Source organism: Schistocerca serialis, chromosome 1 (assembly GCF_023864345.2).
Source record: "Schistocerca serialis cubense isolate TAMUIC-IGC-003099 chromosome 1, iqSchSeri2.2, whole genome shotgun sequence".
NCBI classification, from domain to species: Eukaryota; Metazoa; Arthropoda; class Insecta; order Orthoptera; family Acrididae; genus Schistocerca; species Schistocerca serialis.
Window position 1 is genome coordinate 123,884,122 of NC_064638.1, and position 72,089 is coordinate 123,956,210.

Here is a 72,089-nt window from a genome sequence, read left to right on the forward strand (position 1 = left end):
GTTGTTTGTTTATGTGTGGCTTCTAGTCGATTTTAAATTAATGTTGTTTTGCCCTTAGGGCGTGAGATTGTTTGGGCCTTCAGCCTAATTTAGAGAAATGTTTTAAGATGAGGCCTTCTGCCTTTTAAAATTCAAATTCTTGTTTTGAGTCTTAAGTGATTGACCTTCAGACGGTTTTAAATTAAAGTTTTTTGCCCTTGAGGCGTGACATTGAATAGCGCATGTAACCGGCTTGCTCTGTTTTTAGTGTTGTCTTTACTCCTGTAATGTTTGACAAACGAATAAAATAGTATGTTTGAGTGCTACTGACAGCCACTCATTTTGGCCCCTGTCCACAAATTAAACTATCTGTCCTGTCCTGCGGGTATAGCAGGGGATCTCATACTGTTTTCTTTCACTAGGAAATATTTAATAAAAAGTGATCGAAGTACGCAATGCAATTCTCATCAAAACCTTGCTGGCTGCTTCCACAACATGCTTTTAGTCAGAGCCGGCTCTACCGAAAACAACCAAAAAATTGCATTCATAAAGAAAAAAAAGATCCATCTGGCGACAGAATAATTATTATCTGCGTCCAGTTGGCTGCTCTAGCCCCATGTTTCGATCGCGAGCTTCACAACGCCCCCTCCGTACTTACTGAAAGCGATAGGTGCCTCTATGGCGGGAATGCTGGGACTTTGCAATAGAAATGTAAATACTATCGCCTTACGCCTTAGGTAGTGATAAACAAGTGACGCAACCGTGTCAAGCCCAAACACAGTGCGTCTCATACGTCTTTTATCTGAGCTGCACTCTCCAGTAGTGACGGATAGATGACCGTTTCGACCAGTACCCTGACGTGGTAAACTATGACATGATCTCAGTTTGGACAGAGCCAGTATTTCTGGTGTCCTTTTTGTTGTGACTTGGCAAGACAGCCAAGTCACAATGAGAGGAAGCCGAAAGGCACGCGTTGAGCTCACGCAGATTGGCGTGAGGTCTGGAACAGTTAAAGGAATTAATAGTAGCATATAAAGTACGCAGTTGATGTAATACTTAACTTTAATCCACAATTGTAGAACATCTCTCTTGACGGTACATGTTATAACCACAATGTAAAATAATATCAAATGCTATGGCGCCTTGCTCGGTCGTAGCAAATGACGTAGCTGAAGGCTATGCTAACTATCGTCTCGGCAAATGAGAGCGTAATTGTCAGTGATCCCTTGCTGGCAAAGTCGGCTGTACAACTGGGGCGAGTGCCAGTACGTCTCTATAGACCTGCCGTGTGGTGGCGCTCGGTCTGCAATCACTGATAGTGGCGACACGCGGGACCGGCGTATACTAATGGACCGCGGCCGATTTAAAGGCTACCGCCTAGCAAGTGTGGCGGTGACACCACATTGTTAACTATACAGACCGAAGAAAATTTCGAACTTCAGTAGTGTGGAAGTAGCGTCTTCGCATACTGTAAACAATTTGTGTCAATATTGTATCATTTAATCATCTTCAAGTTCAGCAAAACTTATTCAGATTTTTTAATTAATTTATCTTTTTCCGTGACGTAAACCGAAGATGGCAACGGAACTTCATTTACTCCTTGGAAATTTTGCCAGTCAAATTTGATGCCAGTCGAAGGCATAAATTTGCGGTATAATGTTTATACAACATACATTTCCGACTTTAGTTTTAGCGCTAAACTGCTTCACACAATGGGCCATTTGATGTTTGAGGGCGCAGTAAACCTGGAGCCTGGCTACTCGCATCTCCCCGCCACCCTCACCCCCCCCCCCACCTCCCACCCCCCAGCCGAGCAGCGATCACGCGAGGTGTCTTTGGAACGAAGCCCACGAGAATGACAGGTCACGAAGGTAAGCCTCAACTTGCTCCCTTAGCTCAGCAGGCAAACTGCGCTTCAAAACCTGTTAACTCGCAGCTGGGCGTGTACGTACTAACAAGAACTGCATATTCGACTCGAATCTCCTATTATGAAGTGCTACTGATTAACAGTGTTACAACAAAATTTAATTTAAGATCAATACTCGACATAAACGATACGACGGCTTGTTCGTAGCATTTAGTCTCTTCTCCTTAACAGTTTTCATTTTATACAAGTAGTGGCGCCTTGGCATGATTTTAATTTCATTGTATCCCACAACGGTAACAAATTACACTGCTGGTTATAAAATTGCTACACCACGAAGATGACGTGCTACAGACGCCAAATTAAACCGACAGGAAGAAGATGCTGTGATATGCAAATGATCCATTCACACAAGGTTGGCGCCGGTGGCGACACCTACATCGTGCTTACATGAGGAAAGTTTCCAACCGATTTCTCATACACAAACAGCAGTTGACGGGCGTTGCCTGGTGAAACGTTGTTGTGATGCATCGTGTAAGGAGGAGAAATACGTAGCATCGCGTTTCCGACGTTGATAAAGATCGGATCGTAGCCTATCGCGATTGCGGTTTAGCGTATTGCGACACTGCTGCTCGCGTTGGTCGAGATCCAATGACTGTTAGCAGAATATGGAATCGGTGGGTTCAAGAGGGTAATACGGAACGCCGTGCTGGATCCCAACGGCCTCGCATCACTAGCAGTCGAGATGACAGGCATCTTATCCGCATGGCATCGTGCAGCCACGTCTCGATCCCTGAGTCAACAGGTGGGGACGTTTGCAGGACAACAAAAATGGTTCAAATGGCTCTGAGCACTATGGGACTTAACTACTGTGGTCATCAGTCCCCTAGAACTTAGAACTACTTAAACCTAACTAACCTAAGGACATCACATACATCCATGCCCGAGGCAGGATTCGAACCTGCGACCGTAGCAGTCGCGCGGTTCCGGACTGCGCGCCTAGAACCGCTAGACCACCGCGGCCGGCGCAGGACAACAACCATCTGCACGAACAGTTCGCGACGTTTGCAGCAGCATGGACTATCAGCTCGGAGACCATGGCTGCGGTTACCCTTGACGCTGCATCACAGACAGGAGCGCCTGCGATGGTGTACTCAACGACGAACCTGGCTGCACGAATGGCAAAACGTCATTTTTTTCGGATGGAATCAGGTTCCGTTTACAGCTTCATGATGGTCGCATCCGTGATTGGCGACATCGCGGTGAACGCACATTGGAAGTGTGTATTCGTCATCGCCATACTGGCGTATCACCCGGCATGATGGTATGGGATGGTTACACGTCTCGGTCACCTCTTGTTCCCATAGACTGCACTTTGAATAGTAGACGTTAAATTTCAGATGTGTTACGACCCGTGGGTCTACCCTTCATTCGATCCCTGCGAAATCCTACATTGCAGCAGGATAATGCACGATCGCATGTTGCAGGTCCTGTACGGGCCGTTCTGGATACAGAAAATGTTCGACTGCTGCCCTGGCCAGCATATTCTCACGATCTCTCACCAACTGAAAACGTGTGGTCAACGGTGGCCGAGCAACTGGCTCGTCACAATACACTAGTCACAACTCTTGATGAACTGTGGTATCGTGTTGAAGCTGCATGGGCAGCTGTACCTGTACACGCCATCCAAGCTCTGTTTGACTCAATGCCCAGGCGTATCAAGGCCGTTATTTAAGCCAGAGGTGGTTGTTCTGGGTACTGATTTCGCAGGATCGATACACCCAAACTGCGTGAAAATCACATCTCAGTCAGTTCTAGTATAATATAGTTATCCAATGAATACCCGTTTATCATCTGCATTTCTTCTTGGTGTAGCAATTTTAATGGCCAGTAGTGTATAAGAAGGGCTATGGTTTTCCGATCATTGTAGGACAAATAACAGTAAGACTTCATACTAGCGGATTCCAGTAGATGATGCAATGCTCGTTTGTACGTACACACTTAGTAAAGAGTTAACAGGTGTAGAAACACAGTTTGTCTGCTGAGTTGAGCGACCGGGAGCAGACCTTCCTTCGTGACGTACGCGCCGCGGCCTGTCTTTTCTCGTAGGCATCGCTAGGCACGCGGTTTCTTGGCCACGGTGCGCCTACAGTCGCGTGAGTGGTGCTCTGAAGGTAATTCCTGAATAGGCAGCAGTGGGAAACGATTAGGCAGAGGCATTTATTTCAAGCGCCTCTCAACGTGTGTGGGAACGGAGTCATGCAATTCATCACAACTGCTCTCTATTCAATAACATCGGGTGTATTCGTTCTTCAAAAGTGGGAGCACTATTTCACCTGAAATTTTATTCGCTACTTATTAGGAGAAAAATAGACATGTAGACATGTGGCAGATGTAGAAAATCATGTAAACAAGAAAAGGACGAAATGTGTGACTACCAACTGCCCTTCCACAGAAATGTTTTAGCAGCGTTGGATCGAATCTAACTATTTATAACGCACTGAGAGTTAAAGTATACTGGAAAACGTGTTGCGACATCTTGAAAGGTGGCTACACTGAGCCACAGCGCCAGAGATTGCGCCAAAGAGTTTTATTCCGCCGCCTCCACTGGCTGTGCTTGTCGAGATGTGGCAGTAGGCAGTGCTTGTTGAGAAGTAGTAGGAGTCAAGTCGTTGTTCAGATGTCGTCGTAGTGAGTGCTTGTGCAGATCTTGCTGAGAGGATATTGATAGCTGTGCTATTTGTGGCCATGTTGTATGCAGTTGTTTGATGGGCTAGACAGCAGATGTTGTTCGAATGGAGATATTGTAATGATCAGAGTGCTTTTCGTCAATATATATGAAGGTAAAAAAAAATCCGTTTTTTCATTATGTCTTAAACAATGCCTCATCACAGGTTCAGTCAACAAAGCATCTGGCTCGTGTTCTTGTATTAGAGTGTAATTCTGGTTTTCTTGCGCAATTATAGTATTTCGATTTTTTTTAATTACTTCAGTATAAATGGTATTTAAAATTTCTTGTCTTATTGAAGAAGAACCGTGCCAGATGTGTACGTTGAATCACACTTCCACACACAGAACAGTTACACTTGTTCTTTGGTTTCGTACGTTTTATAGTTTCTGGGGACTTAATTAATTAATTGTGTTGATGGAAATTTTCTTTCATTCTTTGTTGTTATTCTATGCAGTCAGATTGCGCACTAATACCAGTCAGGGCCAACCGTTTACGAGACTCTGTAATCGGACAGACAACTACTAAAAATTAAAAGTATTTGCATTTCATATCTATATAACTAAGCCCCCATGCAATCTTCGTGTTTGAAAAAGGTCTCGAGCTAATTTATTAGCTCTTCACATAACGTGTGACAGTGACTGTGGCGTGAATATTCTTCTTCCAAAATGAGCACTCGCTCATTATTATTTAATTTTTCTCCTTGCCGAGAACTCCAGTATTTTTCGTCAAACAATGCGGGAAATATCGTTCTCTGAACAGACTACGCATCTCTCAGTAAACAGACGTTTCATTGTGCAAATAGCTACGTCCTGGAAAGCAAAGGAGAAACTGTGGGCCAGTCACCAAGGACAAATAGGAAGTCAGCTTTCAATGGCGATTGACTGTCAGTCATCTAAGCCCCCCAAAGACCTGTCAGAATCCCCACACTGCGTTAATCTGGTGTGGTTAGCTCTTTGTGTTTAAAAAAAATCTCGCGAGTTGTTGTAAGTTCCGAGGCTTTTGTAACTGTAGTATGAAAAATTATACTTGAGTTTTCTCTGTGGAGGACCTCTGTCATTGTACGCTGTACGCGTCGTGTTTTATTTAGTTAAAAGAGAAAGAGAGACAGAGACAAAGACAGAGAGAGAGAAAGAAAGAAAGCAGGCAGTTGAGAGGAGAGCCTGTGATGGGTGAGGCAGGGAGAGGGGAGGAAACAGACCACTTCTAACGACACCCCCTTCGGCGCCGCGTAAGTTCGTGAACTGTGTCACTGGCCGTCCGCAAATACTGCACCCTGCTAATAGGCTTGAATGTAAGCCTTGTGTGTCATTGTTCACAGGTTATGGTCTCAGACTTTCATTTTTTTTTATTTTACATCTCCACTGACAAAAGGAAAAATTCAACTGAAATCTGAATGCAGACATCACGTAAAACGCGAAAAACAGACGAAAAAATCCTATCATTGACTGTGTTTTAACTGAATAAAACGAAAAGTACGTCATAACGGAATTATAGAAATACACATTTCAGTAATCGCGGGCAGAATTCGACAGACATTATTTCAGAAGTATCAGTGCACGAAAGATGTCAGGTGATTCGGTCACCGTTAACAATTTTCACGTAGCAGCATTCATGAAAGGGGTTTTTGAACAGCGCGTTTGCGTATCTGTAGAGCACGTCACTGAACTAGCAGACACATTCCTGCCGCTCACATTCTTCTCAGCCGCAGTCGTCATCCTAGAACGCTGAAATTCCCATCGCTGCCGGCAGGGCGCTGGGAGGAGGGACCGAGGGGACGGTGGACGATTTTCTGCAAGGTCACGGGCTCCTGCGCTTGTACGTTCTACTGATCCGGACGCGGCAGAACAATACCAGGCATTTTTTTAAATGTGAAAGCGTTTAAAATTAATACCTCACTTCCATTCACCATAACGGTTATATGATTTCCGATTTTGGACGCGACTCGATTTCGCCTAAATCATAAGAAAGTACTGGCTGATTTTATGATCGTTTGCTATGTTCTTTTCACAACAGCAATTCCTGAAATATTTTGTTTTGTGAGTATTAGATATAGGACAAAATTCGTTGTGTCTGTTGTCCGACAAGTGCTTTACTTCTCGCACACTGTTCAGCTCGGTATGAAATATTTTGTAAGAGTAAACTGAGTGTAGATGAAGTGTAAGGCAGACTAAGTAGCAGATTTTCTCATACGTAATAGCTGACGGAAAGAAATCGCAACACCAAAAAATAAATGGAGTAGTGTAATGACATTTCGGAAATACAGTTGGCTAGGTAACATTTTTAAGTGATTAGCATTGCAAGATCACATGTTAATTTAAGCGAGAGATGAGCCATTGCAAATGTGAAATGCTGGTACATTAGTAACTCGTGTAACTGCCAGTATGCTGAATGCAAGCATGCAAAGGTGTATGCATTGTGTTTTACAGGTGACGGATGTCAGTTTGTGAGATGGTGTTCCTTGCCTCTTGCACCAGGTCGGTCAGTACGGGGCTGGTTAACGCTGTTTGTGGATGATGCTAGAGTCGTCGTTCGATGATGTTTCATATGCGCTCTACTGCAGACAAATCTATGTAGAGATTGAAATATTAGCTTTAAAACAGAAAAAGCTGTAGTATCACGTCCAACTGAGAGAAAAAACTGCTGGCTTTAAACAAGATTTGGGGAACATCTGTGCACCCCTATCTGAAGGACCGCCAAGTCACTGAAAATGTCCACGTGTCCATGAAAAACAGTTAATTCAATATCTTTCAGTATCAGCGACTCCCTGCTTTCACTTACGTGGAAGCAGCTAAGCATCCTGTATGAGTGTGGAGAGGGGAATGTGAACGCTCTCAGAGTTGCCGGTAATTTCCAACGCCGTTGAGAGAGAGAGAGAGAGAGAGAGAGAGAGAGAGAGAGAGAGAGAGAGACACTGCTACGTCCAGTATTACACTATCATATTTCTTTGACAAAGAAATACGATCAAATATTCGTCAAATTTCTTTGACAAAGACGTTTGGCGTGATGCTAAAAGGGGTATTACACCGTCGTCATATTTTTCGTCAAATTTCAAGATGACGGACAACAACTTGTTATTATGCGCTGCAGTTTCTAATAGCTCAATTGCATTGTGTGTGTATTTGGGAGAAAAGTGGCGGAAAAATGGAAACGTGCTTGGATGAAACCGTGGGTATTACGTCGAGATAATAAAAGCATTCAGAAAAATTTGTTAAGAGAGCCGCAAATGGACTAAGTCAGATCTTACTTACGAATGGATGAGAGGGTATTTCAGTATTTGCTCAGTAAAGTGGCTTCTCCTGTCACAAAACAGAATACTCTCTTGAGAAATGCTATATCTGCAGAAGACAGGCAAACTGTGACACAGTGATTTCTAGACACAGGAGAGAGCTTCTCCATTTTACAATAAAACACTCGAGTATCGCATCGCACATTAACCAAAATAATTCCAGAACCGTGCGAAGCGATTTATATAGCACCGAAGCGGGAATGTGTGAAGGTAAATAAATGTTTAATACACTATATCGGCAATAAGATCTATTGTTATTTTTGAGTAATTTAATTAAGGGAATAGTGTTTCAACAACTACAAAATTAATAGTACGTACGAAATAGATGCGCTTTTTAATTTGTGGCATACAGAGTCAAAAGTAAACAAAGGAAAATGGATAGCTAAGAAATAATTTTTTTATTTTAGACTGTGACATCATCCTCTATTATGGCTTGCTCAAAAGCTACTTGGATGTTTCCAGATGTAGATGTGGATGACTGTACCTGTAATTATGGACATGAAGTCGCCCCAAGTATGACACCAGCGCTCCAAGCGGTTACATTTCACACTGCAGGCCCTGGATTTCATCATATTTATTTGACGACAGGAGAGATTTGACAAACTTCTCTATTACACCATCAAATTTCTTTGTCATAAATATTTCACATATCAACTTCGACAAAGAAATATGATAGTGCAATACGGGCCTGGGCAACGGCCTTGCCGCAGTGGATACACCGGTTCCCGTCATATCACCGAAGTTAAGCGCCTACGCGCGTGGCCGGCACTTGGATGGGTGACCATCCCGGCCGCCATGCGCTGTTGCCACTTTTCGGGGTGCACTCAGCCTCGTGATGCCAAGCGAGGAGCTACTCGACGGAATAGTAGCGGCTCCGGTCACAGAACACCATTATAACGACCGGGAGAGCGGTGTGCTGACCACACGCCCCTCCTATCCACATCATCAGCTGAGGATGACACGGCGGTCGGATGGTCCCGACTAGCCACTTGCGGCCTGAAGACGGGGTGCAAAAACGGGCTAACACGAAGGGCAATTCTGCACACCCGAGGGGAGCCAAAAGTTTCCCATAGCAGGCTAACGACTCGGCAGCTCCAAAGCAGCGCTGATAATTGCGGTGTACTAAGTAACATGAGTGTATAGATTTTGTAGTGCCACGGGTCGCAAACCTATCTACATCTACTTCCATACTCTGCAAGTTACCTGATGGTGTGTGGCGATGGGTACTTTGAGTCCCTTTATCGGTTCTCCCTTCTGTTCCAGTCTCGTATTGTTCGTGGAAAGAAAGATTGTCCGTAAACCTTTGTGTGGGCTCTAATTTCTCTGATTTTATCCTCACGGTCTCTTCGCGAGATATACGTAGGAGTTAGCAATATACTGCTTAACTCCTCAGTGAAGGTATGTTCTCGAAACTTCAACAAAAGCCCGTACCGAACTACTGAGCGTCTCTCTTGCACAGTCTTCCACTGGAATTCATCTATCATCTCCGTAACGCTTTCGCGATTACTAAATGATCCTGTAACGAAGCGCGCTGCTCTCCGTTGGATCTTCTCTATCTCTTCTATCAACCCTATCTGGTACGGATCCCATACCGGTGAGCAGTATTCAAGCAGTGGGCGAACAAGTGCACTGTAACCTGCTTCCTTTGTTTTCGGATTGATTTCCTTAGGATTCTTCCAATGAATCTGTCTGGCATCTGCTTTATCGACGATCAACTGTATATGGTCATTCCATTTTAAATCACTTCTAATGCCTACTCCCACACAATTTATGGAATTAACTGCTTCCAGTTGCTGACCTGCTTTGTTGTAGCTAAATGATAAAGAATCTTTCTTTCTATGTATTCGCAGCACATTACACTTGTCTACATTGAGATTCAGTTGCCATTCCCTGCACCATGCATCAATTCGCTGCAGATCCTCCTGCATTTCAGTACAATTTTCCATTGTTTCAACCTCTCGATACACCACAGCATCATCCGCAAAAAGCCTCAGTGACCTTCCGGTGTTATCCACAAGGTCATGTATGTATATTGTGAATAGCAATGGCCCTACGACACTCCCCTGTGGCAAACCTGAAATCACTCTTACTTCGGAAGACTTCTCACCAATGAGAATGACATGCTGCGTTCTGTTATCTAGGAACTCTTCAATGCAATCACAGAATTGGTCTGATAATCCATATGCTCTTACTTTGTTCATTAAACGACTGTGGGGAACTGTATCAAACGCCAAACCTATCGCTATAAATAGCCGCAAGATGAGAGATAGGCCTATAACGTTATTTGTTAGAAAAATATTTACTTTTAAAAACAGTTCAGACGACATTTTACCGGGTGATTAAAAAAGAAAGAACAGATTTCAATTTTTTATTACAAACTATAAAAGAAGGAAACACGAAGCGCGGAGTGGTCGCGTGGTTAGAGGCGTCGTGCACGGATTCCGTAACTCCTCCCGCCGGAGGTTCGAGTCCTCCCTCGGGCATGGGTGTGTGACTCTAGGGACCTATGACCTTAGCAGTTTTGTCCCTTAGGAATTCACACACATTATAGAAGAAAACACACCCAGTATGCCATTGGATAGAGGGAAGTTCAAAGTTTTGACACAGCTGTTGTTTGTAGCAACATGGCGACTGCACAAGAGAAGTGATTCTGTGTGTTGGAATTTGTGCGAAGTCACTCTATTGTTCAACTGCAACGTTCATTCCGCCACCGATTCCGCAAGGGGCCACCTCTGCACATGCATTTTTAAAACTGGCATAGAAAATTCTTTGAAGTTCGTTGCATATGCAAAGGGGAGACCTGTCTGCCACGCACGTCTGATCGAAATGTCGACCATATCTGAGATCCGTTCACACGGATTCCTAGGAGACCTCAAGACGTGCAGGGTAGGATCTTCAGTTTTCTCGAACAGCGGTATGATGTGTTCTGAAACGACCCCTGCATATCATGCAGTTACTGGAGTAATTGCGTCCTGGCGACCATGACTGAAGATAAAACTTTGCGTCTCAGTTCTCCCGCTTTCTGCGAACAACTCTTCTTTTCGGACGAATCGGGCAAAGTAAACGGCCATTATGGATTTGGGAGTCAACAATTCCTGGTGTCGTCGTCGAACACGAAAGAGATTCACCGAAAATGAAGGTGTCTTGCGCCGTTTCTGTTCACACACTTTGTAGATCCTTCTTTCTGGCTGAGGAAACTGTGACATGACGTCATACATGGACATGCTGCAGAATTGATTGTTTCGTAATCTTCACGAAGATTCAAACGATTTCGTTTTAATGCATAACGACGCCCCTCCCTACTTCAGATAATGGTGCGGCGTTATCTTAATACCATTCCACAACGTGGGATTGGAAGAGATGGACAACAAGATCTTGATCATTGCTTTTGGCCTTCAACGTGACCAGACCTCATACCTTGCGTTTTCTTTTCTGTGGGGGGTACGTAGAACTCAGTCTTTGTCCCAACTGCGGCAGATCCTCTTCAAGAGCTGAGTAATCGATCCGCTGAAGCTATCATTTCCATAAACAAGGACATGCTAATTCGTGTGTGGAATGAGACTACCGTTTCGATGTTTCTCGTACAACACTTGGTGTTTATGTTGAGTGTATGGTGTAGTGACTGCGCAAACCAAAATTTGAATCTTCTTCTATCCAGTGACACGCGCAATGTGTTTGTACCTTTCGTAGAGCGCCTGTAACAAACAACTGTAATCTGATCTTCCTTTTCGATTCGTCCTGTACATTGCTGGTGCAAACTCGTTCCCGATCGCACCTGTTTCAGTGCAACTGTTTTACAACCGTTCGTGTTCCCTTATTCACCCACTATTGGAGTCGGTATGGGGTCACCATGATCAGAGTGTGGATCAACGGAGAAATGTCGCCTGTTCTGACGTATCGCGTTCTCGTTAAACCACTTAATGGTAGGGAACGTAGTCATACAGACAAAGGCTGCTCGAACATGGTCCGCATTACCAAGGCAGGCTGTTGCGGTCGGTATAATGGTGTGAGGGACATTAACCTGGCCTTTCATGGGATCTGAGGTAATAAGAAAAGGCACAATGACAGCTCTACTATATGGTCATTATTGCGAGCCAAATCTATATCCCTTTACGGGCAATGTCTTCCTCGAGATGGCATCTTGCAATAGAAGAAATGTTCGTATTACGTGTGGCCATAATCATGTTACAGTGGTTTGATGAGCACGATAGTGAACTGACTCTGATGTCTTGGCCATCAAAGTCGACTGTTCAGAAACCAGTGGAGCACATGAACCAGTGGGCAGTAAGTTACGGGAACTGCATGAGCAGGTATCTGGTGCCACCTGCCGCCGGAAACCGAAACCAAAGACTTGCGAATGCTTCGCATGGTCATAGTCTGTTGTATTTATTTAATCTGATGAGTTTAGGGCCATCAGGCCCTCTCTTACATCGGTCCAGTGTTCCACACATGCAGCATTTCACACATCAGAGTTACATCATGACATTAGTTTAAATAAGAAAATTAGATTACTCTAGTGACAATATGAATAAAGAGTAATGACTAAGACCTAATAAAGTACATGCTGGCAGCATTTTTACAACAGGTGCTATACATACAAATTATTATAAAAGCAATAATAATAATAGTAAAAAGAAAAATCTAATAATAATGATAAACAAGAGAAAAATTGGCAATAGTAATAAAGATTTGTGCAGATGTACACTAATATCTTGGTGTGTAAAGTAGATGTTTACTAGTATAGCGAGTTTTGGGGAAGCGAGATTTAAGGAGGGGAAAAGAGGGGAGTAATGAGGTGAAGTGCATTCATGTATAGAGGAACGCATTACTGTTGGTTAAGTAGATACGTCATTGAATGTTTTTTGAAGCCGGACATGCTTTTAAGTTCTTTAACATAAGTAGGGTTCCCGCTACTGTAAAGGACTTGGAGAAGGTGACTGGGCGATGCAGTGGAACAGAGAGGATTTTATTATGATAGAAACGTGTGTTTCTGTCATGTTGTTCAGACATGACCGTTAGGGACGAGGAGAGATATGAGGGACAGTGTACATTTATAAGGCAGTAGATGAGACAGAGTGCATGGAAATCTCTGCGTTTGTCTGCACGCAGCCAGGACAGTTTTGCATATGCTGGTGAAATGTGATTAAAAAGTCGAACGTCACAGATATATCGGACGCAGGCATTCATGACCAGTTCCCGAGGTCGCGAATTTCCTGAGAGAGGCCTTGTAGGATAATATCTCTGTAGTCAATGATTGGGAGTATAAGCGTTTGTGCTAATTTATTTTTCAGATCGAAAGGGAAGAGTTTTTTATATTTTTGTAGGACATGAAGGGATGCAGATGTTTTTTTGCACACTGCAGTTACGTGCTCTGACAAATTTAGATTTTCATCTATTATTACTTCCAAACTCTTTGCTGAGGGAGAGAAGTTAATATTGGTCCATTTACACTGCTGGCCACCGTAAATGCAACACCAAGAAAGACAAGAGGTAGCACAACAAAATTTATTTTGTAGATAACATGTTGACCAAGTATCAAATGATTACGTTTACAGACGTCTGTGACATGTGGTTCCTGCCAGAATCAGTAGCCAGAGTAGCCGCCATTGTTGGAGATCACCGCTGCCCCACGTCTCGGCATTGAGTCAAAGAGACGTTGGATGTGTTCCTGGGGTACAGCAGCCCAAGCAGCTTCCACACGTTGCCAAAGATCATCTGGTGTGGCAGCTGGGGATGTAATCTGGGTCACTCGTTGAGCAACCATGGATCACATGTTTTCTATCGGCGAAAGACCCGGAGAGCGAGCCGGTCAGGGAAGCACTTTAATCTGATTATTGACGAAGAACCTTTGGACAATGCGTGCCACGTGTGGTCACGCATTATCCTGTTGAAATATGGCTGTGGCCGAGCCCTGAAGGTAAGGAAGGACAACTGGCTCCAGCACCTCGGATATGTAGCGCCGGCTATTTAAAGTACCGGCAATGCGTACTAGAGGCGTGCGAGAGTAATATCCAATACCGCCCCATACCATAATACCCGGTACAAGACCAGTGTGGCGGTGCATAATGCAGCTGTCCAGCATCCTCTCTCCACGGTGTCTCCACACTCGAATCCGACCATCGTGGTGCTGCAGACAGAAGCGTGCCTCGTCAGTAAAGACAACGTCATTCCATTCTGCCGTCCACATCCGTCTGTCATCACACCATTGGCGACGGAGACGTCTGTGGTTCTGCGTCAATGGTAGACGAAGCAATGGACGTCTTGCGGACAGACCACTCTGCTGTAAACGGCATCGAATGGTACGCGCAGACACTGGATGATGCGTTACAGACGCAATGTGCTGTGCTATGGTTCGGGATGTCACTGAGCGATCCGTCACTGCCATGCGCGCAATTTGCCTATCAGCACGTGCAGTGGTGCACCGAGGTGAATGCTATCGACCACGTCGGTCCGTCGTACCCTCCTGCATCCAACGGTCACATATCCGCATTACAGTTGTTTGGTTTCGTCCAACACGACTAGCGATTTCTCTGTATGATAATCCACAATCTCGGTAAGCCACTATTCTTCCTCTGTCGAACTCGGATACTTGATCAAACGATGTTCGCTGTTGTCTACGAGGCATAAGTGATCGTCTTGTGAAACAACCACAAGGTAAACACACATGCCGAACGTACACTCGTCGAAATCGCCAAGCCTTAAATGGCGCTATGAGGTGGCGCCACAGGCGGGCTTGATGTGCGTCTGCGCTGAAATTCTAATCAGTTGCATATCTCATCGCTGCAAACCCATGGTGTAAATTTCACTTGATTCGGATGCTTCCTTCAGGGTGTTGCATTTACGGTGGCCAGCAGTGTAGTATAAGAGATGGTACGGGTTCTCGATGCTTTGGGCTAATGAGCTTAGAGTAACCAACAAGTACCACTTGGGTTTTAGATGGGTTTGGTTTTAGTCCTATGTCCTGTGCCCATTTTGACAGTGCATCGAGGTCAGTATTGAAATTTTCAATAGCTTTCTTAAAATTGCTAGGTTTCGCACTTAGATACAACTAAAGGACATCAGCATACATATGATATTTGCAATAGATCAGAACCGATGACACTTCATTGACATACAGAGAGAAGAGTATAGGACCTAATACTGAGCCTTGGGGAGCGCCTGACACTACCTGCTACCATTGTGATTTTATATTCCCGGACAGTGTAAGTGAAATTTGATGATACAAGAGATGCGTTGCCTTTTGTCTGACAAAGGTGCACATAAGAGAATGTGAAATAATGGGACTTTATCGTTCCGAAAATCAACTGTAACCCTACACGCGGTGTTACAATATACTGGAGTAAATCGAGCATATAAAGAATGGTGTTGAAAGCCGAGGCACGGCCAGGAACCGTAAAGGAAGACCAAAGACTTTACGTGTGTCTATTGCTAATGGCTGGCGGATGCTCTTCGGTCGAACGCACGGTGCTCTAGTTGCGCGTCGCAACGTTGCAAGGCGCCCACTTTCGTCACTCGTACCCACTGCCCATGCCAATGATCTGCGCAATACGTAGCCAGAGCAAACGCAAGCTTGGGAGTTCGTAGTGCGTTTCCGTGATACCAGACATATGCTTCCATAAAACATAAGTCTCTCAGCACAAGTAACAATGTTTATTGGCGGTTCTTGCTTATTAGTCGAATTCTCCGTCGCTGACTGGAAGAAAATGATACTCATCATAAAAGACAGATCTTTTAAATGAAAACAAACGTTCAGAATACATATATTTGCCATCTACATCTACACACTTACTCCGTAAGCCACAGTATGGCGTACGGCAGATTGATCTTGCTTATCTTTTATATACGCAGAAATTGCTATATTTATTGATATATAGCGGAAGTTTTCTTTATAAATTCTTTTCGTTTGCTGTTTGGAAGTCGTACTGGCTTGGTTGGTTGGTTGTTAACTTTGGTATTCTTTAGCTTTGGGTGACTTTGTCCATTTCGAACTGGAGAGGAACTAAATATATCTTCCTGCGAGAATACAACATGAATTTGGCACTATTTACGATCTTTCCAAAAACAAAAAAAGTGCAAACTGACTAAATCCTGAACTTTACTGTTAATATCTTAAATTAAACAAAGTGGTCCCTGTACGTCAATGATCGGCCTAATAATACTCCTCGGGAAATGGTCCTTGTGCGTTAATAATTTTCGTAGCCAACTGATCCTGAAATGAAAACAACTTACCTCTTAATGTAACTGCTTGGCAACGCGTTGCTTCCTGCCCTCTGTGCGCCAGGTACAAATTTCTAACGACAGTTGGTCAGTGCTTAGTGCAGTGCTCCAGACAACAAGTAAATTGTTTCGAACGTATCACTGAGTGAGATACTCCTTTAAATAAAAATGATTTGGATTGAGGATGTGGACAATGCTCTTAGGTGAAATATTCCCTAAACAAACAGTTTTTAAACTACCTGTTATGTTATTAATTGCATGTTATTCTTAGTGAAAATTACACAATATTTAATGAAAAATTTAAAGTTTCCTAGTATTAATGTCTCGTTCAACAATGACTACAAACTACGCACGACTGCAGTGCCACTAAACAAAAAATATTACCTTCATTTCTCGTCATGCTCTTTTCTGATCTCATTACATCCCATTTCATTCTAAACCACTAATCGAATCTTTCTCCTCTGTTTCACAATACTGAAACAAAAATCATTTTACTCAAACACAGATGCACTAACTTTACGTCTACATTGCCAGCGAGAAAGCTACTCTGACCAAAGACTGTGCGCGAATAATAAGCGATTCAAAGCTGTTGCATAGCGTCTGAGACATCCATAATACGCACAAATTCCAGAAATGATAATAACAAATTTCCAATAGACGTCTTTCAATAGGACGTATGACAATTGGTAGCGAATGCTGATATTGCTAAGTTAAACATGCCTGAAAACACGGAAATACAGTGACAAATACACTGGAGATAGTATTGCAGTATCTAAACTACTCTAGATTCTTTTTTTTTAATTTTCCATTCTCGTGAACAAGGTTGTTCGAAAACAGTAAATGTCTGAAGATGGCCTTGTAAGCCGAAAACCGGTTAACAATAAAAATAATATTGTAGAACAAAAGCAAACTGGTGCTTTTCATTTATTATTAAACTGGGTTTTGTTTGGAGGTGCAAGTCTTCTCATTCCGGTAATGGTTTATATCCAACAGCAAGATATGGTAATCACCGAAGAGTATGATATTTCTTAGAAGCGTACGATAGAAAGCCTTCCGTCCATAATGACATAAATATTATCACACTGCCACATTTCTTAATTACCGTTACCAAGCCGGCCGTTGTGGCCGAGCGGTTCTAGGGGCTTCAGTCCGAAACCGCGCTGCTGCTACGGTCGCAGCTTCGAGTCCTAGTTAGGTTTAAGTAGTTCTAAGTCTAGGGGACTGATGACCTCATATTTTAAGTCCCATAGCGCTCAGAGTCACTTGAAACCGTTACCGAAGTATTAGACGTCAAGTGGTGTTTTTTACGAACTCCAAACAAACTACGTAGAAGGTCAGTTTCATGGTGGCTATGGTGTTCATTCGGGAGATGCTAACAAGGAAACGTCCAGCCGTGGTCCTAATTTGGCGTCTTCAAAGTTTCGTAAATAAGGAATCCCAGATAATAGTCCATTAACAACTTCAAGATGGCTAACAAAGTGGTTTTTACTGTAGGGAGTAAGAAGCAAAAATAATAGTGTTGAAAGTGCCATCGATGACGAGGTCATTAGAAAAGCACCACAAGCCCCGATTGGAGAAGGATGGGGGACATAATTTGCTGTCCCCTTTCAAAGGAGTGAGGCTAGCATTTTCCTTAAGCGATTTATGGACTATGTGGAAAATGTCAGTTCGAAGTATGGATGGTGATTTGGATCGTCTTCTCCAGAAAACGAGGCCAGTCTGCCGCTGCTCCACCTCGCTCGTTGAGTGGAATCGGGTGATTACTCATGGAGGTGGGAAAATTGTGTGGAGAGGAGAAAGAGGCTATAGCCAAGAGGTGAGAAACGCAAATTGCCAAGTGTGGGCGCGCCTGGTAAGATAACGACCGCTCTGCACATGTGAGGAACGAGAGCAAGTTTGGGGTGCGAGCAGCCAGTTAAAACACTGGTCGATTTAACCGACTCCAGAGGAATGTGGTTGGGTGGAAAATAGTGAGATATTCTGGCGTTTGAAGGAACATGATAATAGATGATTGAACAGCAGAGGTTTCGGTTTCGAGCTGGAGACTTGCTACAGCTTAAATACGTTCCAACTTAAATACGTTCCCGAAAAGTTGGGTGGCGTTTATAATCGAAGTAAATAATTTGATAATTGGACACCAACGACGGCATTAGTTGTCAGCTGTAGTTAGTGTACGATTTTGATTCTCTTACGTGGTTTATGGGTTTTATTGAGACCTAGATTGTTTTTTGATGAACTCTGTGGATTTCTCTGCTCAGATGAACTACCGGTGGATATTACAGAGGTTCTGAAGGAAACATGACGCTGCCGAAGCTGGTATACCGTACATGAGATGCAGGAAGTACCCAACAGACGTAGTACAATTCACTAGTTTACTGAGGCAAGTGATTGGTGGCTCAAGTGAAGACGTAATTTATAAAGAATGCGAAACGCGAAAGCAAAGGTACATTGCAGTGAATGATTTGAAATGATATTTAAGAGATTCATGTGTGTTTGAGTCAGCAGCCACATACAAAATCGATGGCAAAACTGACAGATACATCCATGAACATTGCATTTATTTCCAAATTTCTGCGAGTATTATTATTGTTCCTATGGTGCTGAATCCGAAAACTGATTCAATGCAGCTCTTCACACCAGTCAGTCTTGTGCAAGTTCTTCCTACTCTGCAAAAATACTTCAGCCTGTCGCATACATTTCTTTTTTCTCTCTAATTCGATTATGTTTTATTTGGTATACCCATACGAACACAAGTATCGTTCTGTAGCTTCACTGGTGAAAAGCTTATGTCATCTTTTTGTCTGTATAGTTTAGCGTCCTCGTTTCACTTACATACAAGGCAACACTTCAAACAGCGTCTGAAGAGACTTTGTAACTGAATACTTGGGGGTTGGTGATAATAGAAAATGGCTCTGAGCACTATGGGACTCAACTGCTGAGGTCATTAGTCCCCTAGAACTTAGAACTAGTTAAACCTAACTAACCTAAGGACATCACAAACATCCATGCCCGAGGCAGGATTCGAACCTGCGACCGTAGCGGTCTTGCGGTTCCAGACTGCAGCGCCTTTAACCGCACGGCCACTTCGGCCGGCTGGTGATAATAGAATTCAGTTTAACTATGCGATACTGAAACCCAAAAAACCATCTTCTGTCACTTTACAACAATAATTAAAACCTTTCAGAAGTTGCTATGAAAATTTATGAAGTACTCCGTTTTCGTCAGCTGCTTCGAAATTTAATTAGTACAAGGCGCTTTTACTTACAGTAAACTCCTGGTTAAGAAGTTCCACATTTCGTGTTATCTACACTCTTCAGCAAGTGCATTTGGCAATGAATAGGTTTCTCCAAAATTTAAAATCAGAATACTGTCTCTCTTTCTTTAGTCAACATTGTAATTATTGTACATTTCTATATCATCGCCGAAAACAACAATAGGCACAAAAAATAAGGGAGTACTGTAGTGTCACGGAATAGTAAAGAGTTGGAAATGTGGAATATTATTAAAGTTTCGTTGCCTATGCTGAGAGCCTGAGGCAGTAGGTTAGCCAAGAGGTAAGAGGTTTGCACATGTATCAGAATGTGTCGTCACGCAGGGGCAGTGGCCTGGTTACACACAACAGGCGAGAGAGAATTGCTTAGAACGCGGGTTTGTGTTAGACGGAGACTTTCGTCTAGTGTAAGACAGAGGTATAGCGTCAGGTGTACTGCATTTCACAACTTCGCGTCAGTCTGCCATAACAACACGTAACTCTGTCAGAAAGAACACCTAAGGGGCGAGTACGACAGATAAACCAGCAGTATAAGAGGAACGAATGCGTTTATTACAAACGGCGTAAGTCTGCCATAACAACACGTAACTCTGTCACAAGAACACCTAAGGGGAGAGTACGACAGATAAATCAGCAGTATAAGAGGAACGAATGCGTTTCTTACAAACGAGCATGACATCAGGACATCGTCCTTGCTTCCTTTAAATACGCCAGCTTTGATAGCAACAAGACACTCGCAGTTAGACTTGCTGTTAGATGTGTACTGGGACGCTGCGTAGCGCTCAGCTCGGTGATCGACATGTCGATCTTTATTAAGTAAATGTTGCAGTAAGGGCAGCCCATCCAGCAGCAGACATGAGGTGACAGTACCAGCTCTGGTTCTCTCTGCTGCCGCTGTCAATCATCAACTCAGGATTAGCAAACATCGCGGCAGACTCGCTCGCCGCTAATGCTGACCACATCAGTGAGCCATCGTCGAGATCGTGCGGGGCCTAGGCCCTGTGCATCCGCCGTCACTACCGGGTGAGCCGACGACACAGGGGGATTGCAGCCCGTTCCGCCCGTCCACCGCGGACGAGCCACCAGGAGGAGCAGGGAAGAAGATGGGGTGGGATAGAGTACACTCCGCACTACGAGAACGCTTCTCATATCGACAGCGCCAGGACTCCAACCCGGAGCCTCCTACATGCAGCGGCCTGCTGTCCACCGCCAAGCTGGCCGGCCAGCTGGGCGCCGCCAGCCACGCGCGGCCGAAGTAGAGCATTCCACCACTACGTCACAGCACGCGGCGCTGCGCTAGCAAGACTGGGGCGGCCCGGAGCTGGTGTCATCGCCCCGAGTCAGCGAGGACTCGGGGAAGGTCGTTGATGTCACTCAGCCAGCCTGCGTTACGCAGGCCACATTTTACTCGGCAGGAATAAAGGTGTCATGAATTAATAATGTTTCTTTGGCGTTTCTGACGCGTCCACGGTCATTTCCTAGCATCCTGACAACTGGAGAGGTCACCGCTCGACTTCCAGTCCACCGTAGGCAACTGGGACCACCGGGCACCTACAGTACTGCCTGACGGTAGTCAACAACAAATTTGCGCTTATGTATCATTTTTCGTTATTTTGCAGTGAGAAACATGCTGACAACATTTAATGTTTAAAAAATGTACTTCAGGTTTACTTGCTTCACAAATAGAATAACAAAATAACTACACATGAAAATCCAAATTAACATATCACATTACACACACACACACACACACACACACACACACACACACACACACTCCCTCTAAATTCCTGTCACAAACTCCCATTTCTTCCCATTACTCTGGATCATCAAGTCTCCCTGTTGAGATTTTTGTTTTATTTTGTTTCATTTTTTTTTTTTTACACTTCATTCGCTTTCAGGTTGTGCCCATTCAGACATCTCAACAGTAATGTCAATTGCGACGATTTGAAAATAAGGACAACACAACACCCAGTCCCCGAGAGGAGAAAAATCTCCGATCCGTCAGAGAATCGAACCTCGGCAACCTTCGCTTAGCAAACCGCCGCGCTGACAGTGTAGCTACCAAGGCGGACTGTCCCTATTGGATTCTCCATCGTCGGCAGCCAACCGTTTTAGTTCATCGTCCAGTGCTGCCCTCCTGTGACCAGAAAATGCGTGAGCCGTCTCAGCCTCATGAACCTCATATTCCGTTTCAACTCCCTAACCCAAATATAAATTAGATGTTCTTTTTTTCAGGAAAGTCTAGTTTGCTATTGCAAATCGACATTTTTATTTCCACTCTACATCTACAATCGTCTGTTGTTTTGCTTCTCGAATAGCAAAATTCGGATACTCTTTTTGTGATTCATTTTCTAATCTGATCCGCTCAGCATCACTTAATTTTTTTCGACTGTAGTTCATAACCCTTGCTTTACTTTTGTCTTTTGTCACCTTAACAAGGCGTTATCCACTCCGTTAAATCGATCTTCCAAATCATTTGTCGTCACTGATAGAACTAGGGAGCCAGCGACAAAATCTTAATTTTTATTACTTGTCTGTGATCTTTAATAACCTTTACAAATTTCTCTCTGGTTTCCATCTCTACTTGCTCAATTTACAGATTAAACCACTACCTCGTTTTATTGTCCTTCGACTCTTATAACGGCAGTCTGGATTCTCTAGATAACCTTCTCACTCCATTGTTCATGTTATTTTCGAGACCTGGTAATTCAGTGGAAATGTATCACGATTTACCACATTTACACACTGTGAGAGCCGTTCAGTGCAAAAATTTACTATCACCTTTTCAGCCTTCACAGTACTTTACCAACTACAGTACTGGCTCGCTGCGGTTGATAAAAGTATTTACAAATTTAGCGATGAATTCATCTAACAATACTTCCTGGGGCATTGTCACCGATGAAACTATATCATTGACAAATCTTTAGTTCCACTTTCTCCATAATTAAGAGTCAGGGAAAAATATAATATTTTAAATTTTAACTCTACTTTGAAACACTAAAATTATGTATATATACTTTGAAAATACTGGAAATGCACAATGAAAAGAATGTAAGAAGAGTAAAACGATGTACCGTTCAAGAGATTAAAATTTTCCACATTGAAAAACTACTCCATAGCTCTCATTTATTTTAACAAGTGCAGCATGAGCAAAATATGGTGAGGCCTTTCTGAGATCATAGGAAAATTATTATTGGCGGATAAGCTGAAAAGTGGCACAATTTATTTATACACTACAGCTTTTCAACACTGCAATCAGAATTTTCAAGTCAGACTGGACGCTTGTATTGAGAAATATGTGGTAACATTTTTCGGACATTACTGGAGATTAATAGATTAAAATGCTTCCACCAGCTCCCGTAGTTTTTTGAGGGTACACTCCACAAGCCAATATAATTAAGATGGCGCCTTCTGGAGTTGAGAAGGCTTTCTGTATGCTAGAATTTGACAAAACAGAGTTAGATGGGGCACCTGTTAGATGGAGCACCTGTACACCATTAGTTAGGTCATATCTGAATGTTGGGTTGGTCATGGTGGAGCAACAGATCAATATGCGCTAAAGTCGTCTCGTAAGTCCCCAGATATTACCTCTTGTGATTTTGTTTTGTGGAGTTATGCAAAGAACTTTGTTTATGTCCCTCCTCTTCCAGGTGATTCTGTGGAACTGAAAAGGAGAACTGAACAGGCAACAGCTGCAGTCTAGGAAGACATGATGGATCGTGTATGGCAAGAGTTCGACTATCGCGCCGACGTTTCTAGGATCAAGTATGGTTCCCATGTGGACAGTATTTGAAGTGAATGTTGTGGGAAAAAACTTACTAGTTTACACTTTGTGTATGTTGTTCATTAGTAATGCTACTAATTCCACTAAAAAGAAATTTTTAAAGAGTTTCCGGATTTTTGCAACACGCCGTACATAACCGACGATGGCATCTACGTGTACGAAGTTGTAAGGTAGTCAAGCCAATAATATATTAGGATTCCTGTGATACCTGCAGATATCAGTACCTTCGTTCACAGAAAAAAAATTTAAAGACTCCATGTTTATAACAATTAATTATTTCACTCTTAAATGTTTACATTACACCTATTCAAAACAATGTTGACAGTCTGACATAAACTCTTGAATCAGTTATATCATTTTTCCTAAATACGTACCAGCGATTGTCTCTGACCAATACGTAAACTCTTTGCTTTGTATATCATCTCTGTTCTTCTTTATTATGTACAACATGGCGGGCAGTGATTCTAAATGGAAGTCGAGTCGCTTGAGACGCTGCAGAAAACAGATGCAATATTTGTTGCGTTTTCCGAAATTGTGACAGCATAATATGTGAAAGGTGGCAGAATGCTAACATTTAGAAGTGCGGATACCTTACTTCATTTAGTATTTCGATAATTATTCGATTTTCTCAATCTTTTTATCAGTTAGTTTTCTCAGTAATTTCCAAGAATGATTGTCTCTCCAAGTTGCGGGATCCAAACGATACATATCGAACGCGCGATCCTAAATCGGTCATGCTACTCTGGTGGCGGGCGTTATGATCAAGTATTTGTGATCGTCATTTTTATCTGTTTTCTGTCGTTCCCTTAGTTGGTCTAAGTTACACACCTCCGCAAATTAATGGCAAAAAGGAAATTGTTCCCGTAGTTTACACATCACATGGATTTTCAAATTACGACAACACCGGCAACGAATAAGGTAAGTCGTCTCCTTTGCAATTACAGGTATTTTTGTAACGCTCTTCTTTTGTCGTTGCTGTATTGACCAAGGAAAACATACTCATAACGCCCACCACCAGAGTCGCGTGGTCGATTTAGGATTGCACGTTCGATACGTATCGTTTGGACCCCAGGACTTCGAGAGGCTATCATTGTTGGAAATTACCATTTTCTCTGTACCAGATCAGGACCTGCGGACGTGATCCTGCCTCTAAAATAGACAACGAAGCCAACATCAAGGTTGTCAGCTAGCTAAAACTTCATATTTCTATTCGTACATGTGTCCTTCGATGCGGCTGACTTAAAAAGAATGACAAACGTTCCGTCTGAGGACAAGTGATAGAGTATACAGCACCGCTATGGCATATTATCAAGTTACACCGACATCCGACATTGTTTCCTGTGTGCTTCACATTTTTCTCCCGCTTAGTAGCTTATCGAGGAAATCTTCTTCCGTCTGAGGATTTGCATTTACGCTTACGAAACGTTTATCTAACACTTTCATACCGATTTAACGGAGTGATAACAAACAAACGCGTACCTCTCTGAATTGCCTCGATGTTTTCCTTTGATCCGACATGGTAAGGAGCCTGGAGCAGTTCTCAAACATTCCATTAACAGTCTCATTTATAGGTGAGTTACAGTTTCCCACATGTTTCCCAGTATTCTGTAATCGGCCATCGACCTTTCTCTACTACCTACCTGACGTGCGCATTCTATTTTACGCCGTTTAGTAACGTTACGCCTAGATATTTCATCGATGCGAATAAGCCGGTCAGCTTACCAAGCATTAAAGCTGTTTTCAAACACTAGGTGAATGTTTCTCCTATTTCATCCCCAATTACCTTACATTAATCGTCACATGAAGCTAGCTGCCATTGATGCACTTCTATCAAACCAGTATGAATCCCCCCTTTACCCTCTAAAGGACGACACCAAATAGCTCCGTACCGCTGCGTAAACTTTCTGAGAAGTCGTTCATGTACACTGAGAAGAGGAGCGGCCCTCTTACAGTTCCCTGCGGCACTCTGAACCGTTCCTTCCGGCCGTCCCTCGCAGCTTCCGTGGCGTCGTGCCAAGTTGCTCACACAGCGCGCGGACTAAATCTACACACTCATGGTGATGTGTGACGCGCGAGACAGTTTACGCGAAATACTGCTGCGCGGATGTAATTGGAAACGCTTTTTCGCGCGAATTAATTTTCTGCACTGCTGTACTGCCACGTCAATATAAATAAGGCTCAGCAGCCTCGCTCTGATACTCGAGACCAGTTTAAATTTTTCACAACTGCAAAGTCAATAATTAAAAGCAATGTAGCTATCTAACTTAGCAGGAAAGCTTCAAAGACACGACCACTGGACTGGAGTAGGTTCGCCGCTAACACTGCAGCACATCGCCTCCAGCTGGCTAGTAGCCACTGCCATGCATATTTGACACAGCAACAAACCGAAATACAGGGTGTTGTAACCTCTCCGGAGAATTTTTAAAAGACAATATTTAATAGAAATGGGAGCCAAACGTAACCTCCCTGCAATGAAATGTACAGACAAAGGCAATAAGAATGTGAAATTCGCAATCTGACTCAAGGTGTAAACTCACACGAAAATAATGAGAGACAATTTAATGCTAATGAAACTTCAGTGATAATGATAACTCAATTAAACCGAAATATCGGTCTTTGGCCCTGTGCAAAAAATCAGAATTAATTTCTTACCTCAGTATAACTGCATGTCAAATTTCTGCTCTTATTGTTTGCGACGGCTTGGAGGAAATGCATGGCAAATAATATTTTTTTTTTTGAAATTTAATTGAAACTTTTCTTTAAAGGAAATGGAAAGAAATCATTGGTTCAGTTAAATGGTTTTTTTGTAAAAAATTGCTTTGAAATCAAAATTATTATTTGGGCGATTATTGCACAAATTAGTTACAGTTGATTTACATTATTAGCTGAGCATTGCTGATTAATTACCTTGTTTAAAAAATAATATACCTCGTCCTGTATCTTGACCAGAATGCCATGTCGACACCCTCCGACTCCTCACACACAACTGCACTGGACTGCTACTACCGACATACTGCACTGCTCACAGACTGCCCACTGACAGACTGCTCGCACGACGACTACTACTGACCGACTACTACTCGCAACTGAACTGAGCTACTGCTACCGACAGAGTGCTGCTCGTAACACTCGCGCGGTCAAGCGCAGACTAACCACGATAAAAGGCTCTCTGGTCAAAGATTTTATCATGCCTCACCATCGCTGCTACGTTACATACGTGTTTCACAACCCTCCACTGGGGGGGGGGGCAAAAATTTGGCAGCGATGGTGAGTCATTTGGACTTGCCATCGCAAGAAATTTTTGCAATTTACAGAATATTCAAATGTAGTACATAAATTAAATGTGGTGCACACGCACCAAGTACAAAATATATCAGACAAAGACAAAATGTGATTACAAAACATAGTAGCAAATCAGAAAAATGTATATACAAATTATTTGACAGATAACAGAGTGCATACGCACTGAAAAAATTCTGTAGCATTTTCAGAACAAATAAACAGAATGGCAGAAAATCATATTGACTAGTGATATGAGTGCACATGCACTGCAGTTGAGGACATATCAGCAAATGACGAAATGTATATACAATGAGTAACAAATGACATAAGTGCTTACGCACTGAAGTATTGAACATATCAGGAAATCATAAAAGGTATACAGAATGAGTACAAATCATATTGAAAAATGCGAAAAGTGCACAGGCACTGAAGTTCAGTAGAAAACATATTAACACATAACATAAGTGCACATGCACTGTAGTTCAGAACATATCATCAAAATAAAAATGTATATACAATATAAAAGACAAGAGTGCACATATACTGTACTTCAGAACAAATCGAAAAAATGTCTTTAGCATTTTCACAACAAATAAACATAATGGCAAAAAATCATGTCGACAAGTGCCATAAGTGTACTCACACTGGAGTTCAGCGAATCGAAAAAAAATGTATAACCCATGAACATAAATGATGTTAGCAAAAAATGATTTTCACTATTAGGATAGGAAAGGGAAGGATTGCATCATGGTTGTAGCACTTTATATTGCACACAGCTGTTCTGAAAGTCCATATCTTTCCACAGAAGTACAACACCAAGTGACACAATTTGAAGTTCTTTTCCCATCAGAATTTATCAGCGTACCCAAGACACTGAACTGTCGTAGTAATGTTCCATGTTTTGATTTTGGCAGTACACTAGGTACACCAAACAGTGCGACCATAATAACGTCTTCATCGCTCACGGTGGTGGACAGCATGTCGTGTCAACACCACGCTCTTACAAGGCACACCAACGTAGAATTAGTGCAAAAACCAAATATAGTGCTCCATGATCATGAGGATGGACAGGACAAATCGACATTGCAGTAATTCAGGGTAGTTAGCTCATAAGGTGAAGGACATTAAGTCACATAATATTGAGAATTACAGTAGTAGTTTGCGGCATTCATAGCCTAGTTATTGAACATTTCTGTACCATGTCTTTAGTATTACAGAATAATGTTCATAAAATTGACTTATTGGCATCATGGGTAATCGTATTACAATAAACAGTGGCAGTCCTTGGCCAGTTACAAAGCATATTTAGTATGACAGAATAATGTTCATCAGATGTCTTAATTGAAAAGGAGAGTCAATTATTGGCCTAGCATTAAAATAATACATTGAGTGATACAAATTATTGGCACTCATTGGCCATTTGCCAAAACATGAAAAGTCAACATTGAAAACAAGAGCTAATTAATGGCATAACTAATAAAATAATTCATTTAGTGACATTAATTATTGGCACTCACTGGCTAGTAATAGAACATGAAAAATCATCATTGAAAACAGGAGCTAATTAATGGCATAATTAATAATATAATTCATTTAGTGACATTAATTATTGGCACTCAGTGGCCAGCAACTATTGAATAGAATAAAACATTGTTCATCATTCAGTATTATTCAGATCATTAAGAAGTCATTATTAAAAATCAGTTAATTACAGTCATATCATTAATAATCATGGGCATTATAAGTAGTCTCATTACAATAAAACATTGTTTCTTCAGTATTATTCAGATCATTAAGAAGTCATTATTAAAAATCAGTTAATTACAGTCATAGCATTAATAATCATGGGCATTATAAGTAGTCTCATTACAATAAACAGTGGCACTTATTAGCCAGTTACAAAGCATTATTTTATATATATATATTTTTTTGTCTCATTAAGAAGTCATTACTCAAGTGACATACTATTCAGAGCTAATCAGTATTATTCAGAATTATCATAAACTAGTGACATTATGTGGGACTGGTAATACATTTTTTTGTTAGCAATGCATTGCGTTGGGATCGATAATTAATTGCTGAAGCATAACACTATTTGCTTTTGACCTATTGCTGCAAATGAGGATAGGTAATGTCATTCGTCATGAGTCAGCTGTAGCAAGGTTATGTAACAAGGCAGTATATGTGATCACATTTATAAATGATAGACACAAATGGGTAAAAAAAATAAAAATGCAAGTACTAGAACAGGTATAATAAGTAACAGGTTTAGTAAGTATCATGAAAAGCTTCTCCTGGAAAAAATACAAAATGGATTATTGACCTGAAAGAAGAAACGCATACTATGCTGAAAAGTAGTGAACTTCGAATTAACAGGTAGTGAAATGTGTATAAAAATGTGCTCATAGCTGTCCTTTCCAAAACTTTCCATCATCCTACTATGCAATATAACACCTGCTGTCAAAGTAAAATGCAACAAATACTTAAATAACTACATAGCATAAATACATAATTTCAACATTATCCTCATCTGTAAAGAAAAAACTTCATTATCAATCACTTCATTATCCATATTATCATAACTTCATTATTATCATCACCTATAAAGAAAAACTTCATTATTCATAACAGCATATCCTTCATCATTATTCATCAGCATTCATTATCATCTGCAAAAAAAAAATCACTTCATTACTCATTATACAACTATTCCTTATCTCTAGCATATTTCATCACTAAAACTAAGATGTGTAGTTCTGTCTGACAGCCTGCATCAATCGCCTTGTATTCTGAAAGAAAAATTAGTTAAGACTGCTATTCTACGATGAGTATAGTATATTCTTGTTAATGCTTGTTAATCCTGATCCATTTACTCTTCCTCATAAAGTTATTGCATCTTCTTTCGTTTATTCCGTAGGTGAAATTCCCATTTCTGTTGAATTTATTTCTTACACGCATCATTTCTTTCTGAAATTGATGAACAAAGATTAATGTCTTGCATTTAAATCACATACCCACTTAATAATGACTGGTTTATGGTGACATAATTAACCATACAGCATAACAATATGTCAAAGACATTGACAGTGTGCAGAGGCAAAATGTACAGAGAATATCACAATGCAGCAGCAAAAAGAAAAATGTAAAACAGTCACGATGTTGAGATATCATAGGGCAAAAAAAAAAAAAAAATGTCAAAGTCAACTGGTGTGTGTTATATCTTAACTACTTCGCAGTGCATACAAACAAAACTGGAATACAATCATATACACAAAAAAAATGGAAAATGTGCACGGTGTAATGTGTAACGACAAGAAAAACGACCTGCTAACCTTACCTTGTCGGGCACTTGCCAAGAAAAAATACGATAATCATCAGTAATTAGTCATGTGAATATAATTGCATAAGTGGTCATAAAAAAATTAGTAAATGGCATCATAGTGTGTCGAATCATAGTGTGTCGAATCATAAAGTGTCTTCATTCAATAAAGGGTTTAATATTTGACCAATGGTGGTTGCCTTTCGATTTTCTGGTTCTCAAAGTTTCGACGTGCACAACATTGGGATGAGGAATGCTGCGAATCCGATATGGACCTGCGTATAGAAGTTCAAATTTACTGCACTTACCTTTTATTCTGCTGGATAAATAGTGTGTACGTACTAATATCTTCCGTCCAACGTGAAAGTCGCGGCGTGTACAAACCTGTTTTTGCTGTCTTCTCCGGCGCTCTGCGGCACGTTTGATGTTGTTCAGCGCAATGTCAATTATTTCGTGGTGTCTTAGTCGACGACAGATAGGGAAGTTTACTAATTCTTTAATTTTGTTTGGTGGTTCAACGTTTTTCAGTATAACAGACGGAGATAGCATAGTGGATTCATTTGGAATGGAATTAATTACATCTTGGAATGAGAGTATGTGTATATCCCAATCAATATGTGTTTTGTGGCAATATATTCGGCACAGCTTACCAATTTCTTTCATTAACCGTTCACAAGGGTTCGAAGAAGCATGGTACTTGGATATATAAATCGGAGAAATGTTTCTAGCTCGTAACATGCGTGTCCATATGGCACAACGAAATTGTGATCCATTGTCAGAAATTATTTTCATCACATGCCCTACATGAAATAGAAAATGTTTTACAAATGCTTTCGAAACAGTTTTAGCAGTAGCTTTGCGTAACGGAGTGAAAGTAACAAATTTTGAAGTGAGCTCAACAGCGACAAAGATGTAGCAAAAACGTCTGTTAGTTCTCGGAATCGGACCAAAAATGTCTACTGCGGCCATATGTTTTAATTTAACAGGTACAATGGGATATAAAGGAGGAATATGTGAAGTGGTGTCTGATTTAGCTTTCTGGCAAATTTTACAAGACGCTAAAACTCGTCGTATACGTTTTTCCATGTTGGTAAAATAACAGTTCTGTCTCAGTATAAGAAAACATTTTCTTGCTCCGTAATGTGCGTAACTTAAATGAGTGGACCAGATTAATTTGTTAACCAGTTCGTCAGGAATGCATAATAACCAATTGTTGCTGTCAGGATGAGAGCGGCGAAACAGAATGTCATTGCGTACAGTGTAATGGTTTCTAATCGTAACATTATTCCTATCTTGCCAAAGGTGTTTAATTTCTTTCCACACGTTGTCTTTATTTTGCTCCTTTGCTATGTCCTGTAATGACGATGAAATAAAGTTTTCAAATGCAACTTGCTGAATGTACATGACACTGAAATTTGCTTTGCAGAAGTTGGTTGCTACGTCTTGCTGATTGTTGCTCAAGGAACGCGATAGTGCGTCTGCTATAACATTTTGTGTGCCGGGAATGTGAACTATTGTAAAATTAAATTCTTGTAAATAAAGTTTCCATCTGCTTAATCTGTCGTGAGTGAATTTAGCCGAAAGTAAAAATTGTATTGCTCTGTGGTCTGTGTAAACGGTGGTATGTCTGCCATAAAGAAAGTGCCGAAATCTCGTAAAAGCCCATACAACACATAATGTTTCCAATTCTGTAACGGAATAATTTCGTTCAGCAGGTGACAGAATGCGACTTGCAAATGCGATGTTTTTAATTACTATTGAACCATCGTCTTCAATTTCCTGGAAAATGTGTACGCCTAAAGCGGTGTTGGAACTGTCGGTGGCAATGGAAAAATTTCTGGTAAGATCCGGGTGCGATAAAAGTGGTGCATTCAACAAAGCATGTTTCAAATAACTTTCTCGTGAACAAGATTCTGCGTGTCTAAATTATTGCTTACGTTACTGGAATATGCAATCTGTACTGTGTCTGGTCAAATTCTGTCGTACGTGCTATTATTTACGGGAGGATGCTGTGGCATTTCGACTATTTGAACTGCTCTGTTATTTCTTGCTGACGTGTTACGCTATAGATGACACCTATTGCCTGGTTCATTCATGATTATTTGTTGTTGCTAATGTTCTTGCTGCTGATAAGATAGACTGTTATTAAATGTACGCTGATAATTGTGCTCATTATTTTTACGTCTGTCGTAATAGTCATTCCTATACGGTGCATTGCGATAGGAATTGAAATACTGTCTTCTCTGTACGTAGTTGTTTCCTTGCTGTCGTGCGTTACTATTTGTTGGATCTGGGACTATACGTACATGCGGCGAAACATTAAAGTTTGGTTGACCTTGTAGACTGCATTGTTGGTTAGGTATGCTAAGCGGTTGACTTTCATGCTGTTGTGGTGAAAAACATCTATTGTTACCAAAAAATGCGTTTGCTGTTAATTTTACACATACTAATGATTACGGTTTTTACCTGTTATTAAAATTACGGCGGAAGCTGTCATTGCAGGAGTGCCTACTGAAAATTGTCACATTCGGTAAAGATTTGTCATATCCGGTTTTCATTACATATTCTTAATCCTAGATAGAGCAATAGTTAAAGAGCTGTTTTGATAGATATAAAGGATAGTAGAAGAGAAGGCAGCAGTGCAGAAAACTAAAGATGAAACAGCACTACTACAGCTCGGGGCTCTATGCACGCTACGGCACATATTCATTAAAGCGTAATGAATCCCCTGAGGTCATTTACGCACTGCAAATAAATTTTAGCTTTTGCGTTGCAAGCAATAGCGGTAAAATTCCAAAAGTAAATCGCTGTATTCTTCCTAATTCAAATTTCTGCATTATAGGCAATGCTGATGAAAATGCAATAGCAAATTGTCGCATCAGGTTCAAAGCTAGCTTCTGCATTACAGGTAATAGTGGTGAAAGTACAAAAATAAATTGTCGTATACAGTGCAAATCGTGTGTCCGTGTTCTGCCATTATTAAATTCCTTACATTCTCTTGCGGATAAAAATTGCTCATAATCTATGTTCTCGTCATTGAATTTGTAAACACGTTCGGGTTTGTATGTGAATCTGTTTGTCTGTGTCATTTCGTACTTCAAGTTGCCTAGCTTTTCAGATTTTAAGTCGCGTAGCTTTGCGGATTTTACTTCGCGTAGTCTCTGTAAATTGTTCACATTATACGCGCTGCGTGAGTCAGACAAATGTTCGCAAAGTGGCCGATTCTGTGACGTATTGGTGACTGAAATAGTTTTCAACTCTGTTACTGTAACACTTTCGTCAATTTGGTTGATCTGTCGTGCAAATTTCTCGTCAACTTCCGTATTCGGAGTGTGTGAAACTTCCACTGACTCTAAATTAACCTCGTCGCGAATCTGTACTGCGTTTTCAGGGCATTGTTCGGTGACTGCATTAATTTCGTGTATCTGTGTTGCGTTCGCTGAACATTGTTCAGTGACTGCATTAACTTCGTCTTTATGTAATTCTGTTGTGCTTACACGTGTACTATTTAATTCTTGTGCAACAGTGCCAACTTTTTGATTACTGTTATTAGCACAAGTCTTAGTATTCACACGTAATTGTTCTTTAATGTCCTGGCATTGCACGGTAACAGCTGTAATTTGCTCACTAACTTGTTTGTTCTGTTCTTTAAGGTCCTCTTGTTTTTCGCTTGTGAGTTCGAAACTTTTATCAATTGCTTCGCTAAGTTGTTTGAAATGGTTGTCTAATTTTTTATTTAAGTGTTGTTTGAGTTTTTCGTTATCTTGTTTGTTATCTACACTCTGTTGTTTGACCTGTTCATTAAGTTGTCTGAAATTTTCATCAATTTTATTAAATTTTTTGTCCTGTTCACTAAGTTGTTGTTTGAGATTGTTGTCTATTTTCTCACTTTGCTGTTGTAGCAAACTTGTCATAATTCGTACCAAGTCAAAATTAGCGTTTATATTCTCTGTGCTGTTTAGTGGTGGATCTGGAATTGTCTCGTTTTCTGTAACCATTTGGTTATTCTGAGATTTACAAAAAGGTTTGCCAGTTAAACATACACTGTCAGTCCCTATTTCGGAATTAAATAAATCCGTCGTACTTTCACTACACTGACCATTTTCATTCGAAAAATTTGTCTGTATGTTACTTGAATTTTCCAAACCGGTTGTATTAGGCTCGGCAGCGCTCATTACAATAGAGTGTCCCGCGTCATCAATTGTCGTCAAATTAACAGAGGAGACAATTGAATTCGTTTGTTCATCATTAAGATAAAAGTCATCATTAATGGTTGGAATGCACTGATTGTTAGCGAACGCAGGATTGTCATCATTACACTGCGTGTCACAATTACTTTCGGTCACGTTGTTTAAGTCGGTAATTTCATTCACAATACTTCGCGATACACTATTCACAGTCTTTCGCGGCATTTTTACAATAGTCACAATTATTCACAAAACAAATAAGCACAAATGCAAAAGGCAACAAACAAAAATACAACAGAGCAACGAATTGCCGTTGATCTGTGGAAAGAAAGTCACAAAATTAGTAAAAGCGTTGCGCTAAATCCTAATTATATCTAAGCAGATAAGAGCAGATCTCTGACTGGTTTTCAAACGATTTTCAACGAAATTCGATCCTGGACTGGGTGTCGCCAAGTGTAACCTCTCCGCAGAATTTTTAAAAGACAATATTTAATAGAAATGGGAGCCAAACGTAACCTCCCTGCAATGAAATGTACAGACAAAGGCAATAAGAATGTGAAATTCGCAATCTGACTCAAGGTGTAAACTCACACGAAAATAATGAGAAACAATTTAATGCTAATGAAACTTCAGTGATAATGATAACTCAATTAAACCGAAACATCGGTCTTTGGCCCTGTGCAAAAAATCAGAATTAATTTCTTACCTCAGTATAACTGCGTGTCAAATTTCTGCTCTTATTGTTTGCGACGGCTTGGAGGAAATGCATTGCAAATAATATTTTTTTTTTGAAATTTAACTGAAACTTTTCTTTAAAGGAAATGGAAGGAAATCATTGGTTCAATTAAATGGTTTTTTTTTTAAAAAATTGCTTTGAAATCAAAATTATTATTGGGGCGATTATTGCACAAATTAGTTACAGTTGATTTACATTATTAGCTGAGCATTGCTGATTAATTAACTTGTTTAAAAAATAATATACCTCGTCCTGTATCTTGACCAGAATGCCATGTCGACGCCCTCCGACTCCTCACACACAACTGCACTGGACTGCTACTACCGACATACTGCACTGCTCACAGACTGCCCACTGACAGACTGCTCGCACGACGACTACTACTGACCGACTACTACTCGCAACTGAACTGAGCTACTGCTACCGACAGAGTGCTGCTCGTAACACTCGCGCGGTCAAGCGCAGACTAACCACGATAAAAGGCTCTCTGGTCAAAGATTTTATCATGCCTCACCATCGCTGCTACGTTACATACGTGTTTCAGTGTTTATAAATGAATATCGGGGTTGTAACGTTTTATAATATTTATTACATTAAACTTACAGTTATAGATGATATGTCAAATGAAAGAGCAACTGAAACAGTTTTACCAAGAACCTTATAAATTTTCAATGTGAGCACTATTTGTCACACGTCACACGTCAAGTCTATAGCCGAGTTCTTCCCAAACGTTGATAAGTGTGTCTTCAGTGATTGTAGCAACAGCTGCTTCAATCCGGTCTGCTGGTAGCGGAGGCACGTACACACGATCCTTGATGAAGCCCCGAAGGAAAAAGTCGCATGGCGCTATGTCGGATGAACGTGGAGGCCGTGCAAAGCAAGCCCTGTCATTGGGCCCCTTGCAGCCTATCAACGCTTGGGAAGAACTCGGCTCTAGACTTGATATGTGCCGGGTGACAAATGGTGCTCACATTGAACATTTACAAAGTCCTTGGTAAAACTCTGAGTTGCTCCTTCATTGGACATATCATTTACGACTGTAAGTTAAATATAACGAATATTATAATGCGTTGAAACCCCGATATTCATTTAAAAACACCCTGTACATTGCTGGCTGAAGTGGCCGAGCGGTTCTAGGCGCTACAGTCTGGAACCACGCTGGAACCGCGCAACCACTATGGTCGCAGGTTCGAATCCTGCCTCGGGCATGGATGTGCGTGATGTCCTTAGGTTAGTTAGGTTTAAGTAGTTCTAAGTTCTAGGGGACTGATGATCTCAGATGTTAAGTCCCATAGTGCTCAGAGCCATTTGAACTATTTGAACCAACCCTGTACATTTCCAACTGAACAGCGAAAATTTTACATTAAAACATCACATTGAACTTAGCACAAAACAAATAAAGTTTGTTATCATCACTAAAGCCTAGCCAAGTTCCTCACTTTTATACCACACAACCTCCATCTAGGCAGCTAGGGATGGGAAAAACCGACTGGTTAAAACTAATACCGATATTTTACTTCTGAATAACGGGCAGTTTTCGGTACTTGCTTGGACTCGGTTATAACAGTTTTTTTTAAATTCACTAATATTATGTAAATGGAAGATGGAGGGGGACGGAAAAAAGAAAGGAACAGGGGTAAAAAACAAATCGCATCTGAAAAGAAATAAATGAAGGGCCGTCACTCCACTGGGAGGAATATCCTGGCCTGTGGAACTATGCAAACCTGGGACGCCACAACGCTCTGCGGGGATCGTGAGACATGCTGCCTAAAAAGTTCGCAAAGTTGTTCTAGTAGATAGAGCCAGTAAGCCATCCCCCATATCACGGTCCTTAATAGCACGTAGTGCGATACGTGACCTGCCATCTAGCGAATTGTCGGCGTTTTCTGGGAGGGAAAAAAGGCGGCGTCCGGGAAGACTAGAGCGTCCGGCGCGATCTGGTAGTCGTACTAGGGACCTCCTGCTTACTAGACAGTTGCATTAACCACTGCATCATCGGGCACAGTGTTTATCGCAGTTGCGCGGGCGATATCGTCACGCCCTTCGGTTGACCCACACTCCCTCCTAACGCCACCTATCTGCAGTCCGTGTCCATGTCCTCCATGATCGCTACTTTGAGATTCCCACAGCTCGAACGTAATTGTGTACGTTCAGTGAAGGAGGTGCATTGCTATTGAGGTGAATCAATTGTAGGAATGAGTGGTGTCTGTCCTTTCGCACACATTCAAAAGAAGACGCCATGCGTAATCTGCAGCTGTGATACACATAATTTAAGTTGTAGGTGGAACTTTTAAAGTCAGCTGCATCGGGACTGTACGCGGAATCGACGGCTACAAATGAAAATGTGTACCGGACTGGAGTTTGAACACGGGATCTCCCGGTTACTAGGTAGTTGCATTAACCACTGCATTATTCGGACACAGTGTTTATAACAGTCGCAAAGATATGTCCGAAAGTACAGACGCCACGCATTGATATAGTTTTCAATTACAATCGGGTAAGAACCGGCTAATCTATTTGCCATAGCAGCAGTACTAAAATTTTGGTTTTCAAATAATCTTTTTTTAAGGCGGTAATGGTATTCGTAAATTCCCGAGCACGGGGTCCCGGGTTCGATTCCCGGCGGGGTCAGGGATTTTCTCTGCGTCGTGATGACTGGGTGTTGTGTGTTGTTCTTAGGTTAGTTAGGTTTAAGTAGTTCTAAGTTCTAGGGGACTGATGACCATAGCTGTTAAGTCCCATAGTGCTCAGAACCATTTTTTTTGTATTCGTAAAATGTTCAAAGTTTTGAAAAACTGGATTGTTATAGAAATAGGGAAAACTGATCAGCACTATTTTAATAAGAATGCCTACAATTAGAAACTGACAATAAACACGTACACAAGAATCTCTACTGACCTGCAGAGACAATATTGTACCTGTTGCTATGTGGTGTGGCCTATTAGACGGTACACGTGCAGTGAGCGAGACTTGCCCACACCTGGTCTGTGCCGTCATTTCACGCTGTCGTCCTCAGATATCAGTCGCATCACAGAGTGATGCCTTTCCTAGTTTGTAAGCATTTTACGAAGTGCGGTAGGAATGAATTACAGTTCTGCCATTGCTTTAAATGAGTGGAAACAGGTGAAGGCACAACAAATATGCGACACGGTACAAACAGAAAATTACCACAATGTTCCTTGGGACTGAAAAAAATTTGACTGACATACCTACAATTTTGGAAAGTTGGAAAGTTGTGGTAAGGTCTTATGGGACCAAACTGCTGAGGTCATCGGTCCCTAAGCTCACACACTACTTAATCGAACTTAAACTAACTTACGCTAAGGACAACACACACACCCATGCCCGAGAGAGGATTCGAACCTCCCACGGGGAAGCCACGCGGACCGTGACAAGACGCCCGAGACCGCTCGGCTACCCCGCGCGGCATACCTACAATTTTATTGACATGCTGTAAACTGGGGATAATAACTGAACCCTTAATTTTGTCGTTGCTTCAGGGTGAAAAATTGACGACAGCCAGAAATGACGGTACAGGTAAGTCATCAAGTTGTGATCTTCCTCGCTCGCTATAGCCGTGCCTGTCTCATTCGCTATCTTTGCTGGAGGCAATGAGACCGATTCTTGCCTCAACAACCCCTTATCGATCGTAATGTCCTACTCCTTCACTTCAATTTGAATTTTTCTATCTTTCCTCCAGTTTACGTTCAATTCCCCCTGCTGGTTCATTGTGTTAGAATAGGTCCGAGGTATTCCTGCCTGTCGTAAGAGGACTAAAAGGAGTCTCAAACGTTTCGACATTTCTATGACGATCCCTGATAGGGTTTGACCTCCATTATCCAAAATTTTCCAGAAGAACAAGGCAATTGGGGAAGGGTGCCTTACGTGGTCCATGGTGTCCATCGTGCGCTGAGACATTTAGCATTCTTTATCGTCTTGGATCTACAATTTCGCTTATTTTCCGGCCATGGGTGAGGACACCATCCTCAATGCGTCCTCTGCATCTGCTGTGCGGTGTCGTTTTCTGCGAGGATGATGATAATGGGCTTGTTTGCACCTAGTATCCAGAATGGTAGCCGGTCCATTGTGGTGGGGTCACCATGTAACCTCTTGGTTGTAGCCGACTGACTACATAGGGATCACTCTGCTGATGCCTGCGTCGTTAACTCCCCACGTATGCCAAAAAGTAGATGCTCGTCTACCTGGGACATTGTGACTCCTGGCAATGCCATCCTGCCTTCGTTTAGGCTGAATGGCACCCGTTGGGAACGGAACCTGGTCCAAGTACATGCCACTGGGGCGGATGACCTGTAATCAAGCAGACTATCTCATCTCTTGCTGGTGATCAAACACTAGCAGTCTCTAAGCATTCAAAGTCTCAATTCAATACAAGCAAATATTACCCCAGATTATTCCCCTCCCTGGCCAGTCATGGGCATTACTCGCCAGAGACAAACTGGGGCTGTTCCTATCACGCCTCATAGGACCTTAAATATGTTACAGGTCAGTATGTGCCACAGGTACCTTCTTCTTCAGTCTGATGACGAGTTGCACGCCAACATAGAGCGACGAGGTGTTCATTTCATGTGGTACATCGATAGGGATCTGAAGTTTAATCAGGTCGCCACCAGTGCATCATCTTGGCCTTTGAGAGTGACACATTATCCGAGAAGGTCAAGGTGAAGGTATAATGTTGTGATGCAAAGTCATATATCCCTCCTCTGATGCAGTGATTCAAGTGCTGGAAATTTGGACATATGTCTTCCCACTGTACTTTCAGTGTCACATGTCGAGATTGTGGACGTTCATCACATGCCAGTACTTCATATGCCCCGACTTTCTTCTGTGTCAGCTGCAGTGAGCACCATTCCCCTTTCTCGCCAGACTGCAGGATTCTCCAGAAAGACAAGATCCTGTGTTGACTGACCTACACAGAAGCTAAGAGGAAATGTGGAAGGCTAACCCTGCGGACAAGACATAGTCTCATGCCGCAACAATGGCTACAGCCCCACCAGTTCCGCCTTTTATAGTTGGCCCTCAGGGCTGCAGGACTACATCTGCCCCCTTCATAATGGACGTCATTCCTATCCCTGTTGTCCCCAGAGCATCTGCTTCAGGAGCAATGGGCCCGCAACCATCGAGGACATCAGTCCCCGCTTCTCAGAAGCATCAGTCCTGTCGCTGGGAAGGGGTCCCTCGGATCACTCACTACCACGCCTGCTAGTGCCTGAAGAACCCACAGGCAGCTGGACCCAGGGCTTCGCGATCCTCCTTAGTGTCTGAGACGGAATCAGTGAATCCCACCCAACCAGAGAACCCCAAGGAGCAACGAGAGACATCCAAAAAGAAAGACTCCGAAGAACAAAACAATTACGGTGGCCCCCACGTCACCTGTACCCACAAGCTCCACGTCTGAGGACGAGGTGGAGATTCTGGAGTCCCTCGAGGACCTAGATGTCGCCGGACTCTGAGACCTGACAGTTTGCACAGGTACTCTATCGGTGGCAGCAGGTGACTCTGAGGCGTAAACTGCCTCCTTGGTCCCTTCATGCCCTCCCATCCTCCAGAAAAGTCATCCTCCAGTGGAATTGCAGCAGTTTTCTCCACCACCTTACTGAGCCATGACATCTGTTAAGCTTTACACCTGCTTTCTTCATTGCCCTCCATGAAACTTGGTTCCTGGCAATGCGGACTCTTGCCATTCGCGTCTGCAGGGGATATTGCAAAAACCGTAGCGAATATAATGGTGTCAGGTGGAGTAAGCGTCTATATTCGATACTTAGCGAACCTGTGGCCTTTCAAACTTCTCTCGAACCTGAGGTTGTCAGGGTAAGGACCTCGCAGGAAATAACTGTCTGCAGTGTATATCTTTCTCCAGATGCCGACCGGGGTGGCCGAGCGGTTCTAGGAGCTACAGTTAGGAACCGCGAGACCGCTACGGTCGCAGGCGCGAATCCTGTCTCGCACATGGATGTGTCTGATGTCCTTAGGTTAGTTAGGTTTAAGTAGTTCTAAGTTCTAGGGGACTGATGACCTCAGAAGTTAAGTCCCATAGCGCTCAGAGCCATTTGAACCATTTTTTTCTCCAGATGGGGCAGTACCCCTGAACATAATGGCTGCACTGGTTAATGAACTCGCCAAACCTTTTCTACTTCTGGGAGACCTTAACTCCCTTAACCTCCTGTGGGGTGGCATCATGATAACTGGCTGAGATAGAGGCGTCGGGAATTTACTGCCTCTCCCGAGGGTTCCCCAGAAAGTAAAGCATCACATGTTTTCCTCAGTCTAAATCAATGCTACGAATGAGAAACGGTACGTATGTTTATTTGAAGTCTCCTGATGAGCGCACCAGGTTTCCGTCACTTGCGATAATATAGCTGGAGGACAGTTTCAAAATGACATATGCAGGTGATGTGCGTTACAAACAACGTGCCGTCATCGACTTTCTCATGGCCGAGAAAGAAAGAGTGGGGAATATTCACAAACGCTTTTCCAATGTCTGTGGAGCATCTGCTGTCGACCGAAGTACAAAATGTCGCTGGACAATGAGGGTGTGGTCATCAAAAGGCGGTTCGGCGCAGCTCCGCCATATACAGCGGTGAAGGAGACAATCGACGGCTATCACGCCTGGCATGTTGCAGCGAGCTGATGTTGTCATTCTCGATGACGGATTAAAGGATGCCATTGGTGGTAGACATTCAGAGGACGATGAGGAGGTGATTCACACAGTAAAGCACTGGCTCCGCCAGCAAGACAAGGATTTGTACCGATAGGGCATACACGCCCTTGTTTCGCGCTGGGGGAAGGCCTTAGAACGGGAGGGAGATTACGTGGAAAAATAGGGTCTTAGATAAAACATCATTCTTTAGTGTTTGTAATTCTCATTATTTCAATAAAGAACTGTTGAAAGAAAAGAATGCGGTGCATTACTTTCTGGGCAACCCTCTAAAATACTTTTTTATTTTTATGTCACTTATGTCTGACGACATTCTCATAGCAAATAGGTATTTGTGTAGACGTTTCATCAGTTTTGTGGTCTGCTCCGCCCATTTAAATTTATCACCAGACTGTAATTCCGAGAATTTAACACTGTCTGTTTCTTCTATCTGCCTCTCATCATATTTTATGTGTATCCTGGCAGGAAACCTTTCACAAGTTCTGAACTGCGAATAGTATTTTTTTCTCAAAGTTTAGTGACAGAACTGCGTAGGAACCATTTTTTAACATCCATGAAAATTTCATTAACCGAAGGTTCTAAGGCTGTACTTCATTTACTACTTATTGCTATGTTTATTTAACCTTGGGGGACACCACATGTTGTGGTTCCCAGTTGCATGATGCCTGATAACTTAATGCACGTCTCTCGTATGGACACCCTTTGTATTCTGTCAGAGATATAGTATTTGAAACATTTTGCAGCATTTCCTGTTACACCGTAATATTTTAATTTAATTAAACTGGTATTGTAATTTATACAATCAAATGCCCTGGACAGGTGACAAAATATAAGAGTAGACTGGAATTTATCGTGTAATGAATTAAGTACATTCTCACTGTATTTGTAGGTAATCTTCTCAACATCGGAGACCTTCAGAAATCCGAATTGTGACTTCGATAATATTTTATTTGTGGAGAGATGGCTAAGAAGACGCCAGTATATTACCTTTTATAATTTTTTTGAGAATGCGGGCAAAAGTGAAACTGAGCGGAAGTTAGAAGTAATTTCTTTATCTCCTTTCTTATAAAAATCCATAACTTTAACATATTACGGCCATTCAGGAAATGTTCCATTGATAAAAGACTGGTTACACAAATGACTTAAAATGTTACTAAACTCAGAGGCACACTTTTTAACCAACTTTGTTCATATATTATCAAAGCCACAAGAATTTTTCTTTTTAATTTAAAGGAGTTCATGGTGGGCATTACTTCTACTGTCTTATGAGGTTCATCCTATATTATTGTACTCATTTGTGGTGACTGATCTGAGATAGTCCACAGCAGTATCTACTGAATGTGAGAATCTCCTCCTTTCAGTAACAGTTCAGAAGTACTTAATGAAAAGTTCAGCAACACTGCACATATGTCATCCATGCATCATTTATTCTTAGTGCTGTGTGCTTCTCTTCATCTTCGATTCTACCAGTCTCTTCCTTCACTGTATCACATATTGTCTTGTTTTTTGTTATCTGATGCGACTATCCTATTCTCATTATGCATTTGCTTTGATGTCCGTTTTACTATCTTCAATATTTGGCAGTATGTTTTGTAATGATCTATAGTATTTATATCAGAGCTGTTTCTACGTATTTCAACTTGTAATTTATCCTGCTGACATTTACAGCTGCCTGCACGCATTCAGGTTTGAGAAGTTCAAATAAAACTTTCAAGGAGTTGCAACGTTCTTTTGATGAAGACAGCCATACTTTTTTTTAGTCCTAGGCCTCCCTACTCAGTTTCGAGGCAGTTATGCTCATTACTGCATTAAAAATATCAACCTGTCAGACATATTTACAGATTGTGCTCATGATAAACTTCTCTGTTTCTTTGGGTACGGGTAATATCTGACCTATACGTTAGTTTTCGAAACAACAGAACAGTGGGATATGTCAGACGGACGATTGTCGGGATTGTGATGATTAAATATGACAGCGCTGTTTATAGGACCTCGTAACGAAATAACAACTGATGGAATTAATTTTAAGACCATATTTGTAAAATCTGTAGTACACCTGGCGTAATTAACAAAGGAAGGGATATGCAAGTCGTAACGTATTTCTGACAATGCATACTGTATACAATAGCCAAGTATCACCATTATGTGCATGTCTACACTAACATCCATACACAACATGAGACATTTGATATAACAAAGAAAACTGCTGTAAGAGCAGGAGAAATGTTATTGGCAAACACTATTGATTACTATAGCTCATTAATCTATCGAAACGTTCGTCCTCTATAGACAATTACGTAACTTAAGCTACATAACAATGTATCGCTAGTAAAACTAGTGCTGTCTGGAAAAATGCTGTGACACTATTTCTGCTTGTAGATAACCACGCAATCAAAGAAGCGTTATCATGGATTATTACGTTGCAGTATTTGTTTTTAAATAATAACTTAAGAAATTCTTTCGGTAATTTTCGAAAATAGTTGATAGCAGAGCATCACAGCGTATTAATTAAGTTTCTTCCAGAATTACATAGCTCTCCGAACACTCCAGCACATTTAAAATTCATTGCATTGCCTTCCTTTATCGTTGCTTCATTTAAATTAACGAAGTGTTTCAAAATTAATGACAAATGATTTGCTGTGGAATGAGTAATGAATATTTACAACATAATTATTTCTGATGGAAATCAAGCCAGACTGAAAACTGTTTAGGTTAGCCGAAAAAAATATGTAATTCCAAAACACAACACTGTTTACCAGGAAATAATTTTAATTTCTGGGAACCTAAAGCATTTACTAAATAAATGATTCTGACACAACAAATTTTTTTTAAAAAAACATGATGTACTGGGAGCAACCACAATTTGATGCATGCATATATGTTTACAGTCTATGCTGGAATAATTATCCGACGACGAATTGCACCTTCTTTTTACAGCTTCTCTGCAAGCTGTTACCCAATATATTTTAGTGCTCAAAAATAAATAAATAAATAAATGAATTAAGATAAAATAAAACCTTGATCTGCGACTCCGAAAATACTATCTCTTTTTCTTTTCTTTTTTAAATAATTATTTAAGTTCGCTCTCAGTCTGACACCTCACTACTGTAAGAACAATTTTGCATTTATTTATTCTCTAAGGTTCATTATGATCAAATACATCATTGCCATTTAATATTCACCTGGGATTGTTGCTATTGCATTACACTTATAGTAGAAAGAATAATGTTCTTAATCTAAACACAGAGCCCTTGTTTATGGAGATAGGAATTTGACCTTTTAGGATACTGGAGGGTATTTTCGAACGTATGAAAGATGTCATGCCTTGGTGGTAATTGATAATTTTAAAATGACAATTTCATTTATATTAGGGTTGCATCACTGTTTCATCATTCACATACACCACAGATTTAGAAAATATTATTTATTTTCAATTGTTGCTGTGATCAAAACCATTATTAAGTATACTTTGCGCGGTTAAGCCTCAGGGGAATGTACTGGATGTGGCACCGAGCGGGGTGGTGCAGTGGTTAGCACACTGGACTCGCATTCGGAAAGATGACGGTTCAAAACCGCATCCCTCCAGCCTGATTTATCGCTGAAGACCAAAGGCGGGATGGTTCCTCCTAAAGGGCATGGCTGCTTTCCTTCTCCATCCTTTCATGACGCGAGCTTGTGCTCCATCTCTAATGACCCCGTTGTCGACGGGACGTTAAACGCTAATCTCCTCTCCCTCCTCCCTTGGATGTGACGACGGTCGTCAGTAGTATAGCAAGGAATTCACTGGCCCGCTCCTCTGCCTTGTGTTCCGGCCTAGAGGTTCTAGTTTCAGAGCCTGGCGACGGCATGTTCGCTAATATTTTTAGGTTGCCTAGATGCCGTCACAGTCAATAACGGCATGGGCAAGAATTTTAAAATAATGGAAAATTTACAAATTTCTGTGAAAAGCCAATCACAGCCCAGCATATTACTAGTCATTAAAAAAAAGAAAGAACTACCAATCGCAAAATAAAATTTTGCCGACACTTAAAATGAAACAAGCACTCGGATCACAACCGCTATGTTCAAAAGTATCCGCAGAATATGAATTTTTCAACGTGTTGAAAAGGATGTAGTAGACTTGAATTATTTATAAAAATACAGTAAGATATTCACATTACAGTATTCCCAGTTCAAAAAATTACGTATTTCACACACACACACACATTGCGTAATGTTACACCTCTGAATTTCGTACTTGACTAGAAGCGTTTATGTCAAATACTGTACTGCAGCATCAGTAATTTTCATCTTGAATGTGCGCGAACAGCATCAAAAATTACATACATCATTTCCACATTTGCCCGGTCAATAAATTTCACCTCTCTCTCTTCCCATTCCACACTCCACTACAAAAAGTAGTTATGCTACAACATGCATCTCTCTTTTTCCCACTCCCTGTAACTTTTACTTCGTTCCATGCATGAGATACGGACATTGACAGGCTGATCCCAAATGCATTTAGTATCATTTCAAACAGAATAGTTCAAGCGTTAAATACAGTATAAGGTGTTAGATTAATGGCCCACAACCTATTCAACCGGAGGAACTTTCAGGTGAAATAAATAAAAGCGACGTATTATTTGCGTTGATTTTCACATAGTAAAAGAGTTACAAATCCCAGTTAGATTTTTGCACTTTTGAGGTTGTAGTAACCCCAAGCTGTGGTATTCACGTCAATTACAAATCACATTCAAATTTTGTACATGTTTCACATTTACACTAAATTCAGCTATAAATCGCATTTTACATTTTCATATAAGTACAATAAAAGCAGTCTTCTTATCCATTTAGAGGTAGTAGTGACCTCAAGCTAATTAGTCATTTGTTCCGTCAAACCATATGTATACATCAGTCCTGATACTTTTGTTAATATTAAAAGTTTTAATATGATAAACCAAGCTATCAGTATCTGAGTAACTAAGTTTCACATACTTTGCTGCAAACTTCTTAAGTATATATTCATACTCAAAGATTATAAGCAGGGTTTTCGAGGTATCCAAAATAGCTTTTTAATGGTATTGGCTTGTTACACACTCCAGTACATTTGTTTAGTTCAGTACCAATTAAACTTCCGTTAAAGAAACTCTCCTTTGATGGTTACTTTTGCAATAATTGCAGCAGCTTTGTATCTACCTTCTCAGAATATCACTAGCTTTCTGTCTCTCATCTTCTGTAAATGTTTCATGGTTTTATCAAACTTACTATTATTTATGAGCTTGATTTTTTCCCTCTGAAGCACTGCTTGCAGTCATATGTTTCTGTGCTTTAATGGGAACTTACGGCTTCATCCAGGGAGCTTGTGTAAATGATAAACTTCTGTGACTCTTTTTCAATACCAATTTATGGAGCAAGTATTTTAAAAATTATTATTGTAGATTTCTGTAGCGAATAATATATTTTACTTTATCATATCAGGTAGAAATTAATTTCTTTGGTTTGATACTAACATATGTAGGTGCAGTTTTTTCATGACATAAAAGCATACTTGAATACAAAAAAATGTATCCTATGCCAGAATCGTCTGATACATTTTACACATCAAATGTTTCAACCCAGAACTGGGTAATGGAAGTTAGTCAAGCATTTCCCAACTGTAAAGGCTATTCACATCAAGACATTTAAGATTCGTCAGTTTTAACATGATAATTATTCATGAAACTATTGTTTGTAGCAGCTTGTCTGCATGAAAAAGAACACATCTAATGATTCTTTTAATGAAGCAAGTTGTTCAGCGACTCCAACAAGCTGGTATTCTCCTATAAATTTTTTCAGTAGACCATCCCTTCCCTAACCAGGTGAAGTTATGTAATTAGAAGGAACAAATTCATATGTTTCAAGATATACGCTAGGAAAATTTCCGAACACATGAGCAAGCAGCAACACGTCAATTTCAAAACATAAATCGGAATATTATCCTAGTAGCTTTGCTGCAAGCTCTTTGGTATTCTCCTTTTGTTGTTTTCAACTATTAATAATCTTTCAAACATCTCATTTGGAGGTAAATTATCCTCTAGCAAAACATATTCATTACAAACATACTAATATAAAAAAAATCGTTTCTGACTGACTGAATTAGATTCGTGATAGGAATATGTTCCCATTTCCTTGAGGTCGACTGATTTCAAGTCACCAAATTAAGGTAACGTGTAAATTAGAATTTTTATGTTGTGCATTCTCTCTCAGTGCGTTCTTGCATTACTATTCATGACTGATTTACACTCCTCCATATTCGATAGTAGTAGAGAAACGTGTCCTGGGTTTAGTTTAACTACTTCACCATCAAGATTTGTGAGCCAGAAAAGATCACAGTAGTCGCTAAGATTGTGAAGTACGACAGTAAGAGTTATAGTTCAAGTTTGCAACTGACGTGTACAGCAGCTCGGTATGTATCAGTAAAATGACATTTGTCTCTTTAACATCGGTTTCGTTAAATGGTTCTCAGCAAATGTGACATACCTACTACGCTAATTCTCCTTTGGAACTTAGGTCCATCTTTTTATTTTGTAACAGAAGTTCATTCAGAGTGTTAGCAATACACACAGCTGAAACACTCAATGCATTCGCAAACTCTGTGCGATTTAAACTCCGTATATCACTTATCACAGTCACAGTGGGTGTGATAGGGTATACAGAACGGTGTATGCTAAAGTATTTGATAGGAACATGAAGCAGAGTTACTATTATGAATGCCAGTAGGAACTGGTTCCAGCATGCTTTCGGTATCAGCGTGAGTTACAAAAGGCAGCTTCTTACTAAAGTTGGTAAATGTGATGTACTCATTGCTACCACTAAGCATCATACTTTTGACTTTTTTAGACGGTGCACAGTCAACCAGGTATGCATTTAACTTTCATTCAGATACAGAATAACATAGACAACACTGACATATGGTAATGTAATGGTGAGAAGGAGTAATGATACTACGTGCTAACTTAAAGTTTTAAGTTGCTACAAACAACACTTACCTGTATTAACGGTTTGCATCATTAGTAGATTTGTGTCTCGCGATGGTGCTTTGTGACATATTACAGTACAACTCGAAATTATTTCCATCCCCATTGACATCTATAACTATCCATCCATAATCAGAATATTGGATACTACAAAGTTCAACAAAAATGCACCCATTCGGATTTTCAAATTGTGAACATACTTAAGTTCAGTAACAAATGGCATTTTGGCAAAGTTTAATTTACTTCCACATGGCGAATATTTAGACACATGTGCATGCTTATTTATAGAATATGAACTGATTAGAACTGGAGATTTGAAACAGGCATTGCCCTTTGAGCAAATATTCCATTTCTACTTGCTATCATGTGCGGCATTTTTCTATACAGTCGTGCATAAAATCCTTCATTTCTTTTAGTATTAAAACGGAGTTCAATTATTTTCTTTAATGCACAACTAGAATACCTCTACTGAAAAGTCTCCAGTTTCTTTAATAGCTCCTCAATAGCAGTAGGTGAGTACCACTAATTGCAGATGGCATTAAACGTACCTTCTTAGCATTTAGGTACTATTTTGCCATCATCTGACTTGCTCAAGACATGGTTGCATACTACCAAAAAAGGAATTTTTAAGAGGTTCATTAATTTTACACAGTCTGTTCTCTTAGGCATAAGAACAGGCATTCAGGAACTGTCTAAGGCCCTTAAACCCAACCGCATTAGCTACCACACCTCATGTACATATTCGACTTTAAAATGCACACTGAGCAGAAACCTATTTCAGATTACTCGTTGGATTTAATTTCAAGTGAATTAGAGACGGTTCGCCTATTATTGCAAACAACATGCAAAATGTATCAAATGAATTATTAAACTTGACACTTCACTGTAAATGTTCAGTGATATTTTGTTTAGCTATATATATTACAAGGTTAGTGTTTGTATAAACAATCGAGAATGTGCATCTTATTCTCCCAACTGCTGTCTGGCAGTCTTTCAGCCACTACGGTAACTACGTTTTTTTTATGATTTCCACTCTGCATTACATCATGATCAAGTATCTTTCGTTTTTCTTTTTTGGAAAGTCGCGCCTGTGTCGGAAGAAAGTGTTAAATGACAGATAGGATGGCTCAGCATCAATAATTTGCCAATAATGGCTCCCTCTGGTTCAACTGCTTATCCTAACTTGGGCTGAAACCAAATCTGTTTGTACAGAAGAGGTGGCATTGGAATTCTGAATCATTTGCAAACAGACTCAGGTAGCGATGATTTGAAAAAGTAATGCAGAATCACTATTCATAGTTTTTCTACATCGAAAGCCTCATTTGCCGAGTGATTCAGTAGGATTGGGAAGCATAAAATTCAGCGCTTCGCTGAACAAGAACCGTCCGATTGGCTTAACATGGTCCAAGAACAAAGAAATCAGTACAATTACAGAAAACATAGATCAATTTATATGAGATTTGTTAATATGATACATAATGAGGGTAATGACCGTTACTACCTATTGTTCAGTCTGTTATTTCACTGAAGCGTCCTATAGCCTCCATGTATGCAACCGCATATGTCATTACTATCAGCAGACGATGACAGACGTTTTATACTATAAGATAATTTTTTTACCCTAGCATGGGGTCACTATAACGTCTGACCAATTCTGAAAAGTAGTTGAATGTGGATAGCTACTGTACAAAATTTTGCAGTTGCTATAATACTGATAGGTTTTATCTTTATCGTCTCAGTTGCTGATAAAATGATAATGATACCCAGAACTGAGGGTTACAGCAGCGTACAAAACTTTGGTTCTTGAAGAGTCCCCGGCCCCACAGTCTCTAGACGAGAGCCAGATGAGGCGTTAGTAAAAGAGGTGACATGAATTTAACACTTTAAAAATGAGGTGATTTAGAACAATAGAATAGCCGTGATATAGAGGGGACCTTCATTGGTGACGGATAATTTTATTTAAAAGTGCACAGTATGGTGCGTCACAGGAATGTTCCCTGCTTTTATGCAGTAGTTTATCTAACTGATTTCCATCCTCTGTATTTTTATTTGCAGATCTGTGTGGTATTAGGCTATCGGTCAGACCCGCGCAATTTTAACTGCAAAATATTCCATAATCTGAGAAGAAATCGGAATAAATATATCAGGTTCAGGCACTTGATTGAAAAGCAATTAACGAAGGGACACTAATTATGTCCGATCGTTCGTGTCCGAACAATCCGCTGCCAACCTCGCATATTTTTGCCTGTAAAATGTAGAGACATCAGTATAAATTATTAAAAGACTAAGAAATTACTTGAATTAATGACAAAGCCGACAGAACAGGGAGATTTAAATAACCTTTATCGAACAGATACAGTTACAATTATGTCACTTACATCCGCTCAGCTGGAGCTCCTAACGACGAAAGGTGGTACTACAAGAAGAAGACAAAAGAACAGTGCTCTTTCGTGTGCTCCAGTGGCCTTGCATTCGGCACTTTCACATCTTCTAGAAGTTTCGGTATGGTAAAAGCAGTATTTGAACATATATCAGAATCATAGCCCCCTTTACAACTATAGTATAGTTTTCCTTTTTTACACGTCATTACAGTATCAACTATGAGAATAAAAATTAGGGCAAGAAAAATAATAAAACGTTTTACTCTGAGAGGGATATTCACGCATCCGAATCCGTTATCAGAAATTGCGGAGTGTAATTTCAGTACAGTAAGCTGCCGACGACGGTTGGTTCGTAATGCGCATCGTCTTATTCTAGCTGTCGCTGACATAATAAGGCTTTTATAGAAATGTACGGTATCCAATGCTACGCTAGCCAAGATCTTCTTCTGTGTCTTGCTCATCCAGGCACCTGTTGCACGAAAGTCTGGATATGTGCATGTAATATCTTTGTCAGATTTGTTCAGTCTGTGTCTGTGTCTCTGTATGTCTGTCCACTTATGTATTTTTTATGAAATGGTACAGGTCGCTCAGTCTTCGATACGGCGCAAAATTCTTATCCTTTGGATTCTTTTAAACATGGTGGCTCATGCTAATTGACCGTTTCGTTTTAATGAGTCTTACAGTATTACACTACGATTGGAAGTTTAGTTTCTCACCAGCACCGTTTTGGAGTGTAACGTCTTGCGCCTGCATCTAGCCAACCAGCTAATATGGTCCAAAATACACTCTTCAGGTCCTGAAGCCAGGATTTACAGATGATCCCAGGACTGAGGGATGGGTACTACTGTTACTGCTACACTACTGTTATTGTCTGATGAAGACCATTCGCACCTCCTGTTTCGATAAAGATGTTGTTGTTGTTGTTGTGGTTGTTTTCAGTCCAGAGACTGGTTTGATGCAGCTCTCCATCCTACATGCTACTCTATCCTGTGCAAGCTTCTTCATCTCCCAGGAACTACTGCAACCTACATATTTCTGAATCTGCTTAGTGTATTCATCTTTTGATCTCCCTCTACGATTTTTACCCTCCACGCTGCCCTCCAATACTACATTGGTGATCCCTTGATGCCTCAGAACATGTCCTACCGACCGATCCCTTCTTCTACTCAAGTTGTGCCACAAATTTCTCTTCTCCCCAATTCTAGCCAATACCTCCTCATTAGTTATGTGATCTACCCATCTAATCTTCAGCATTCTTCAGTGGCACCACATTTCGAAAGCTTCTATTCTCTTCTTGTCCAAACTATTTATCGTCCACTTTTCGCTTCCGTACATGACTACACTCCGTACAAATACTTTCAGAAACGCCTTCCTGACACTTAAATCTATACTCGTTGTTAACACATTTCTCTTCTATAGATATAGATATAACTTGTAAATATAGATGTAGATACAACTTACTGACGGCCAAAATTCGTGTGATATGACTGAGTCCATGGCGGAAACCCGACGTTAGTTCGTCATACTCTTATGGTCATCTTGTGTGGCAGCTTACACCTATTGACATATTGTCTCTGAAATAATAAGGAAGCACACGATCAAATGTTGACCTCAACATCTTCTTGTGTAATACACAATATGGCATAAACATTGAGTGTTGCACTGATTACATTACACTGGGTTTTAAAACTTTTGGAAAGATGTCTTATGACTGTAAAGTGATACTTAAAATATTTTTCATTCTGGTTTCTACTCTGATTTTGGTTTTTCTGTATAACGTTATATTTTTGTACTAATCACGTCATAAGTTTTAGCTGAAATCACTTTTTTCTTATAATAGGGAATTAAAAATAAATTATTTGTTTTTTAACATTGCAAAGACTCACTAGAGTAGACAATAGTAAATGTCCACGTGAAAATTCTAATAATAATAGCAAGAACGCAAGATATCTATCACAATTTAATCTCCTTTCGCTGGTTTCATTGCATCAAGTTCTTCCACACATAGGTCAAAACTTCGCTTCCTTGATTGCGTACCTTCACCAGGGCCACCTTCCTTTAGCATAAAACAGTAGTCAGCCAATAAGTTTGCATTCCAACTTTCCTGGTGCCCCTTTCCCATTCCTTGATGTTTTGGTGGAACCGTTCTCCTAGTTCTCCACGGACATTGTCAAGGTTCGCAGTGAAGCAATCAATATGTGAATGTAGAAAATGAAGCTTCACTCCCATGCTTCGTCCTAATTCCATGAAACCCTGCAACATTGTTTTAACCATTGCTTTTTAATTTGAATGTTTTTTGTTGCCCAAAACGTTGGCCACTACTTCTTTAAACGAAACTCGAGCCGTTTGTTCCCTCTTGATTCATTGTACTTTCAAAAAAATTGTCTTTGTTTTGTCTGTCGAGTTAGTTACCTTCAAACGCCTGTCTTTGGCTCGGCTGTTCCATCAGAATAAACCATCGGCATTTTTGTGTAGTGGGAGTATTAACAAAGTAACACGTTACCTTCTTTCAAATCTCCACATATTGCCCAAGGACGTTTTTCATGGTATTTCAACACAGTGCTGAGGTTTTCATACATCTCCTTACGGTGTACTGAATGTACCTTGCCTGGTACGTATCAAGCTTGCCTGGTGCCAACCTTTTGTCTGTATCACAAAGCTATATACCAAAATATGTTTAGTAAACATTTTTCACCGCACTATGAATTTCCTGTCCTTGCTCAGCAATTACGTAGCCACTGCCAACATCACAAAATAAGTTTGGCTTATTCAAACACTTGCGGGAACTCATTTTAAGGAGCTCCATAACCACCTAAGTTTCCCGCCTAAAAGTATTGCCAACTACATCATCTTACTAAAATAAAATTTCGCCTACTTGCAATAAAATTTCTCTGTGTGAATTTTTAAATGAAAAATGAGTTTACTTGGTTTGTGAAAAAACTGTCCGCGGTAGAAAGAAAGAACCGACCTGGAATGAGCGCATAATGTACTTCAGGAACATGAAAATAACGCCAACACTAAAAATCACGTTGCATATTGGCAGCCTCCCACGTTAAAAATCAATTAATACGTGACATACTGTCATGTTCGTTACATACCTGCCTACAACAGAATATTCAGATATCGCTTCTATACAGGCGGCGGCATGCGACGTATCAAGCTGCAACAATCAGGCGCAATACGTGTCATCTATTTAAATGCGACACCCCTTCCTGCGACTTTTGACCAATTATTTGGGATGCAGCCAACTTCGAAACTACATGTCCTAGAACACAAGTAATTACATATATTGCCGTGTATTGAGAGACAAGTATTCGTATAGTATGCTTCTAAAAGTAAGTTGACTATACACGACAAAAGGAAAAAAGTGGTTACATGAGCATAATTATGTATACGAAACTACATCGTTCATCACAAACACATCCACATCACCAACTCCATTCACTGAGTTTATATTCTGAGGTGAGCGGACAGCAGACGCGGTAAGGTACTTGCGCAACCATTCTGGCAATTCTGAAGTCTTTTGGATGAAATGTGTTTCCAAAAGATTCTCTTCGCCCTTCAGTGTATGACACGCACTGCATTTTACCTACCACCTTAACAACACAAGGAGCCTGTTAACCAAAGCAAAGGATCCGAGCTTCGTATTGCAAAATGGAATCCTCCACCTCCCAAACAGTAATCAAATTTCTTCACTATTAAGTCACGTAGTTCAGTCTATGTTATAAACAGACTGTCGATTCCTAGCCACTTTTCTTGGCGGACTCAATTACGTCAGCCACATGTAATCAAAGCCCTTACATCCGAACGGTAAAGGGATGGCTTGCTACCTTAGTGGTTAAGAGTCAGACTTCGAAAGCAAATGATATTTGAATTCTACTCAGGCACATCTTTTCTGTCTGGTATCTAACACAAATTTCAACCGTGAGACACTCACAAAAAATGGTTCAAATGTCTCTGAGCACTATGGGACTTAACATCTGAGGTTATCAGTCCCCTAGAACTTAGAACTACTTAAACCTAACTAGCCTAAGGACATCACACACATCCATGCCCGAGGCAGGATTCGAACCTGCGACCGGAGCGGTCGCGCGGTTCCAGACTGAGGCGCCTAGAACCGCTCGGCCACATCGGCCGGCAGACACACACACATCTGTCATTACCTGCCGTGGGAAAGCTGGCCAATGTCTCTTACTCGACGCGTACATTCACCACCTATAAGAGCCTAAATAAATGATATTAAATATTATTCAATAATTTTCAAAATCGGTACACTACCTTTTGACATTCAGGAGTAGATTGTATCCAAATTTCAACTTAATAACTATCACAGTTTCAGAGATATAAAAAATTGCTAAAAAAATCAAACACCGGCACTGAGACAATAGTTTATACGTTGATATTATTTAAATCATAAACAGAACTCGCAGGGCGCAGAATTAATCAATTGAGATTTTCATATTAAAACTTTAATTATTTTTCGTTTTCATAATATAAAAATCAGACAAAATTATTATTGGGGTCTCAGATTGTTGTGAGAATATACATCAGTGAATGAGAGTTTATATGTGGGACATTTGTCTAATTTTAATATTGCATTATATACCGTCTTAAGTAACCTGCAAGAGTTAGGCAAGCCTGTTATGGGAAAATGTTCATAGGGAATTTACTCACTCTGCTGATGATGTATGTCTGGGTGCACTGCTATTGTAACAGAGCAGCCAGAAAGCCGACTGGAGTATTATTTCTGTCTAAAGGATATTTGCAGATTTATTGCCTTTTCGTTTTCGTTTATTATTATGCTGATTGGCAGCAAATACGGACAGCCAAGCAGAATTCAGACGGTTTCCGCTCGTTACCTGATATACTGGGAGTGAGGCCACAAGAAGAGGGTCTCTTATTAGCTTTTAATGCAGATTGTCACGTTAGTAGTGCGAGTCAAAATAATGTGTAAAATGAAGGAATATTTTCCTCGCATGACTAACACTGATGTAGTTACGGACAGTTTTGTGAAGTTTGGGAGTTTTACGACTGTATTGTTGGAATGATATTCGCATCTGAAAATTTAGCCTTCGTAGTATCCGTGTGGCATGTTTCATAATTGAACCACTGAGCATTCTTGGCAAGCTATTTCTTTTTTTGAAATCCACCAGAAGGACAGAATGTAATAACTCATGTTAGTGGCGGATTAATGACTGTGGAAACGTTTAACTCGGGCCTGATTTAGACAGATTTCTGGCTGCTGTGCGTGCGAAATGAGTGTATGAATTGTGAACTTGACGAAAATAACCAATAATTTAAATGTGAACTGAATGGTACCGTTTCTTTGGCTATAAGAACAAGTAAACATTTTTGTGTGGAAATTTCGGACATTTACCGTCCGATAAATTTTTTATTGACCGTTTTTCTATAGAACTTTATTTCATTACTAGAGTTGCGCGGCCACATAATTGTAAATATCAGGTGGTGTTTTTTTTATCAACGCTGCTTTCACATCATCTTGTATCTACGTTGCCAAGTGAAGGGACATCGAGCAGACGCCGTTCTGAGGTAGGTGAAATTCTAATTTGCAGCCTGCACAGCACACGGAATTTCAAATCCCGCCACGCCACAATCTACCTTCATCCGTTTATTTCACGGATGTCTGAGAAATGTACCTGTTATAACAGACGATATAGAGCGAGCTACGCTAAGTGCGATTAACAGCCTATCTTGTAGCAAATATTTCGGGTGCAGACACTATACAACTGAGTACCTTGTCAACATATCAGTAAAACATTATTCTTCAAACATTTGTACTCATAATGTGCTGTACATGACAAAGTATGCAGAAAATTCTTTCTCTCTCAATATTGCCTGCTTGGAGTATTACCCATTGTACGATGAATAAAAATAAAATTCCTACATCGCACATTTAAACCACAACATTTTCAAGTGGGCGGAAATTAAATTTGTGGTTTGCCATTTCCGACATGATCAGAGAGACTAGACAGATTAAAATGTAACTAGTTACATATTCATTCCAGATTGGATCCGGAAATATTACTAACTGAATACCAGATAGTAAAACACTATCGTAATGAAATTCGTGGTGATACTGTTGGTGTAAAGATCAAACACAATTTACAATTTGAAAGTGCGTTGACCTAATATCTGGCTATAAAGACCGCTTTAGCTAGGTCATTCGTGGCTGAATCATTGAGCAGTGTTCCCAAGTGACTATGCTGACACACTGTCCGTATCACCACATGTTAGATTTCCACAGTCTCCCTCTAGTATTTGACTAGTTGTAGGATACAAGATATCAGAAGGCTTTACAGTTTAATTCATTTCAAGTCGTGTAAAATTCAAGTGTAATCCTGGAGCCATATTCGGCCTTAACATTCATATTGTCTGTTTTCTGGGGAAACAGATGTGACTGTGCACCAAATCTATGTAAAACTGGTGATGACATAAATTTCCTTTCATACCTTTTTCTGACTGTTAATCAGGCATCGACAGATACGTTTCATACCAGTTAGTCAAGCGAAGTGTCGGCTCGTCCAAAGAGCAGCGAATCACTTTTGGAGATATTTGATGAGCTGCTGAAATAGATCATAAAATTCATTACTGTAATCAAAATCACAAAAACTGTACAGATGCGGAAAGCTGTGCCATTACGGTAAAGCAAGATACAAAAATCTTTACAGACGTCTGTAGCAGCGTCTGAAAGCACTGGAAGAACTTTTGTCAGTCACAGCACTGTATGCGGCATTAAACACATTGAGACAACTTTCTTCCATTTAAGTACGTTTCCATAACAATAATAGTAATAATATTAACAGTATCTGATAAACCTACAGCATGGATTGGTCACTAGAAACCCTCGACTTTTATTTTTAAAACAGGTACGTTTCTCCGAAGAACTCTTACTCACTGATGACCTCGAGGCTAATATCGACAGATTTGATCAGAATGTGTATATAGTGTCGTCAAATTCGGTGAACTTCTTTGAAATACGACATAGAGTGTGGTGTGCGTACTGTAAGACCTTCGGTACACACACCATCATATTATTTGACTTGTCGCTCTAACGAAGTAGGCGAGTGTCAGCAATATGTCTCGTGGTCCTATCGTGGCGTGTTTATCTTCTGCTGTTAGGTCAGACGATAGAAATGACACTTGCACGCTTAGAGTAGCAGATTGTCGGCGATCAACTTTGAACAGAACTTGATTAATTTTCACACACATTTATTAAAGTAATAAAAAGCATAGATATTACGTAACTTGATTCTGGATGCTCTTTACAACTGACAATCTGAAGTTCCTTTGGTCTTCGTACATTAATCTTATTCTCATTGGTTACGATAATGCCATATCTCTGATACTTGACAAAGTGTCTATACATTTCTCTTCATGGTTATGTACAGGAATATGATAATCTTATTAGGCGCAGACTGAAACTTGACTATAGACTGGTACAGACTGGTGCAGACAAATGCAGACTGGTATAAGCTAATACAGACAAATGCAGACTAACTAATCGGAGGTCTGTACACTCGTTATAATACCTAGTGCGTTCAAGTATCACTGCGCGAGTGTGATCCGCGAGGAGAAAAGGTTCTACGTTAGCAGCAATAAATCTCATTGGCTGCGTTACATATTAATACGCGGATCGGCGGAAGCAGAATTTGGTCCATCTCTAAGACAGCGCCATCTCGTAGTGCGGAGATGGACGAGCGCTGCGCCTGCGCTGTTGTGCTTAGCGGGGCGCGCTCTAGTGGGAAAGTTGTGTACGCGCTGACTACGCGGAACTATGTACACAACATAGAGTTAATAGAAAGAGGATGTAAAAGAAAGTTTTAGAGTGAAGCATGCCCAGGTGTTACAAATAATACTGTAAATTGGTAGATTTCAGAGCTTATATGTATTATTCATCATCAGGAGAGCACTTCCATGTGTGCTTTTCATATAGTAACAATCGAAGTCAGTATGGAAAGTGTGAAGTCAGCCTGGGGAGTTGGAACAGCAGTCTTGAGCGTAAGAAATGTGGGAAAACGGTAATTATTGTAGTACAGCACGCCACCCCGTTCCCCTTAAAACACACACACACACACACACACACACACACACACACATACACATGACACTCATCATTACTATTTACACGGCCAAAAGTTTCTAAAGAATTCCAGCAGCGTAAAGAGCTGAGGGGCTGCCAAACTTCCGTATCCTGAAGGACGTCGCGTCATCTACCGTAAGTGAGGCGACGATTATGCTACTATTCTGTTCAAGCAACTAGTCATATCCTGATGTGAAGACGACGCAGACTTTAAAAAGTTTTCATTTAGGTGTGACGTCGCTTGTGAACAGATCGAATTTTATATTAATATGATTATAGATTGAAATAATGATACAACAAATATGTTACTGAGTCGTTATATAGTATGGCAAGTTGCAAATAAAAGTTTGAATTTCTATGAACAAATAATAATACTGGTACCTAATAGAAGACGGCCTTCTCATTTTTCGTATTTGGCGGATTGGAACTCGCAAGAAAAACATTATAATATCAATTAGAAATAAAACTGCTAAGTGGTACGAGGCAGACAGTATGGGAAGTTTGAGGCTCTTGAGAAACGTTTGGCAGAAGGTAAGTGCTGCGCTAAGTTTTATCTCTTACAAGAGAATGAGCACTACATGGCAACTCTTTAGTGATCTAATGAATTTCCAACAGAATTAGTCTACACCGTTTGTTTTCCAAGTGGGGGACGGGGAATTGAGTCTGGTTTAATTAGTGGAATGCAGGGGCTGCATTTGGAAACTCAGTCTCACAACGTACAAAATTAAAAAAAGACAAATTCATTATCCACCTCAGATGCAATTATTAACCCTTCATTTATTTTCACACACTCGCTCTGTATATGACGTGTGCATATCACTCGTAAACAGTTTCACTTATTGCGAGCTCGTTACACTTATTGATCGCATAATAATAATGTTCTCAACTTTGTGTGGTTACAGTGTAAGAAATATTTTCCCAGCGCAATTTTGCAACACATCGTTCTCCTGTAATCACCCTCCCAGAGTTGCTCTTCAGCGTGGAATGTCAGTTTCCTAGTCTCAAGTCCTTGGGAGTCTATCTTACGTTTTTCAGTTGTATAATTCATCTTACAAACGACATGAGGTAATAGTACATTTTTACAACACTAACTTCTGTTACGTGAATTAGCATAGAGAAAAGGAATGCGATCGATTGTGGTTAACAGTTGAGTAAATCACAGTTACCTATGGACTAATTTCACATTCAGGTAAAAGATAAAGAATCTCATTAATCTGTAGTGCCTGTTCTGGAGCTAAAAGTAAACAAGTTTTGCTATGACGACTGAACGAAAAGCTTACGGCAAATATACTGACTGCCACCTGATCAAAGCGTTGCTTCCGCTGCCTGAAAACTGCCAGCAAGTTCCGTCGTCGCAGCCTGTCATATGACACTCAATGCGATGTTCCCTACTGGCTTGTATCGATTTGTAAAGCAACAGTTTTAATGCTCCTCTCCTCTTTTTCATTCTCTCAGTAAATATTAGGCGGGGAATCATTTAGTTTAATGGCATTTGACCTCGACGTTGAAAGCGAAACATCTGTCATATGTGTGTCAGGCAAAGCGCCAGCTATTGTTTGGCGTCACTACGGTATGACCTCAGGCTCGGAAGCCTTGTGAAAGTGACAACCTGCCAAATCATATACTGCGTGTTCTGGTCTCTCCGTTTGTGATGTAATCGACTGCCCACACTTTCAGCATCAAACACGTTCGAAGGATCTATTCTATGTTGGATAAGTGAAAATAACCGAGCGTGGTGGCTCAGTGGTTAGCACACTGGACGCGCATTCGTGAAGACGACGGTTCAAACCAGCGTCCAGCCATCCTGGTTTAGATTTTCCGTGATTTCCCTAAATCACTCCCAAACAATCCAGTCCAATCCAATTAATGAAAATAAAGTGGCGTACGAGGCAAATTCAAACGAGACTCTTTTTAAAGCTAAATTTGTGGCATACAATCGGAAATATAACTGTGTCTTGCTTCATTTAACGCGTTCTGTGAATGGACGCACATAACTGCAACCTGTTTCCATAGCTTTGAGGAAGAGTGCGTCTTCTGGCAGCGTATTCGCACATGTAGTTTCAGACAAGTTTCAGCTAGTTGAATAAGTACCAACAAATGTTAGAACTTGTAAAATTTTAGACCGTTGTTCTACATTTTCGCTTACATAGTTATTGGATGGATTCTACGAAGGCGTGCTGAAAAGTATTGCCTCCGAATTTTTTACATGAAAACTTCAAAATGGTTCAAATGGCTCTGAGCACTATGCGACTTAACTTCTAAGGTCATCAGTCGCCTAGAGCTTAGAACTAATTAAACCTAACTAACCTAAGGACATCACACACATCCATGCCCGAGGCAGGATTCGAACCTGCGACCGTTGCGGTCGCTCGGCTCCAGACTGTAGCGCCCAGAACCGCACGGCCACTCCGGCCGGCCACATGAAAACTCTTCAAGCTTATTAAATAAAACAAACATCATTAATATTCTACATCTTTATTCTTCATGTCTACGTATATATTTCTCGATATAGTCACCCCGCCGAAGAACACATTTCTCCTAACGAGAGATCAATTTGTTGATATCGTCACAGTGCAATGTTTCACTTTGTTGAGCCAACGTTTGACTTTGTTGATGGAGCCATGCCTCTGGTTGCAATATTTCATCACTATCAAAGTGAAGTCCTCGAAGGCGTTCTTTAGGTTTTGGAAGCAGATGAAAATCGGATGGGGACAAGTCGGGACTGTATGGAGGTTGGTCGATGACAATGAACCCAACACGTCGCATTGCTAGAGACAACGGAGCGCTCGTGTGTGGTCTGGCATATTTACACTGAAGGAGGGAGTGTTCAATGTGTGGGCAAACTCTTCGAATCTGAAACTCGATTACACCACGCTATTTCTCATGCTTCGGCGGTAATTACGCTACACACCGGCATGGTATACGCTACAATTCGGGAGCCTCTAACCGCTGAGTGTTATAAGTATGTAAACATGTAAACATGAAAAAATTAAAGGTTATTACCTACCAAGTTCGTAAACTTTAATTTCAGCACGTTGTCGTACAATGGTTTCTTATAACTCGTTGTGAAGGGAAAAGACGTTTCCTTTAACGTTCCATCAAGGTTATGATAATAGTGTAACGTTCTTTATAAAATTTTGGTAGTTTTGTTCGCCGATGAATAGGAAATGCGTAATGTTTGGGTTATTCAGATTTACTGTGTGATGTGTTATTCAGCAAATGGTGCTCTTAGTTTCACTGAAATCAAATAAAAAAAAAACTAAACAACTTAATCTGGAAAACTAACACGTAATGCACATAATGAAATCGATCGCTCTGAAATTTACCCAGTCTCGTGAGCACCGTGTTCTATGGCCCTGTACAATAAACTGACAAAATTCCCTGTGCAAATAAACCATGAAATAAATGTTCCTTAGCTCTAGAGTCGCAATGGATGTAATTTTGGTATTCTGTCCACAGTGGGCATAGCAAATATTCAATCTTGGCACAGCGAAGTGAAATGGCGGCCGTAAAATTGCTTCATACAAACAATATCAGTAGATTGGCTGATAAATGAATAACCTTGCATATGTTCAGTGAAAATACTCTATATTGGCTGAGCGCTATCCAATGCTGCCTGCATTCAAACTGTTACAATCATTAATACGTTTCTGATTCTGGCACATTAATATTTTTCTGACTCTGATGATTTCTTTCAAAAAATATTCATGGGGTTCAAATAAACACGACATGCAAGAAGTTGAGGTACTGATAAGGGGATATCCTAAGACCAAACGCTTCACTTTGAAAATTGTATTCAAAATATAGTTTCTAATTCACAAAATCTGATATGAAACATTTTACATTAACTTCAAAATCAGTGAGCTTCTCAACTGTTTTACAATTCTCACTTATTCTCGTAATTAAAAACACTTCGATTGTTACGTGACAAGAAGTCTGAGATCGTTCGACAAAACACATTGCAAAGTTTAACTTCTCTGTATCAGGATTAAAAAATACACAAAATATTACAAATCGGGTATACCTATTCAACCTATACTTAATCTGATGGAAGAAACTTGGATCCTACATTCAAGAGTCAGAACTGTAAAAATTAGCGAAAGCAAAGTTGCGTTGCTGCATACTTAAAACTAAATATAAAAAAATTCATTACCTTACAAATTTGTTCCAGTCGCTTTACCTTTGAGTTATAGTATTAATTCATTACTCTTCTTTAATTGCCATGGGCAATGCTCAGTATTTGTTAACGATCAGTAGCACTTCTGATAATAATCTTAAAGCCTCACAAAATAATAACACACTTTACACTCATATAGAGAATATACTACGACTTAGCATTTACTGGCTCTGTGTGAGTATAAACAATGTCATTCACCCATAGACCAACAACTAAATTTTCCCAACTAAACACTAGCATTAAATCTTACATCCTACTTACACTATGTGAACAAAAGTATCCGGATACCCAAAAAAAATACGCTTTCCACAGTAGGTTTACTGTGCTGCCACCTACTGCCAGGTACTCCATGTCATCGCCCTCAGTAGTCATTATACATCGTTACACAACAGAATGGGGCGCTCCGATGAACTCACGCACTTCGAATGTCGGCAGGTGATTAGGTGTCACTTGTGTCATAGGTCTGTACGCGAGATTTCCACACTCCTATTCCTACGTCCACTCCGATGTGATAGTGAAGCGGAAACGTAAAGGGATACGTACAGCACAAAAGCGTACAGGCGACCTCGTCTGTTGACTGACAGAGACTGCCTACAGTGGAAGAGGGTAGTAATGGGTAATAGGCAGACATCATCCAGGCCATCACATAGGAATTCCAAACTGCACCAGGACCCACTGCAAGCACTATGACTGGCGGGAGGTGAGAAAACTTGGATTTCCTGGTCGAGCGGCGGCTCGTAAGTCACACATCACGCCGGTAAACCCCAAACGACGCCTCGCTTGGTGTAAGGAGCATAAGCAGTGAATAAACGTCTCGTGGTGTCACAAATCACGGTACACAATGTGGCGATCCGATGGCAGCGTGTGGGTATGGCGCACGCCCAGCGAACGTCGTCTCCAGTGCGTGTAGTGCCTACAGTAAAGTTCGGAGGCTGCGGTGTTATGGTGTGGTCGTGTTTTTCATGGAGGGGGCTCGCACCGCTTGTTGTTTTGCGTGCCACTATCACAGCGCAGGCCTAAATTGATGTTTTAAGCACCTTCTTGCTTCCCACTGTTGAACAGCAATTCGGGGATGGCCATTGCATCTTTCAACACGCTCGAGCACCTGTTCATAATGCACGGCCTGTGGCGGAGTGGTTACACGACAATAACATCCCTATAATGGACTGGCCTGCACAGAGTCCTGACCTCAATCCTGTACAACACCTTTGGGATGTTGTGGAATGGCGACTTCGTGCCAGGCCTCACCGACCGACATCGATGCCTGTTCTCAGTGCAGATCTCCGCGAAGATTGGGCTGCCATTCCCAAAGAAACCTTCCAGCACCTGATTGAACGTAAGCCTCCGAGAGTGGAAGCTGCCATCAGTGCTGAGCCAACACCATATTGAATTCCAGCATTACCGATGGAGGGTGCCACGAGCCTGTAAGTCATTTTCAGCCAGGTGTCCGTATACTTTTGTTCACACGTTGTGTAACAGAGTGCAACGGCAACTCCTTCTACGCTCAGCGCACCCCTACTTACAACCGATTCTGCCACTCAGGCAACATCTTTGGTTTAGTGGTGGCAAAAATACAATCTCTTGTATATACGACGATAGTTTCAGGTCATTGTTCATGAATTATATTACAAAACCTGGCTGCACGTACAAGTGGACCCCTCACAACTGAATACCTCGTACTAGCTCAGCTAAACACGGTCGATGAAGTAAGTGAACCATGAGAAAATACCGATAATCTACATCCAAATAAGTTGGCGGGGATTTACGCCTTGCTCTTCCCAAACATGTGTCGAATGTGTTAAATCATTCGACATGTCACCTTGTTGGGACACTGCCGTTGAGATCAATTTAGGAATACAAAAAAGCTTAACCATCCATAACAACCCAAAGTCTCCTCCTTAGAATATTTGAAGCCTAATGTGTAAGCTGTCCACCCGTAATTAATTTGTGTGTAACCGACGTGTTGTTCATTTGATGCTGTGGTACGACCTTCTTATTGTGGAATAAAATAGCTATTTAGCAAGCGTTTCGCATCTAAGAGACGTACCCAATCTTCATCAGATCGCAAGCTACACCCACGAAGTTCGCAGCTCACATACATCCTAAAACAATTCGATGTTTACGGGGTCTTGTAGGCTTTCACGGTCTGAATGTGGGTAATAGTTCCATAATGTACCAGATAAATGATGTTATTTTCAAAAACCAGTTTCATAATCCGCCGCAATCGAATTCGTTGGTTCCTCCCAGATCTCTCTATCGGTAGTAATAGAGATATCACCATCACCATATCCACCTACAGAACACGCTTAACTACCGTATTTTTACGATACGTCAACTCGGCCAGTCACATCATTGTCATCTGAAAATCCCTGCCGGCCGCGGTGGCCGAGCGGTTCTAGGCGCTTCGCTCTAGAACCGCGCGACCACTACGGTGACAGGTTCGAATCCTGCATCGGGCACGGTTGTGTGTGATGTCCTTAGGTTAATTATATTGAAGTAGTTCTAATTCTAGAGGACTGATGACCTCAAATGTTAAGTCCCGTAGTACTCAGAGCCATTTAAACCATTTTTTTTAAATCACTGAGTTGGCGTATTATCAGTTTCTTTATCAACATTCTCCATTTACTTCGAAATATTCATCCCTTATAGACAAGATGTGGGAGTCTTTTATTATAAAATTAAAAAATTTGCATTTTTGGTGTATAATCCGCACAATTTTTCCTCCAGAGATCATAACTACTTCCATACGGTTGAATGATGTAGACTCTGAGACGTAAAATACACCTTTCAAATTAAATGTAAATTGACTTTAAATATCAGTATTCACTTCAATGAACTGTTCACAACGTTCTTACTAAAGAATATTCCAATATTAGTAATCATTTTCAACTGATTCCCTATCACAATTCAGATTAATAGAGAACAACTGCTCACTTGTTTTCATAAACCAAAGATAACTTTAACTTGCTCATTAACTTCTATTTATATCTCGTCTTTGGTTGTGTATTCTCGTAAAATGGTACTACTTTTCCCAGTCCCATTTATTTAAATGTTTTCACAAAATTTTCAAGATAAATCAGAACACTGACATCTTCAAATTAATTCCAACAACTACACAGAAGTTTTATCGGAACACAATGCGTACTACTTCGTGCCGCGTGATAACTTTTAATAACGAGATTACATTACAATTCCTGACATTTCAAAATCTCAGGGCAGACTGAAAGTCTTACAATACAAACTGCATTTTCTTCTTTATTTATTGTTAACAAAAATAGGCATATCAAGAACGTTACGTCCTTCTCATCTTCCTCATCCCTCTGGCAGCCAACTTGAGGGGCCATTCTTACGATGTCTTTTATTATATGGTCACCAGATTCGGTGTTTCAGTACACCATCTTTAGGCCTTAACTGACACTGAGGGGGTAACATGATTCCAGCAGTTGCCACCATCTATGAAATGGTTTTCGCAAACTACCTGTAACAACGATTTCGTATCTCTAACGACCAGCCACCCACTAGTTAATGGTTGGAGACACAACATCGTTGTTACAGCACTACTGAATGTCGTTTGATACCGTTAAGGTAATGTGACGCAATAACAGAAGTATATAAGCAGGGCAGAGAAGAAGGGGGGGGGGGGGGGGCACTGCTACCTGGCAACCTGGCAACGCCGGTTGGCGCCACGAGACACAAAAGAAACTGGATCCACAGACTTAAAATGAAAAAGGACGAGCAAAACTCAACAACAGTAGGAAGAACAACCATAAGGTATAAACTACATAAAACAACGGAGAAGAGCAGATAATAGTGAAGATCTGTTGTCGTAGGGAATCATTCTGCCGACGATAAAGGCCGCAAACAAGAGAATACAGTGACTTAAGGCGGCTTTCATGCAGGGCAGCATCTCGGAAACGGCTGAGGTGGTCGCCTTCCTTTCTTGCTCCTTTCTAGTTCATAATCCTGTAGGTTTACACTATCTGGTGAAAACTATCCGGACGTCTATTAGTGGAAATTAATGAGGTGTGTGTCTACCTTTCGGCTGTATCACCTTTTGAAATCTGTCGGAGACACTTTCAGCGTGGTGTCTGAATATCTATGGAAAAGTGGCAGCCCAATCTTCCTCGAGAACCGAAACCCAGAGAATGTTGGACGGTGGCGTCTAGTGGGAATCCGACGTTATAACTCCCCCCAGCGTTGTACCGTTGGGAAACTCTGTCCATCTTCGGAATGTTATTGTCCACAGACCATTCCCTCACAGCTTCTGCTTTAAAGCTGAGTGCATTGTCTTGCTGGTAAAAAAAAACTCGTCATCTTCGAACTGTTCCTCCTCTGTACATAACGCTGTAAAATGTGTTCATATTCTTCCATATTTTCTCAAGCTTCATAAGGAGCGCACATCCCAACCTCGAAAAACATCCCAGTACCATACCATCACCTCCTCCGTACCTCGTTGGCACCATACACGATGGCATTCGCCACGACCAAATCACTCCGTTGGACTGTCACAGGGTATAGCATGATTCCTCACTCCAAATCACACGTTTCCCATGGACCATAGTCCAATGGTGCCATTCTTTAACTTTACACAAGCGTCGCTTTGCAGTCACTGCTGTTGTTTGTGACTTATAAGGAGCTAGTCGACCATTATACTCCTTCATTCCTTCTTTTTAACTTCCTGCCTTTGGTAATTGTGCTACCTGGACTGCTTATAGCCCTTCGGAAATCACGATTTATTCTTTATGCTGACTTTATGCAATTTTTTACCACATTCAGCACTTCTCGGCGGTCCCTGTCTGTCACCACATGAAGTCTGCCTGGTCTTGGATTAGCTATGGTTTTTTATTTGTGTTTCCACGTCACAATCATGTCACCAACAGTTTAACAGCTTTAGAGGGGTTGCAGTTCCACTGATGCTTCGTTACTGAAGTGACATCTAGGGACTAGTCTACATTCGATGTCACTTAGCTCTCTTTATCGACACAATACGCTGTTACTGTTTCTCTATAGAAAACGTCTTATACTAGTGAATCCGCCTCTCGTGACATCTAGTGGTCAATTCCGCAATCACACTTTCGATCAGTTCGTGTAAATTAACTGCAGCGGCTGTTCTGTCAACCGCACAAATCTTCTAAAATCGGATCCTAACTGCTCCACTCCAGTTCAGAATACTTTCCCACAGAACACACAAAATCATGGCAGTGTAGTCGTTTTATGATTCCCCTTCCAATCTTCCATATCCGAGAAACTCTGGAACAACGCTCTCTTCTATAACAAACGTCGTCTTGACTTCATATTGCACTCTTACCCGAGCAGTGTTAATACAAAGATTGCAACTGTAGCTCATGAATACAGTCTGGCTTTAGCTGTCGCAGCGGTCGCACGCTCCTCAAGTTTGCTCCGTGAACGTTCAGTGTTTACGCCAGTGTTTTCGTGTTTCGTGATCGTTTATTGGCGTTTTGCACGTGAATTGAGCGTTATCAATTGAGCATTTGGTCTTCGTTCGTGTCGTCTTTCTACGTAGTGCTGTTGGGATTTCGGCGTTGTCCGAGATTTCTTCGCTGCAGAACACCATGGCAAACTCCGTGAGAAGAAACACCGTGATTTTCATCTTCGACAAGTACACCCGTCGAGTACAGCCCTCTGCACTTGAAATACACGACTGGATTACCGAGGTAATTGGTCTTCATTCTGAATCTGTTCATACCATGCAGCTAGACTCTGATGAATACTGCATTTTTGTAAAGTTTAACGACTCCGTGAGCATAGACCGCTTTCTGGCAAAATTTGGTTATGAAACGGAATTTATACACCGTGATAGTACTAAAAGTACTGTAAAACTCCGGAAATCCGAGTCTGTAATTAGGAATGTTAGAGTTTTGAATATTCCCATAGAAGTAGACAACTCGAAAATTAAAGATGTCCTTTCAAAGTATGGGGTTGTCAGGCAAATAGTCAACGAAAGGTGGGCTTCGCATTTCAAGCTGCAGTGCTTTAACGGCATTCGCTCCGTGGAGATGGAAGTGAAGGCAAACATTCCCTCCCACATCTTTGTTGACGGACACAAGGCGGCGGCAGCTCCTCTTCCCTGTTTATGTGGTACAAGCAAGAGCGCAACATACCCAGTCTCGTTTACCCCTGGTGACCGTAACTTTAACAGAGAAGTACTGAGAAATGGCAGGTACCCTTACATGTCATGTATGTAACGAGTCTGGTCACCTCCGTCAGGACTGCCCTCGCCGTGTTTTTGTGCTAACAAATAACCTTACGCAACGCCGGAAATTAACACTCAACGATTTGTTGCCAGCCAGTAATACAACAGAGCCGGCGGCTGTCGTGGATCCTGTTACTACCTCTGAAAATGTTGCACTTAATGTTAATGACTTTCCGTCTTTAAAACCTGCATTAACTGCTGAAATTCCGTCCTGTGACAGCGAGATTCCCACTAAAATGCGTCCTCTAGAGGACACTGAAAAAAATGTTGATGAGGACTCTTCCTGTGAAACACCCGTTGCCAGGAAGCCGAAGCCCAGTCCTGAAGATCTGTTGGAAGTGGAAAAAGGAGATGAAATGCAGGTCGATGTGGCTCCCACTTCCACACAAGGACTTATACCGCCACGAACAGATAGTGACGCAGCTGGTAGTGACCTTTCACGGAAATGTGACCCTGAGCCTGAGGTCACAGCTGCAATAACCGCATCAAGTGCACAGCCCATACAGTGTGAACAGTACGAGGAAGTACCAAGTAAACAACCTGCTGACTCCGAAGCGCAACACCGCGCCGAAGGAGGAAATAAACACGCATCACCGCCTCGCCAGCAAGACAACACAACAGACACCACGCCGGAACCAAATATTGACGACTCGCAAGCCACGGCCGTTGCGCCAGACCAGGGCCGGCCAAACGCTGCACAGTGTGCAGACGTGCGGAAGTGCTGCACATGTGCGCAAGTGTGCGACAGCGACATCTGTTATTAGGCATGTGTCCTAAATGAACGGCGGCGGCTCCTCTTCCCTGTTTATGTGGTACAAGCAAGAGCGCAACATACCCAGTCTCGTTTACCCCTGGTGACCGTAACTTTAACAGAGAAGTACTGAGAAATGGCAGGTACTGTGAAAAAGCAAAGAACGGAAGATCTATGTTCTCAGTCGTTTTGATCAAGCATCAGTGATGAAAATCTCCCGCAACTGCTTGCGTTTGTCAATGAGCCGTGCTTTTGTGCCCGATATTAGCTATATCATTTCTCATGACCAGTGATAAACGTGTTTGGATTTTTTCCTTTCATAATTAAAAATTATTGTTTACTAACTGTGCACTATTGCCTCATTCTGCTCCATGTTACATTATTATAAGGAAAATTGGTCATTAAACCGATTGTTGTATACTTACATTTAGGTTCTTTTTTTAAAAAAAAGAAATGTGTGGAGGGCTACGCTCAGCTGAAGTCGATAAAACATAACATTAATCTAATTGTCGGTTATTGTGCAAATTTCAGACTGAACTGATGAAAGATATAGCAATATTGGTACAGGTCATCATCGAGAGGTCTGCGGTTGTCATTCTGTTCAGACGTCAGTGAGACAGAAATTATGTGGGTGTAACTGAGGGCACCGAGAATTAGTTATAGGAAACCCTGCATTAGTTTAATATTATTTGAAATCATGACTAAGGTTCGTTGGAAGTCGCTAAGTGCTCTCTATCTTACATATTAGATCGAAAACGCTACGCGTATTTACGTGCCGTCAGTCAAGCTGCCTTAATAAAAACCCACGGTTGTTAACTGTATTACTTGTCTTACTGGGTTAAACTGTTAACATAAAAGTAGACGTCTCAATGAGTAGACTGTGACAGTATTTTAAATGTTTAATACGCGAAATACCTTCCCATGGTTGGCGTGCAAGCTGTAAAACACTAGAATGCGCCGGTACAGAGTATCTCAGCAAGTGGATAAAGCGACATCTGTGCGTAGAAACATGCACTACGTGAACGCTGACGGCTGCGGCGTGCACGCTGTGACCTGCAAGTTGCACATGTGCAGGAGCACCGCACGCGTGCAGAATTTCTGGCCGGCCCTGCGCCAGACAGCCACCGCCGGCGGCTGCGACCGAAACCGGGTCTTGCTGTCACGCGTCATCAAGCGAAAGCCACACCTGAGAAGAAAGACATCAAGAAAAAGAATATTAAATATGAAGTCATCAGGTCCAACACTGAAGAGGAGAAAGAGGAGGGTCACAGTGACTTATAGCAATGCATTGTCAGGATTTCAGGATACTTTTCTTCTCAAGCTCTTTGTTTAAAAGCAGTGAAAATTTTCCTAGGAATTTAGTACTTGTAATGGGCACACAGCTTGTAAAGATCGTGATTTGTAGAGAAGCACGTTGCTGCTATAATCATACCGATCCTCATCCCAAATAGCTTCTTCTGGTATGTCTGTGATGCAAGCTTATAGCATTACTACTATTAACATTAATGAAATACAGTCACCCTTGAAATTGGTAGCACTAAAAGAATTCTTGTACTAGTCTGGGACAGATATCGCGTTGCTACAAGAAGTTGCGATAACGGAAATTCGGATCCCAGGCTTTTTTGAAATTGTTAATGTTTCTACGGAAGCCAATATCGGTACAGCCATTCTTATAAGGGGAGGCATTCCGGTGACTTAAATCGAACGACTAGAATCAGGAAGAGCCATAGGCATAAAAATTTTCGATGTGACAGTGCTTAACCTTTACGCTCCATCAGGAAATTCCCACAAATTGGATCGTGCGAAGTTTTTTCAAGATGAACTGATTTATTTATTGAGGAAACATCCGTGTTCTCTTATACTAGGTGGAGATTTTAACGGTGCTTTAAACCAGAAAGATCAACAACCCAATTTCAACTACTCGCCACAGTTAAAAAAGTTAGTAAATGATCTACACCTTAAGGATGTGTGGGAACTTCAGCACCCGACGTCAGTCGGGTTCACGTATATAACCAGCCACTCCGCAGCATACTAGATAGAATTTACGTGTCACCAAATTTGCAAAATTATTTATTAAACGTTGAAATTATTCTCGTGTATTTTAGCGATCACAGTACACTTTTAACTTGCTTTAA